Below are 72089 nucleotides of genomic sequence, written 5' to 3'. Positions count from 1 at the left end.
TACTGAGTTCGTTCCTAATAAAACAGATAACAGGTTTAAAAGATGGACGACTAAAGGCTTAACTGCCTATTGGACATTTATGAACAAGGGGAAACTCCAGAGCTTTCAAATGCTTAAAGGAAATCACGGGCTTGAGAACCAAGACTTTTATAGGTATCTACAACTGCGCCACTATTTAGAGCATGCTAAAGGAGATGTGTCAAGGAAAGGAGAAAATGGGTTATTAAAGTTTTTTTTTTTAGCCTATCAATCAGATGTCTGTAAAAACATAATCTCAAAGCTGTACAGTGGGCTACAACAAGCTAAGCAGGTAGACACATTATACATAAAGAAGAGATGGGAGCGAGAAGGTAATCTGAGTCTTTCGGTAGAGGAGTGGGAAAGCATATGCGAGTCACAATGGAAAACTACACATTCTTTGTTCTGGAGAGAGTTTGCGTGGAAGGGTGTTTCTAGATTTTTCTCCACACCTGCCCAGATCAAGCAACAGTCATATAGATCCAATTGTTGGAGAAGTTGTGGGGCCGACAAGGCAAATAATTTCCACATTTTCTGGAGCTGTCCTTCTATTAATCAATATTGGTATGAGATACATAATTGTTTGGAAACGATTCAAATTCCCTTCAGTTTTGAGGTGATGTATTTGGGTTTGATTACCAGAGATTTTCCAAACAAATATCTTTTTAGAATCCTAACAATAGCAAGTAAGAAAGCAATTACAAGAAAGTGGTTGCAACCAAATTTGCCCACTCTCGAAGACTGGAAGAACATAGTACATGATATTTTTACAATGGAGAAGCTAACCTATGCGCTAAGACTAAAGTCCCAGTTGTTTTCAGTACTATGGAGAGAGTGGATTGATTGTACATCCCCTATGATCAGATTTTGGTTAACTGAATAAAATAAAGACAGTTGCGATTTAGCGACTTAGGGCAGTCACTTCATAAGAATTGGGTCAATAAGGTGATGCAGTAGTGTTTTTTTTTTTTTTTTTTTTTTGTTTGTTTTTTTGTTTTTTTTGTTTTTTGGGGGGGGGGTTCTTTAATAATTCTTGGATGACTTTATTTTGTCTTATTGTTCTCATATAGGGATTGTATATGATCTATTCTTCAAATGTATAAGAATACATTCCTTGGTCTCAAGTGATTCAATACATTAATGTAACTAAGAATGTCCTTTTTGTGATTATCTTAGTATAATACACTGATAATGTCTGTATCTCTATACTGAATATTTGATTCAGTTCTGTTTTTTTTTCTCTTCTTTTTTGTTTTAAAAAAAATCTAATTTATCTTTAAAAAAAAAAAGATAAAAAAAAAAAGAAATGACTGATATTGGGCACCTTTACCTGTGTGCAAAATATGTCACATACGACACACATGCATTATACTGCATTGCATATACAGTAATGTGTGCCGGTCAACTTGTCTAAAATTAAGAAACCCTTAGAAAACAGTAAAAAAATAAAAAAATAAAAAAAAATAAAACAGGAACATTGTGTAAAATTAAGATGGGCTACTTTATTTATTATTCCAATATCCAAATATGATACTAAAAAATACCACAGGGAAAAGGGCTTCTATTTGTGACGTGCCGTCTTTGCGTTTGAACATTGCACATTTTAAACAGGACACTCATTAACTGAATAAATGTTAGCCAATACAAACATATTTATAGAAAACAGTTGACAATGAATAGACAGGAGTCCAATAATAGCATAACGAATCATTCTAAAAATAATAACAAGTAGCCTAGGCTATAAGACCAATCCGACATGGGCTGTGTTAACAGTAAAACGTCCGTCATTTAACGAATTTTAAAAACACGGATGGATAATACAAAATACTTTCTGATATTTTGACAGAAAAAAAACAAGCAAGAACAAAATTTAAACTTAGCCCGTCAATTTTTCATTTTACAATTATCTTCTCTCTCTGTGTGTGCGCGCGTCCGTGTTTGTGAGAGCGAGAGCTCGCGCAGCACTGATACAACGGTAGCCTACTTTTTAATCCATAAGTAACGAACGCGCTAGTTTTCATACAAAATAAATATGTAACATAATTAGGTAGGCTACTTTAGTTATTATTAATACAATAACGTAACACATGAAGGCTACGTTTCTCAACACTGAGAATGAATCAATAAACGCCTGTTTCTCCACGCGCTTATCAGTAATCCACAAATCACACGTGCTGTCACTTTTGAGAAAAATCTAATTCGAACGGGTATGAAATATCAAGCAATATATTCAAATATCTACGAGTCAAAAAACGATCAGTCAAAAATGTGTCATGAAGAGGAAAAAAACATAAGTCGCACTTTACGGACGGGACAGTTGACGTGAGCGCTCTGAAAGCGCCACTGCTTTAAAACTTTCACAGAGACCTCAAACAGAAAGCACAAAAAACCTGTCTTTAAATTTAATTTCGTTTTGTATTAATTGTATCTTAATTTTGATAAATGTTTCATCAACCAATTGCCTGGATTGAATTAAATAAGAAGTATAGTAGAAAATATTTAATCAGGGAGTGGAGCGCGTCTCATAAATGAACCGAAATCTACCTGCCTCACAGACCGGAGACATATATAGAAAGCTTGAAATGTCTATTTTTAAACAGAACAATTCAAAACGAAAGAAAACAGACTGTTCTCTGCTTATGTCATCTGTATGAAATGTGTATTTATCTCAGGCACATTCACTACTGCTAAGATTGAGTCAGCATGGTCAACTTCATCTTCAACTTCACACGTCAAATATCGGCCTGTTCACATCGGCCATATTTTGACATCGGAATGATACCGATGTGTAAAAAAATTACCATATCGGCCGATATTATATCGGCGGCCGATATATCGTGCACCACTAATAATAATAATAATCAAACAAGTTAAGATGACATGCAAAGCAAAAGACAGAATATCTTAGTTCTGTAAAACACAGCAAAACCAAAGTTACTCATGTATCGAGAAGAAATAAAGCAACCTCTGCATCCGTTTTCAGGCCTTCCTGCCTCTCCAGCGCTGGAAAGCCTCTCTTAATTGCCTCTAGCCTGATCGTAACCCTTCTTTTTAAAGTTATATTCCAATGGCATTTTCCTAATTTTCCTCTTTTATATTTTCTCTGCCATCTCTCTCTTTCTATAGTTGTTCTGCTAATGTCTGTCTTGTGCACTGAGCTCTCTCTCTCTCTCCTCCCCCATCATGAGTGTATACGCACCTTCATGCCGATTGGCTACAAGTGTGTTTTGGTGCTCGGTCCGAACCATTTTTCAACAGCGTTTTTCAAAAATCGCTTACTACTCCTTTAAGGATTACAGGCTCTCTGAAATATAACAATAAAGAGAAGGAAGTGATCGAGGGAAGACGAAGGGACGAGTGAAACTTGATAGAAAGCACTCAGATATCAAAGCTGACAGTCATTCTCTTTTTGCACTCCAGTAAATTCTTTAACAGTCACATCTATTGGTGATAAAAAATAAACTGCATTGGGCTCCATAGAAACTAGGTGGAACACCTGAATCTGAGTTCTCACGAGTCTAGGTCCACAAAAACCATCAAGAGTTCAAGACGTTGAACCATAAAGTGTTAAAGCTGATACTTCCATTCAAATCACATACAGCCTTCCAGGTTCAATGAAAGGTAGAATCATTAGAGAGGATTTGTGGTATAGCATTGATTACCAAAAAACTGTAATATTTGTTTGTAATATTATTAAAAGAAAATTGGGTATTATTTGAGCTTTAACGTTGTTCCCAACTTGTACAGTTGTTTTACGGTTTTAGGTTTTACAGGTGTTTCGCAACAACATTGTAAAATTAGATATAACTTAGGTTAGACTTTGGATATACCAAGATGATTCGCTCATTACTATGAATGGGAGAAAGTGCAACACGAAATATTGCGGAATAAGTCCCACCTTCAAAAAAAAAAAGAGCCAACCGCCAATTGGAAAAGTCATTAATAATCAATAATGGCAGCTGCCGTTAGAACAGGGATGTCCAATCCTGCTCCTGGAGGGTCACTGTTCAGAAGAGTTTAGCCAAAGCCACTAGGTGACAAGCCTGCAACCTTTAGTCACAAAGCGTAACGGCTAATGCTAACGGCGGTATGCAGGGAAAGGGGAGAAGAGGCCATTTTTTATGAATGGATGTCAATGGAGAGGAGGCTTCACTACACCGAATGAGGAAACACCTTATCATTTAAGTAATCGACAGCCTGTGTGCTAATCTTTAACATGTTTTACACTAAACTTTTTGTTGTGACTATACTATTGAAAACGACAGTATTTTCATGTATACGAATTGGACCAATCATTGTAAGTGCCTCAGTTTACCCTGATTTGTGTTGTTTTTAAAGAAAAGGAGGGAGAAGTGTACAGTAAGTACATTTTTGTGGCAACATTATTCTGCAGGTGTTGTTAATTGAGCCTAACTAAAAATTATAGCGGAATTGTGTGTTTACTGCTGGGAAGACTTTGGCCCCGTTTACACTAGTGCATTTTCATTTTAAAATGCCGTTTTAAAATGAAAACGATCCTCGTCTATACTGGCATTTCCACTGCGTTTCAGAAACGATCTCCGTCCACACTACACTACCGAAAACGCATGTCACATGACCGCTCATGCACGCATTGCACGTACAAGTGTAAACAGCTGCCTCTTGTGAATGTAGGCGGTTGCATTATTATAAAATGCAGAGTTTAACTGCACAATGGCTGCTTAAAAGGAACACAAAGTCAGCAAAGCTTGCCGTTCCGTCTCCATGTTATTGTTTACACGGTTGTCGAGGCTGGTATTTACAGAGCCGTTAAGAGAGACGGCTCTGATCTGTATTTCCCCAAATTAATGATTGCAGAACAATAGCCACCAACGGTCTCTACGATCAACTTATGCTTACGATGCTTTCTGGGAAACACACTCCTTGGTCTATTATTGTTGTGTTCCGGTAGCGTAATGTGGGAAGCCATGCCGTCGTTTTCAAAAGTCTCCGTTTGGTCTGAAACACAACCTCAGAGTTTTCTAACTAAAACGGGGTCTGAAGTGAGGTTCGAGGTTTGAACATGCCGGAGTGCAGGCGACAGGTATAACCGCAGCAAAAGTTATGCATTTTAAAACGAAAACGCCCTAGTGTAAACGGGGCCTTAGAGTTTGGAGAGCAGGTGTCTAAGAAGTACGTTTCACCATCATGTCACATCAGCATTTGCTCCTGACATGAGCTGGGTTGCAAGAAGTCTCAGGGAAACAGATTACCCAGTGTATTTATTTTTTTAGAAACGGAGCTGAGAAAGCTATGAGCAAACATTACTCTTTGACAGCTGTAATGAGGCAACAACCAAACTCATCAATGCTGGATGAATCCATGGGGCAGAAATCCATAACTCCCAGCTACTGTGAGTTATTTGAATCCCAAAGAGAAGATTGTGTAATATGAAGGAAATGACTATTGATTCGGCTCGGCTAGTGTGCATACCACTCCCTTCTGCAACACACACTTATTTATTGTGATGTTTTAGAAGTATAATAATACAGGACATTGCCCCCTCTTGTATTTTAGACTTTAACGGTATAGTGAGACCTCAGGCTATTCCATCAATGCCTGGCCCATTAAATTCTTCTTGAATTGATTGAAATAATAATAATAATAATAATAACTATATGATCCTAACACTTTGGAGTACTGTGAGTCCTTGGCCTATAATGGTTAGCAGGCAAGCAGAAAGTCGCCTACTTCAAATTACATTATTAACACTAGACTCAAGTACCTTGAAATGCGTGGACATGCAACATCAAACTTAGTCTTTAAATTTGATAAACTTCCAGAGGCCAGATGCATGAGGTAAAATAAAGAAATTAAAGAAGAGATTGTCAGTCTTATGTCAGCTCAGATCTGTTCTAAACAGCTTGCAAGCATTTTTTGCCCTTGTGTGTTATTGAGAGAAACCTTGATGATATCTTTTGAACTCAAACAGGTCTCCAATAAAATACCTCCTATCTTAAAACAACACAGACATCTTTACAGGAAAACCTACTCACATTTTGCTTTTAATCACAATAGATGTCACTTTTTCACATCGTGATATAACCACTCAAATGGAACTGTACCTCAAAAGTAATTTCAAAGTTCAAAGGGTCTAAAACAAGTACATAATCAAGCGATTCACTCAAGTGCAACTCAATAACTAGAATTTTTTGACATTTAATTTGACTTTGCTCAGGCAGAAATCTTAGTTTTTACACTAAGATACTACCAAGAAAGAACAAGAAATTAGGAACAAGAAAGATAATAATATACAGGCAATGATATACAGGTATTGCTATTGATCAACGTATAGGCTATAATCAAGCATTCAAGAGAGCTGTGTAATAAATACAGGGTCTACACATATATGTACAAAAATATATAAATGTATGATACCATGATTATTTAAAATATACTGTCTGAAATATAATAAAATATAAAATATACTGTGTACCTTACAACATTCACAAAACAACAATGCTCATAATGTAAAGCAAACCTGAAGTAATCTCCCTTTGTACGTCAGTGGAACATTGGATAAGTAAAGTCCTTTATTGTCTTGACAAAGACTTTGGCAGTAACCCAAACTCAATGTCCTGACAACCACCGTGAGTTTATGCACTCTCAGGTCATTGCTTCTGGCCTTGATTTCTTGTTTCTCTTTAAAAAAAAAAAAAAAATAAAAAAAACATACAGACAGATCCTTATTTAAAATTCAGCAGCATCAGAACATCAGAGTTCAACCTAACTTTAACTGTGAGAATATGATTAAGGTCAGTCCAATAACAATTGTTCAAAGAGATGGCACAGAAAAAAGAAGAGTTAAGGGGGTGCAGCCAACAAATATGCAACAACTGCATGTCAATATGGACCAAAATCTCTGAGGAATATTTCCAACACCTTGATGAATCTATGCCATGAAGAATTAAGGTAGCTCTGAAGGCAAAAGCAAGTCCAACCCAGTACTAGCAAGGTGAACCTAATAAAGTGGCCGTATACATAATCAATTGAATATTTAAAATAGTATTAATTGTAATAATAAGCCAATAACACACATTACAGATATGTGGTCTGCACAAACCATGCATATCTTCATTGCAAGTAAACAAGCATTTAAAGCAGTCTGGGTCTTAATCGTTTCATGGTTTTCAAGCTGAGTAAGGCTAGTTTGGATTATTGAACTTATTGATGGATTTACACTAAAATACAGAGTCTGATTGGATGCACTGCTTTTGATGTTAACAACAAAAGATGGGAATACTTTTCTGCTTCCTATTGATAAACTTGATTTACCAGACAGAAATAAATAAAGCTGAACAAGACAGCAGGTCTGAGCAGGTCAAACCACATAACACCACCAGAATGTCTAGTGCTGTCAAAGATAAAATATTGATTTAGACCTTCATGTGTGACACTGAACTTATCTCCATTCACAAGGTTTTTTTTTTTTCTCCATGCAATATTACAAGGCTGTAAGACATTACAAGATTACTTTATTAGTAATCTTACTGTGCTTCAGTGGCTTGAAGCTCTGATCATCACAAAACTAAGACTGACGACAGAGAGATGTTAATTGACTTCTGTAATTTCAATATCTTTGTAAAGTTCGCTTTTTAAAAGGTCGATAAAAACAAAGAGACTTCATTTGTGTTTTGGCTTTATAAAGCTCAGTGGGTGTGAATTGGCTTTCAAGTCTAATTCCTGCTTAGAGTTAATGCTGCAGTCAAAGCATTAACTTTGAAAAAGACAGGCATTTAAAAGGCCATTCATTATAATAAAACACTTTGTTCTACACATTTGCTCTCTGCATTCAACTTTTCTTTTTTTTTCTAATTAAAAAAACTTGGACTTTAAGTACACAGACATGTTAAGCTGGATGATTCCATTATGTCTAACTTCTTGTTTTGTAACTTGACAAATATGGTGGTCTTTGTTTCTCTTTTCCATTCTTTCCTTGTGCTTTTCTGGACATTTTTTGGCCAACCTCAAATCCAATTGTTCTATTGTCACTGTAGATATAGAAACAATTTAGGTATACTGATGACAATCCTCCCTATCGGCAATATGCACTTTGTAATAATCATGTTCCTTTCATTTTAGATTGAGTTTATGAATTATTAAAGCAACCATTTCTACAGCTTATAATTATTATTATTTGTTATCTAGTTTCCATGTCTGCTCAGATTTAAACTATTCTAATTCTAACTTCAATTTTATTTGACTGAAATGGAAAAGTCTTAACCACCCACCCACCCTTGTCAGAAAGATTGTCATTTCTGCAATTGGAAAATGTAATTGCTCACTGATTATCTTAACAGCTACTTTTTCATCAGGAGCTCTCTATTTCCTTTGGTAATTCACTGACAGGATAATTTACAACAAAAAAAACTATTTAATTATTAATTAAAGTGCCCCTATTTAGTTTTTTTGAATATTCCCTTTTATGCAGTGTGTAATATAGCTGTTTGTAAATGTAAACGTTCTGCAAAGTTGTAAAGTCTGTGCTGAATTACCTAATAAACTGTATCTGTATGCCTCACGGTGGGGAAGAGACTGATTATTCTTTTGTGAAAGGCATCAGGCTTGACTTAAACATTATTTTCCATTTTTTATTAAATAATTGTGCACCAGTGCAGCAACTGTAAATAAACCAATGGCTTCACAATAGGCTGACTCCAAGACAAAACCATAGAATTATCTACAGATCTACAGTATAATAATGGGAACATTGAATCATCTTAGAGAGAGTTTCATCATGTTGACTGTCGTAACCGAGCGCTGTTTGAATGCTGAATGACTGACAGCAGCAGCGGAGGGAAGCACTTACGTGAACTTGTGAACGACTTAATATTCATCTGTAGGCCTACCTCACATTAAGCTATGGAATGGCTTCAGAAAACTTGGAATATATAGTGCACAAAAACATTATGGTGCTTTATAATGTTTTTGTGCCTTTTGTGTGGTATAACAATAACATACATGTATGCACAATATCGGATTTGGATCGGTCTCTCTGGCCAATACCCGATCCGGCAAAAATTTGCAGTATAAAAGCAATACCAATACTGAGTATCAGATCGGCACACCCCTATAAACTATCTGTATTGTATAAAGCGTGACTAAATAAAAGTGACTTGACAATGCAGTATCATAGTTTCAAAGCCAGTATTTAAGTGCATTTGAGGTGCTTGCTTTGGACTCTTGTTAAAGCAGCAACACAATGGAAGCACAGGGCTCTCTTTCCCATGTGGCGCACTCAAATGCATCCAGCAGAAACTTGCCTTTGAGCCGGTACTGTCCATCACCTCATCCACAGAGAACAACCTCTAATCTGCCTCACCAACACATCTGTTTTGAAGAAAAGTTCCTACTATGCCTGAAAGCCCTCACCACTGTGGGTTCACCTGTAGGGTGACCCGTGTCAAATTCCACCTCATACCACCTCTTCTGCTGGGAGCCTCCATGGAGCAGGGGGCAGGGTGAGCGGCAGAGATGCTACATGTATTTTTAGCCACGCTATGAATATGAAAGATTTTAGGCAGCAAACGAGGAACAGGAGTTGGTGATAACACCTAGTAATCTGATGTGAACGGTCATATTTCACACAAGATCTCAGAGAGGCCTACTGTCTCTTCATTTTATACAAAATCAAAGTTGTAAAGCAATTCATTTAATCTGCTTATGTTGTATATAGAGCACATCCTCCCAAGTGCATGTGAATGGGAAGTGAATAATTGAATGTTTTTCCAAGACTTTTCATACAAATAGGTATCAGGATAAAAATCTAAACACAGCAATATGAGGGCAGACTAAGTTGCTGTTTATCAAAAGGGAAACAAATAATTGATTATCACAGATAAAAATTACTTTCTATTCTTTTAAATATCGGAATATTATATTATAGTATAGGGATATTATATTATAGGGATATTTCACCCCCAAAAAGAAAAAAAATGTCATAATTTATTGCCCCTACTGTTTTTCTAATGATTTTCTTTATTCTGTGGAACATGAAAGATTTTTTTTTATTTATTTTTTTTAAAGAAAAATGTTGTTCTGGACCCTATTGACTTTCACCGACAATTTTTTTTTCTTTCATGTTCCACAGAATAAAGAAAATCATACAGGTTTGTCATCAGCAAATGATGACATCATTTTCATTTTACCCTTTTAAATTTCATTTTAAACAACATGAAAATAATGAACATGTTATGGGCTTGTAAAATGGCAAAAGTGCCCGTTTTTCTGCACCACATGTCTACCAGTGAACCAGAAACAGTTTGGTCACAGCTGGGAATTGGAGATATGCAGGAAAACACTTTCTGGTGTGACAGCTTCAAACCACTCTTACTTAAACCATGAGGTCTTTTTATCCTTTAGCACATGCACATGTTTGCCACCTTCAAATAGGGATTCTAGGACAGAAGTCCAAGGTATTTGTTGACTTTCAGTTCCTTGGTATGTTTCTTTTGACAAAATTCTTTGAGGTTTATCTTTAGAATGTTTCATTTAGGGAGTAAAATAGAAGAAAAAAATTGTTTGAGGTAATTTAAAGGAACAGTTTCTACATATATAAGGAGCTAAAGTAAATCTCTCTACATGGATATATTAATACACTTTTTTATTTTAGAAGAAATTTTTCAGTTACAATATGCCTTGGAGATTTGTTTTCCCAGTTTAAACCCCCCAAAAATGATCTATTTTCTTTTCACACCTTAGAGGTACTGAGCTTATGAGGCACACAATTTATGGCCAGCTGACTAACACTGCCCTTCACATGTGCTTCAATTATTGTTCTTGTGGAATTTCTTGATGTTACGGCTGATTTTCTGTTGCCCAAAACCAATGCACAATGCACAACATTTTATGTTATGTGGAGGTCACTAGTACAAATGTTTCACTTTCTGCTATTCCATCTTGAGTTCTTCCAAGCCCAAGGCTAACCATTCTAACCATTATCCTGTTAATACAGTAGGTTATACAATGTGAATGTCAACAGCAGTCTTGTTCAGGACTCTTAAAGAGTTCGTCCAACTGTAATGGCCACTTCAATGCTGAATCTTTAGCTGTGTCCCAATTCAGAGCCTGCATCCTTCAAAGAACTCAGACTTCAGATGCTGCATCCTTCAAAGGCCACGAAGGTCGGACCGAACATTGATAAATGGGACGGTCTAGCCTACAGAGGATTGTTCTTGTCGCCTTGCAACTGTGACAGCTGCCGTAGATGAGTGGCCGTGACGTTTGTACTGGACTTTTTTTAAAGTTATATTAAACTGTCTGAAAACAAAACAGGGTTCACAAATTTCCCAAGTATGTTCACCACAGTCCATATCTGAATGTGAAGAGTATAAACTATATTTAATCGCATTTTGGTAGGATATAAGTCAACATTTGAACCACTTCAACTAAATGACATTTTAAGTCATTTAGATATTTGAGTAGCTGAAACCAAATACTTACATTAAAAAGTGTAATTATGCAATTTCTCTCCCAAAAAATCCTGTTGTCACTGGCGCGCAATGAATTCTGGGGTAGGCAAGGCTGCGAAGTATCCTGTTGTATCCTTAATTTCACAGGAAACGAAGGATGCATTTGAAGGAGCCTCAGAATCGGGACAGGCTTCGTTGTGCCGGGGTGAAGCAATCGGCCTTCACATGCGGCCTTCGAAGGATGCAGACTTTGAACTGGGACGCACCTGTGTCCACAAGTTCCTGTTGAGGCACAACTGACCATAGCTGTACATTCTTCTCAAAGATTCTCTATCTGCCTGATAGCCGTCTCCAGATGGACCCCGAAGAAGTGTACCCCAAGGATATTCATTTGCAGCTCTAATGTTCTGTGGCAAAAGACCTGAAATAATTTCATCTGAAATAAATTGAATCTCAAAGCTCATCGGATCCTTAAGTTAAGCCCGCAGGTACAACAGCCTTCCTCTTTACGAGCAAAATGGACAAAAAGAGAAGGTCTGAAATCACATATAAATGATAACGTAAACAGTGGCAGAAGGGAAAAGTGAAATGAGGCTTTGCCTCACTCTGTGCAAGTCGAATGTGCTGTGGGAGACGTTGTGATGGATTTCGGTTTAGAGCGTGTGGAGCAGCTGTTTGCTCTGAGCCTGTTTTTGAAGAGAAAAGCAAAGTGTGGACACATGCCACCACAAAAGGCAGCAGTCTATTAAATGGCATGCTTTCACCCAGGGCTTACTGCTTCTAACCACTGAATCAGAAAAGTCAGGTTTTATAATGCACATTGACATATTCTCCTTTGCACTTTTAATTACTGTCCTCTCTGCAATCTATTTTCCCCCATGTTCTTGTTTTCTACAGAAATGATTTACTGAGCTATGACATCAACTAGCTGTTCAGCCGGTATCTCCATGTCACCCCTTTTTTTGCCCTCCCCCTATTACAGATCCAACAGAGCACATGAAAGGGGATTTTGAGGCACATCAATTCTGCACTCAAGACACAGACACACCGGAGCATTTCCCTCCATGCTGTATCCCCATCTGACTCTTACTTTTTATAGAAACGCCACCTCCTCCTATTTTCTATTACATTATATACATTATATACCTTTTTAGTGAGATTACAAGAGCACTGATAGTCTTCAGCCTTATCTTACACAATGGGTCATTCCAAGAAATGGGTGCCGTATCCGTTTTTAAAAGGTGATTTTTAAAGCAAATTTATTTCATAATGATAAACATTCAATCAGATGAAGAATGTTAGTAAATTGCATTTTGCCATCTTAAGTGAAATTAAAAATAGTCCGAAATTTGCCAAACGCAATCATAGGTTAATCATTTAGGGTTGCAAACCTAACAAAATATAGGCTATGATGAAAAATATAATAAAGTAAAAAAAGAGATAACATCTTGAAAGAATGGTGTCATCATCATTAAAATGTGAAGTAAAACATGTTTATCTATGTATCTCTCTATAATATATACTTTTAAGTAGGCTTCTCATTGCTGAAGTCATTGTTTACACATGTTCATGAGGGACAGAAGGCTCCTTTTTCACAGAATGACCCAATCATGTCCCTTTTTGTTCCTCTACACTTATTTCCCATGCACACTCCAACTAGTGAAATAAATAGGCTACATAAATAGATAGATAAATACTTTGCTGTACATTTTATCGTCAATATCCCCAGCAGAGATTCCCTCACAAGATGTGAAATCAATACGCTTTACAGCTCTAAGATCCTCGTCCCACGCAAACCTGCCGTATTATGTTTTTATTTCGGCTAGAGGAGAGTCGACGGAAACGCGTCGACGCACACAAGACTAATGGTACATATTTCGTGTCCTTTTTGGAGAGACGCACAACGGAAAGTCCGTGCGCACTCTGTCACTGACAGCATTCAAACCTTGTTCTCTCAGAACGAAACATATTGTCTTCTATTGAACGGGAATTTACAGCTTCACACAGCAATAATCTAAGGTGACTTTATAAATGCATACAGTAAAATCAAAGGGACAGCGAAAGATTTTGTAGCAGATATTGTGTTTTAAAAGCTGCGCGCGGAGGTTCAGACAAGAAAGTTCGCGCGGTCCTGAACAGCTCATGATTTAACTGAAAGATGCGCGCGGACTCGTACTACTATGAGGTGCGGTGTACAGTAAGACTGTTTTAAAGCGGGACTGTGTTACTGTCAGTCATTTCACCGGCTTTTATCAGATATATTCTGCATTAGTCAAGTTGGATATCTGTTGCTCGAAAAATGACTCACGTTTAAGCAGGTTCATTGTTTCGTTGCTCGTGTGTTCATCCTTAGAAATCATAGGTATTGTTGTTCGCCGAGTTTACCGGCGCATCACGGGCTTCTGGAATGGAGACAAGGATTCAAACCGTTTGACATTTCTGTGGAAAACCAGTCGAATGCCAAATTGTCACTGAATCAAATCGAATGAGCCGGACACCTGGATAACTGAGTCGCAAGGTAAGACATGGTCATTTCCGAATATGAGGCTGAAATTTGTCATAAATATAGGTGCTTACATATAAACTGAATCCTGGTATAAACAGATATTCTGATTTGTAGGCTACACTAAATACCTAGATTAATTGCTACTATGAGTTATACTGTCTAAATTATAAGCCAGCATTTGGCCAGAGTGTATTACAGTTTGAAAACCTTTAAACACAAAAGTAAATTTTATGCTTTTGTCTGAGCCCTTATGTGAAAAGTACACTGTACTGATATGCCATACGCATTTACTTATTTAATGTTGCAATAATGGGGCTAATTATCGTTATTGACACATCATGGATATGACAAATTTGTTTTACGCACGTTACTTAGTGTATAGTACCTAATCTGTGCAGTATTCACTACACTGTCCAGTACAGTTTACAAGCATACAGATGTATTATGCAATCAAAGCAGTATGTATATATATATATATATATATATATATATATATATTATATATATATATATACATACACACACACACACATATACATATAGGCTATATATACTGCTCTGATTGCATAATACACATATGCTTGTAAACTACTGGACAGTGTAGTGAATAAAGAAAATGAGAGCTGCATATATATATATATATATATACATATATACAGTATATACAGTATATATATATATATATATATATATATATATATATATATATATATATATGTATTTTGTTGATCTGTAAATTTGCACCGATTTACCCTTCATCCACAAGGGTGCATGAGTCACAACCAGATTGACTATGAGTGAACAACATCAACAGATAATTAAATATGCAAATCAAATGAATACTAGAGTACAAATAGCCTCTTTGTATTACAAGTCCACATTACTTCGTTCTTCTGCCCCTCTCTTGTACCAGCATTGTGCACAGGGAGATTAAAGTGCATACATGAGTAGCAAAAGTTTCCATTATCCATTTTACCCAACACATTAACACTGCTAAAGTGTTTTCAGCCTCTATCCTATTAGAATTCAGAAGGGCCGAGACTCATAAGGCTTAATTGACTAAGACACCGGCAGGGGGATTTGATTGCACCTTAGCACAAGGAGAAAGGTGCTATAATCAATGAGGAATGGAAGCATGTTGCACCTCTCTCTGTTTTGGTTGCCTTGCTGTTATTGAAATGGAGGAAAACTGTTATTCACAAATTGTTAAGGACTGAAAATTTACTAATTTAAAGCTGCTTTGAAATAATTTTGCTGCAATGGACAGATCGATTCAAGTATAACACAAAAAGTCTTTGAAATGGTTCTTCATTTGTTCAAAAATCACTGTCAGTCTGAGTCACTGCACCCATATGCATTAGTTATATCTGTCTTGCATGAAAGATAATTATTTGCATATTCATACTAATAACTAAGGAAAATGGTGTTGTGACCCTCCTTATCAGCGACTTTTATAATCATGTTGAACCCTGTTAAATAAGGGAGACCTAAGAAATCTGCTTTATTGTGTATTTATTTACCAATTATATGCTTGCCTATGTGGATAAAAGGTCTGTGTTTCTGTATGTTGGTCTATATATATATATCATACAATTTATCTCTGCCTACAGTATACAGATGCTATTTAGACTTGACATTGACAAATGATATTTGAACACTTAACAGGTGTTTCTACAGATGTAAATGCACAACCGTACACACCATAGTCATAATGAATAGCTAAACAGTGTTTGCTGTGATCACCATTTTAAAACGATGTTTCCAGTTTGAATTTCTTCTGGAAGGGGCTTTAATATTAATATTTCCAACTTCTTGTGATAAGGTTCCACATAAAACACATTCAATGATCTAAAAAAGAAGAGAAGAGAAATGCACAGGTGTAAAAGCTTAAGTAGTTTATTGTGAATGTGTGATTTGATGGACTCTGACTCAGCAGACAGTTATTTGTCATTTAGAAGACACTTTTAATCCTAAGCTGAATTGCTTCCACCTAAATGATGAAATGAATCATGAGAAATTTTACTATTCAATTGTTTCAACATAGTAATTCTGACAAATTACATCTCTGATAGCTCTCTCAAATGAATAGACATTAACTATGACATCGTCTACAATAATATTGTCAAATTATGTAAAGATAAACTAAACTGAAATGCTAAATGTCATCTACAGTACCATTAAAAACAGAATCTGTTATTTTATTTAATCTTTGCTCTGCAAAATGTAATAGTTTATTGCTGTGTCAGTTACATTACAAGCAGTCCTTTCAATTCAATGTAAAATTCAGCAAAAAAACAAGTGAACACTCTTAACTAGGGATGTGCGTAACGACTAATTTCATAAATGTTTGAATGGAAATTTTGCAACCGACTAGTCTGCTTGCTTGCTTTGCATTATGATCATTGTATATTAAACTTAAGTGTTCACTTAAGCAACATTAGTTATTATAGATATATTTATTCAAATCAACTGAATCAAGACCAATAAGTTCAAACCTAATAGCCTATTATAAGGTAAGGTATTGTTGTTCGTTACCATGGCAACCACTTGCGTGTCCGTATATTCTCGTGTATGAAAAGTATCTGTACACATGACGGGTGGCAAAATCACAAGAAAAGCTTGAAGTGTATTGACAACTACATTATTTAAGCATATTCTCTTCGTTAGGATGTTGATATAGCAACTGTTCAAGTGTCAAGTAAGTTTCATTCATAAAGTTTCTCCTTTACTCCGATATAGAATTTCATATCATATTGCCCCTCCCAACCAGTAGTATAACAAGCCTATAAGCAAACTTTACTGTTAACCTATATACTAGTTGACTTGACAGGAGAAAATTAAGTTTTGTGTAGGCTTTCAAAATACTCCCTCACCTTACTCATCTTCCGAGTGGACGTTTCTCTGAACCCACCGGGAGTGACACGGAGAAAACCAACACATGCACAGGAATGGAATGAAAATTTTAATTCCACAATGATTTTCCACCAATGAAAGAGTCCTATAAAACCAATTCAAAAACCATATCTGTAAACACAGTTTCTGACCTCTCAGCTACAAACAACAGCATATGCTTGCATGTTTCACAGGCCAAGGCCTGTCTCTTTTTGACAAGAAAGGCTTTAAGGCCATGTGAAATTTCACATTTCCAAGATCCCAATGGCAGTTAGAACCTGGGGGATTTTTTCTTTTCTGTTTTCAATTGCCAGTGTGGTGCAGCCTACAAGAGTAGCAGAAATGGAAATTAGGTCTGCTGTGACATCCTACTGGCACTTGGAGTTTAGGCAATTTTAGCATGGCCTCATTTTAATTACGGAAAAACACACTAATTAATGCTTTCAGATGATTGATGACAAAAAACTAAACAAAAAAACAAACAAATTGTATTTTAATTAGAAAACAAAGACACCATAAATAATAAAAACAATTTAATTGATTTTTAAATACATTTTATTTAAAAATGATTTAATATATTTAAAAATGAAATAATATGAACATATACTGTATATACTTAAAAATAAATAAAAGCCGTAGCTGTTTTTTGTTGTTCTTTTTGACATTATACAACTTAATTGCTGTAGTTAGGACCAGCCTTACATAAGCCACTAATGCACACACTCATCATCCGCTACCACTAGTCTCTTTCATCACAAATAGACCCCTGTTTTAAATAGGCAGGTTGAGAAATGATGATAGGAGAGGAAGCTAATGTGAGGAATGGATCTGCAGCAAACACGTTGTTGAAGATGCAGGTCGAAACTGTCCAGGAATCAATGCAGCGAGAGAGAAAGAGAGAAGAGATTGACATTCAAACTGGGAAGGCTCCTAGAATAACTAATTATCAATCTATTCCCTAATTCATAATTTGATCTCGACAGCATCTTTTCATTAGTTAGCTCTGATAGTGTAGTATTATTGCACTGGGAGAATGTGCTCAGTAGATGCTGACTGTGTTGAAATGTGTATTGAGAATTGGGGGAGCTCAAACAATCTGTCAAGCATGAAGTCAGCATTCCTTGACGCATGATCCTGCATTTGACGATCCCCGGAGGCATCGGCACAACCAAATCAAAAGCTCTGAAATAATCTGCTTTCTGTCTGATTGTGTTGCTATTTTAAACACAGATTAATGAGGAGAAGGTAGGAGAGGGCACACCCACCACTGTGGCCACATGTCATTCTCTCCAATCAAAAGAGAGTTTTGACAGGATTTAGATCTGAGTACAATTGATGTGCTCAGTTAAAGAGCATCAATAACCTACTAGACTATTTAACTTCACATCAGTCGCACATTAAAGAAACTGATACATATTAGTCTCAGGCTCAGACAGCACACCCACAGACCACCCACTGATCGTCTGATGCACACTGCACACACAATTGGAAAGCAGTTGCTAGATCTGGCAAGGGCTAATGTGATTGGCTGACTTTACACAGCATACCGGAGTAAGGACACGCAAGTATGTTTTAATCAGTTCACTATTATTCCAAGTCATGATGCAATGAGCACTTTTGAGGAAAAACTAATCAATGATTAGTGACATCAAAACTTGAAAGATAGTTTAAACAAGATTTCGGTCAAACACTTGGGTTTGCAGTAAAGATATTTATGATTAATTGATGACTGATTAATTGTCACTAATAATTTATTGATTAAATCAATCTATTTAAGCACAAATGTGTTTAGTAATAAGGAACAGATGGTGAAAACACTGCCTTATCATAAATAAAGTCATCGGAAGCTAGAATCCAGCACAGCTTGCACGTTGCATGTCATGACAAAAACGTCCACTAAAGAAACTAATAATATATATATATATTTTAAATGTCTGTTTTGTGGTAATACTATTAACAACTGATTGATGGAGAATTGACTCTGTACACTGACTGCCTACATATTTCCACAAAAATAATGTTTTAGTAGTTTCAGAAACGTATTTTAGTGTGAAGGTACTGGTAGATTGTAATATTGCTTTGTCCTGTCATATAACAGGCTAAATGTGGAAGCAATCATGCATAATTCAAAGTCCATTTAATTGCAATCGAATATATAATATAATACAATTTGACAATGCTAGTTTTCTGAGATAAGTCTGTGAATTAATTTAGATTTATTAGTGTTTTCTGTACAACCACCGTCCCATTATTACTTTTTCATGCCAGTCTATTATTGTGAAAAAAATATTTTCAGACACAAAATGACATTAAAGAAAAGATAATGACAAAAGAAAAGAAAAACTACAGTGTGGTGGACCAGAATGGCATTTAGTCAAAGGTCTGCCTATGTAAGGCTAACTACATATTTCCCCTTCAATTCAATTCTGGATGGCCAGTTAGGCATTAAGGGTTTGGGTCATTGGGCATGTTTTGCCTTTGTAACAAAGATGTCTACTTTACCTTCATGGGCATATGAACTATCAGGCATGCCCATTTGGCAGGGTTATCAGTGAGTGTCATGGGGCAGCAGAATAAAGTTAATTAAAATCTGTCTGATAACCACATTTTATCAGTTAGTTGGAGAGGAATGGGACATGATGACTTTTTAGTAATCAGAGAGAAAAAAGTCACTCACTACAGTCACTCACTACTTAGTTGCAAAACTCTTCAATCTGTAATTTATAAGACATTGCCCCCAATAAGAGTCTTCACAGATCAACTGTAGCTTAAGCCACTCTTGGTGCCCCGGACATCATTGTGTTATCTGCATGGATGCCTTTCCATTGGCAAGCACCTGTCCATCATGGCAGTTCGGTCTTATTAAACTTTTCCTCTGCATGTGCTCAATAGTCCATGTCTTTTCCTCTTTCTCCCTCACTTCTCTCTCCTCTCACTCCTCCTACAGCTCACGGCCTATTGAACACATTAGCACCTGTCACATCAGTCCAGGCAAGGTCATCTCTCCTTCCCTTCATTCTCCATCCGGCTGTTAAACACAGAGTCCCGGCGCTCTGCTCTTCAACAATGGAGAGCCTAAGTGAGCTTCAGAACCCTCTTCTAGATAAAAACAGCAAGCATATGGTTATGGCCGACTATGGTTATGGTGGCGACTTCCACAGCAACCAGTATCAGGAGAACATTATAAACTACTTTGTGACTGGTGGAGGAGGTGGAGGAGGAGGTGGCGGCGGAGGTGGGGTTGCGGTCACAGGAGGAAACGGCAAGGCTAAAGCCCAGCTATTGGACGCCACCTCGCTTCACCTGGCGGTGGAGGCCTTTTACAAGCCTAACTTCATCCTTTACAAGGACGACGTAGGCAGCAAGGGCAAGGATTACAAAAACGAGTGCTGCGAGACCACCTTCATGGAGAAGAAAGACAAGGACGTAGCGGTGGAGACCCCCAGTACGGAGGACCCGCAGGCTAAACTGCTGGACGAAAACGAGGTGAAAATCCAGACTGTGTCTTATGAGGTGGAGGAAGAGGAATATGTTGAATATGAGGTAAGTTTGCATTTTAAAAGTTTCTTTGAAGACGCTGAGCCGAACTAATGTGTTTTTTTATGGCTGGATTAATTCATCAGGTCCATTGACAGGTTGCCTTAAAGCATCGCAGCTCAAGGGAACACCAGTTCCCTTCTCTCAGGGAACACCAGTTTCTAGTTATAGCCTACACTACAATATAAGACCCTTTTTGGAAAGGCTTCACATTTCAAAAAGCTGTCCTCCAAAGGTTTAATTTTCTATTTGGAGGTTGAAATTGCTGTAAAACATCACTTTATGCTCCAGCAATATCTGCTGGCTCTACTGGATCATGTGTGACAACTACCACTTCAATTTCTCAGCAGATAGGCAAGGGCTAATGAGAGGGGCTGGGCAATGATCAGTGCTGCTGATAGGATGTAATGGTGCTGGATGGGGGTCCGTCACCCTCGAAGCTCAGTGAGAGGAATACGTATTCTGGTCATGTCCAGGATTCTGAGCCTTTCAGCGTCTCACAATGGATGTAGCTCCATGCTGGGCAGCACCGGTACTCACTGCGGTTGTCTGATGATATTAAAGACATTCTCTGCGTGTGGGGCTCTGGACCTCTGCGGCCCATATGGTGTGATCTGTCTTCATTATATGTTCTGTGGCTTACAGCACATTAGAAAACCTACAAATTAATTAACTCCCAAAAATGTAAGCAACAGCCGCATATATGCATATAATGTGGACAGAACCAAACTGAATGACTAAATAAATTAAAAATACAATATTAAAAACAAAAATCCATTGTTTTTAAATGCTACAAGTATAGACATCGCAACAAAAATGGATATACAATAAATGAGCATGCACAGTTAAATATAAAGTAAAGTATCGACTGATGCCAGTAAATTCTCTGCAAAATTATACAGATTTTCCCTCAAAAAGCATAGACGTGAATGTAAATAAACAATCTGGGCCTGAGTTATGTAAAGTAAAAGTCATTACAGTGAGCATGTGTGAAATCAGAATGATTCCTGTGAATGGCTAATGATTCATTCGGTTCACACAGTCTTTATATCTGATAATAGGATATTCATGAGCATCCTTTGAGAGATATTTCTACAGTGCATTAGTAACATCCCTGTGACATTGAGGCTTGTGTTTCTCATTTGTATTCTATAGCTTTAAGATCCCTCTGTTCTTCCTCTGTGGCAATGATAAAGTGAACGCGGGAGCTTGCCTCTAGAGACACCCCTGTTGTTCCCATTCTTGTTCTTTATTCTGAGTGTTGTGAAATATATTTTGTGCGTAACAGAAAAGTGTGAACTGTGCCTTCCCACTCTTGGAGAGTGCACACATCTGTCAGAGCTTCTCGTTTGAAGGGGGATTGACGGCAGATCTTGGTTAGCCAACATCCTCTAGTAGAAAAGAGCCACTAATGGTCCTAGTGTTTTTGTTTGGAAGTCACAGGATATCATGAAAGCAGTATTTAATGGCTTTAAAGCCAATTTAGTTCCTTCTCAGATTGAATCGTCTGTTTGAAAGAATGCGCAAAGGATAAATTATCCAGAAAGAATTCAAAAAGAAATTGTTGGATCGCCTTTAATGGCAAAGTGCCTAAATGTCTTAATTGAGATTTTAAGAGATTCTCATCAGTGGATAATAACTTAAGAATCCTCAATGAGCCTCCTTTAAATGAAAAGATGATGACAATGATTATGTTGATGGAGATTGTCATGCTCATTATCCCTGTTGGTTTTTGATAAGCAGAACTTAAATGGTATAGGAATTTTTATCTAAATGTAATCTTTTAGAAATCTCAAAATGAATATCCATTTTTTAGATATTATACACATACATTTCATACATTTTCGCACAATGTGTTTTGAATATGTAATATTGGCCATAACATGAAAATAATTGTCAGCTTATCAGTGTTGGGCAGAATTTTAATATTGGTTTTTATATTGGCTTTAATTGCATACTAAGCCACATGCTGAGACCAATGGAATGCTGTGATGAAAAATGTCACTCACATATAATAGAAATACAGATACTCCATTATTAAGCTTCTGTCTGTCTGATACTGGCCAACATTTATTTAAATTTAAAGGATGAACTGATAAATGACACTAAAACTCAAATTAAACAAGTGAATTTAGGCATCACAACATTATAATGTACAGTATGAAAATAATAGTATGATAAATAATATTATAATAATGGATATTTATATTAGATATGCTAAAGAATACGTTTTTTTAACTTTAAGTGAGCATTAGGTGACAGCAATCTAAATATAAAAATAGGGAAAATGAGCATGAACAATGAAATTTCCAATAAAAACGGCCATACCAATAATTGGAAAAAAAACTCAATTTATTAAACCGATAACTAATATTACACCAATATATTGTGCATCCCTAGTGAGGAAATACTAATGATAACATCTGCCATCACACACCATCTGTGTTACTGTGCTGTCAAATAAATAAATTTCTTCCAGCTGTTAGTGCATTATATATGGGCAAAGTTTTCAGAGAATGTCCATATGTCCAATTGATCAAACTTATAAAACATCCAATAAATAGTTTCTCTCTCAAATTCGAGAACATTTAATTTCCGAGAGCTGTTTACCACCAAGTGCCACAAGGACAAATTTCTGTCAGTTGTGGAGATGTTTAAATTGAATTTACTAGGCATAGAAAACTTGTACTTGGATGATTGACTGCAAAAAAAAGAAAGAAAAAAAAAGCACTGGGTTTTTTCAGTGTACAGTTGTATACTGTCAAACTGTCTTAATTTCTCTCTTTCTCCCTTGCTTAACGAACTCTCACAGCTGAAATGTGGCTTCACAAATATGTCCTTTATGACAGAAAGAAAGACGAACAAGTTCTTCAACCACTAATCATATTCCGCTGAAGCTGTGATGCACCTGCACTTTCTTTCCAGCATGCCGGATGCCAGTCTTAAAGGAGAAGTTCACTTTTAAAAAAACTTTTGCTGATAATTTACTCACCCCCATGTCATCCAAGATGTCCATGTCTTTCTTTCTTCAGTCGAAAAGAAATTAAGGTTTTTGATGAAAACATTCCAGGATTTTTTCACATATTATGGATTCCATTGGGACCCAAACGGTTCAAGGTCCAAATGACAGTTTCATTGCCGCTTCAAAGGGCTTTAAACGATACCAGACGATGAATAAGGGTCTTATCTAGCGAAACGATCGGTCATTTCAAAAATAAAATAAAAAGTTGACGTTTTATAAGCACAAATGTTCGGCTTGCTCTGTTCTGTGATGCGCGTTCGTGACGTCACGTAATACGCAATTACGTTGAAAAGGTCACGCTTGAAAAATTGAAGAAAATGTTCTTTTTGGCTTTTTAATATTAAAACACTCAGGATGCGCACACGAAATGGGCATTTTAAACGATAAACTGACACAAATACATTTGAAAATGTTTATATGGTCCTCCTTCCGCACATTTGTAAACACATCAAACTTGACCTTTTCAACGTAATTGCGTATTACGTGACGTCACGAACGCGCATCACAGAACAGAGCAAGGCGAACATTTGTGCTTATAAAACGTCAACTTTTTATTTTATTTTTGAAATGACCGATCGTTTCGCTAGATAAGACCCTTATTCATCGTCTGGTATCGTTTAAAGCCCTTTGAAGCGGCAATGAAACTGTCATTTGGACCTTGAACCGTTTGGGTCCCAATGGAATCCATAATATGTGGAAAAATCCTGGAATGTTTTCATCAAAAACCTTAATTTCTTTTCGACTGAAGAAAGAAAGACATGGACATCTTGGATGACATGGGGGTGAGTAAATTATCAGCAAAAGTTTTTTCAAAAGTGAACTTCTCCTTTAAGATGAATTTCTCAGGGCCATGCCAAAACATCAGCCACCGTTTTATATAAAGCTCCTAAAAGACACACGATAAAGCACACTTCAGGGAGCAAACATTTCCATGCTAAATTCATTTCAAAAACATAATGCATCTCGAGAGGGATTTCGAGACTTAGCTGGGTATCAGCTAAAAAAAATCTAAAATACTGCTATCAGTTATTTTTATTCTACAAAAAAATTCAAACAATTTGATCATATATTAAATAATTTACCAAAAGCATACAAAATGTAAGATCACAGCTGGATTATAAAGGCTACATCTGACACAACATGTTTTTGATTTGCTGAAACCAACATGTTTCGCTATGTGAAAAAAAAAAAAAAATCTGATCATCATTAAAATCTGGTTGTACTGGTTCTACTCATGTTTTTCCTCGGAGCCAAGCGCAACCATTACATTGAATGTTGTTTCTCTTATGCTGCTCTTTAGCCTAAATAAAAAGCTCTGGCACCAGGCAATTAATTAGTCTTTAAATTATTAAGACCCACAGAACTCTGTCAACACTAACCCATTCTTAATCTCATTACTGCTACATTGTGGGCGAGAGGGTACGCCGAGTTCCCAGGTGATCAAAGGCTATTTACACAGATTGAAGATAAATGAGCTTGCTGTGTATTCCACAGAAAATCAATTTATCATAACTGCTGATGGATAGGTAAGCAAGAGTAAACATCGCTAAATGTATTACTGTACTAATGTATCTTTGTTAGGAGGTTGCAGATATCAATTACAAGAGTTTATCCCAAGCTTCAATATCAAATCGAGCCCAAGTACCCATAAATTACTAATACAGCCTTGAGCTTTTTAAAAAAATATTCTTTTAGCCTCTATCAACAAGCATTTGCCACCAAACAACAGGTAAAACAGCCGATTCTGGAAAGTAAAAAGTAATGCATTTGAAAATATAGTTTGGAAAAAAATATGGTACAGAATTATTATTCTTTTCACTAATATCATGCACACATGTCATCCTGATTATTTGCTCAGTGATTGAGAATCCCATTGTGATCCTTGAACACGGGTCATGCCATACGCAAGTGTGGTCCTGGGGTCTATAAATCAGCCGGGCTTATTAACAGCTCAGTAAGTCAGTGTTTTTTATTTGTCTGGCGTGCGCTAGATGTTAATCAAACCCCCTGATGAATTATATCCTCATGACCCATGCCTGAAATGCTGCCAGCACCTGGCAGGACACAACTTAACTACTCTCTGCCTTGAGACTACCGCTTATAATCTCTGAACAGTCCCATTAAAAACGTATGCGGCTGTTTTCAGCAACGCCATGACACCTGCCGGGACAATGACATCTCTGATGCAGTTACTTGCCCCTTTGTAGGAATATAATTGCCTTGGAGTGCTTTTCACCTGACAGCTCTTTTATTCCATGACCCCCACCACCACCCTCCATCAGGTTACTGGTTGCTGTTTAGATCGTCTCATTCGCTTTTCATCCTCAACATCAAATTCCATTACAGACTGCTCGAAGTCAGAACGATGTGGAGGGAGACTGCGGCAAAGGAAGAATTCATAAATCCTATGTTTGTCCAAGTTGAAAAGCATCTCGGAATAAAACCCCACAAGTTGCGTTTAGCTTCATGAAGGGACAAAAACAAAGCCTGCACTACTTTCAGTTTAGTCTTGCGGCGAAAAGTCTGGTCTTTTGTTGTACCTCATTCTGGGCGCTTTGAGGGAAAGACTGCCTGAACTCAGAAAACAAAACTGAATATATTGCTTTGTTCATGGTTATCTAGTTTATTTGAAATGAAATGCCTCAAACTAAATTATGATGCTACTAGTCTATACAACAAATACAACAGTTATTTATTCATCAAATGCACCCGTTATACAAACCCGCCACCTCCTTGTTTCCAAGCGGACTTGGAAACAGATAATTAGCCAGCGCATTAGCCACAAACAACAATTATCTAAATTCAAGGAGTTTAGAAAAATGGAGTTAAGTAATTAAATTGCCAAATTTGAAAGAATGTAATTTTATAAAAATACACTTTAAAAAAGAAGAAGAAGAAGAAATTATTACTTTTGAGCTAGGATCCACTAAATTGATAAAAATTGACTGTAAAGACATTTATAATGACATTACCACCCGCCAACCTGCCAAATGTGGGTGGATTTCAGCAGTGGCATGTAACGCAGTCCCTCCTACAAGCCACTTTGGCTGAATTTGGTTGAATTTTATATATAATAAAAATTATTTTCTAAATGTAGTCTTTTAAAAAGGCATCTTAAAAGTGCTATGTAGTGTGTCAAAAATATAGATTTTTCGATATATATCGTTTTCCGTTAAATAGATGCACGATATCATCTGCGTTTTTTTGCTCTCTTATCTCTCAAAAAGCGAGTTGACATACAAACCTGCCTCCCCTCACTCACTCATTTCATTTGCGCATAATTTTACTCATTCCCACAGATTGTGTGCGGACAAAGTGCGCACAAAGCGCACACATAAAGTACCGAATTGAGTTCTTTTTCACTGTTTATTGCTAGCCTGGCTAACGTCAGACCACATCTCATTGAGACGTGGTCTGGGAACCATATGTTCATTTTCTCGTATTTGAGGCGTGGTTTACGAATGCCCAGAGCCGTTTATTGGGTGCTACGAATGTCTATCAAATGCGCCTGTACGTAGCTCATAGCCAATCGTTTCAATTATACCAGATGACGTATGTAGAGTGGCAGAAATTCGACGAGGAAGAAGACGAAATAAACTTGCGTTCTAAACTACTTAGAACACTATCTAAGGCTGCATCGAAAGGTAACTTCGCGTCTGCTGCCATGTTGGATCCATAGATATAAACAAACTGCTTCGGTGTGTCGCATAGACGTCGTCATCGTCTTGCTGCTCCCTCCCCGTTCTGTGATTGGTTCCCTTTTTGAGGGGAAAATCTGGTCCATGGTGTCCAGACTGCCTAGCAGCGTGAATAAAATCGCGCTGCGCTCAAGGCAGCATGGGGAAACCCAGGCTAGTTTATTGCACTTAAACAGTCAAATACACACAACAATGTAAAAATGCAGGTCTTGGCACGTCAACAGTCAGTTATGTTATAAGTGAACGTAAACTTGAGACTAAAGTTGAGAAAGAATAGATATGTGCATCAGGTCTTAAAGTGACAGCAGCCTAATACACATGCTGCCAAATTCTGAGGTAATATTGAAAATATCTATGGTAGTTCCCCATGGTATCGATGTCAAAATTGTGGCCAGTAACTTTGGAAAACCACTTGCCACCGTGGCTGGTGAGCAAAAAAGTTCATGCCAAGCCCTGTTTATAATATTTCTAAAGATTTCTGTTTGGAATATATGGTGTTCTTTTGTATTTTCTATTAATCAAAGAATCCTAAAAAATATGTATCACAGTTTCCACAAAAATATTCTCTTCTTTTAACATTGATAATAATTACAAATGTTTCTTAAGCACTTAATCAGCATACTAGAATGATTTCTGAAGGATCATGTGAAACTTAAGACTTTTAACATTTTTACTTTTAACATTAACAACAACATATATTAAAATAGAAAAGTTATTATAATTGTTAATATATTTCTAAATATTTTTTATTGTATTTTTTAATCAAATAAATGCAGCCTTGGTGAACATAAGAGGCTTCTTTCAAAAACATTTGAACGATAGTGTATAATTATAAAATAATAGAAAAATCTGTCCAAATACAATAGGTTTCCTGCACCGTTCGGACCCGATTCAACAATCAGATTGAAATTGAGGACTTCAGTGCTTGAAAAACAGCGCTTGCCATTTTTATTTGCATCAGATGTTCAGCGAACAGACTTTGGGAGGTCTGTGGGCATTGCCATCCGAGGCTAATTTCAGTTTGACATGAAGCTATTTTACTCCTGTTGCATTGCGATGAAATCATGTCGGATAGAGTAACTGGAATTTTGATAAATTTGATTAAGCAGCTAATCACAAATGTATATGGATTCAATTTCCTCTCCGCCAAAGGAGGGCACTCATCCAGAGCCCTCACACATGACATACATAATAAGTTTGAAAGTGTTGACATCGATCACCTTGAAATCGAGATGAAGTTCTATTAGCCGAGCGATGGATCGAATAAGAACAGAAAAGACCGAAAGGGGAGAAGGAAGAAGGACAGGGCTCATCGTGCTCATGCTGGGGAGGCATTTTGGTAACATAAATTACACGTTTTCCTTCCTGTGCCTCCTGCCACCCTGAAAGGATAAAACCATCCATTAATCTGTCATTACCTGTCAGGAAGCTGGCAGGCAGGCAGTGACAGCATCTGCCGTCGCCCCCTCCGCACACCCTCTTTCAGGAGAGGCACCTGAGAAGCAGCAGCAGGGGTGGAGGTGGGCTTATCGGGGGCCAAGCTGTGGGTCTCTGGCTCTGGGGCTTAACTGTTTGACACTGCTGGCAGATTATTCACATACAGCTTAGATCAGTAATAACATAATGCAAAAATGTCATGCCTTTCAGCTAAATGTGGAGATGATGAGATTGTTTTTGGCTTATCTGTATTTATTCATTTTTTTGGACTTTTCAATGCATTAGGCATTTGAATTCATGCAGGATATTGGCGGAAAAATGTTTGTTTTTGGCTTATCTGTTTTTATTCCATTTTTTGGACAGTTCAATGCATTAGGCATTTGAATCCATGCAGGATATTGGCGGAAAGATGTTTGTACATGTTCTGTTGCTTTAAGACAAGTTTAAACAAGTTGGGGGGGGAAATCAGGTGCTGTCGTTTCAAATTTAAGCGTATGCAGATGCTTTACAAGCTTAAAAAGTATGAAAATTCATGCGATTGCCATTGGATTCGCCAGGTTGTACAGTCATGTACCACTACTTCTGTACAATATTCAGGAATACAGATTCATTCATCAGTCATCAGATCCATCTGCCCTAAATTAGTTTTAGCTATACAAACTTTTTTTATTGGTGACAAATTAGAAAGTCACTAAAACTATTCACTAACTACCCCAATTCAGTTTAATTCGCAAAAACACCTAAATCTGATAAAACAGTGCTGCAACTTATTCAAATTTAGTCACTATTAGGGATGCAAAGATCAACAATAATTATTTTTATTTATTATGACCGGTACTCTCAAATTGGACAATATCCAAATTCTTCAGTACTATTTTGTGTACAATTTTTTATAAAAAACACAATAATAAAATCAATAGTTTTAACTGCTATAAGTTCATTATGATGACAAAGGGGGCATGCACAATTAAATATTCAATATCATCTAAAATATTTTTATAAATTACTACTTTTTTGGTTACACTTTATTTCGATGGCCCACTTTAGACACTTTACTAAATACAAGTATCTTTGCAACTACATGTCAACTAACACTCAGAGACTGTTAGTTTAGGGTTCGGGTTAGTATAAATAAGTTTACGTAGTTGCAAAGTTACTTTAGTCAGTACTAGGGGTGGGAATCTCGACGTATCTCACGAGTTGAGTCGGGGCACATGCCCCCTCAAGTTTTTGAGCGAAATGGATTTTGATTACAGATTCCAAAAGATTACTATTAGAGATTACTATTTTTTATACTACAGGGCCGTTGAATGCTTGAATCTGATTGGTTGATGAACGTTCTAAGGTGTGCATTATTTTCAGGGAAACGCACGGCTAAAGTAGTTCCAGGCAGGTCTTGACCGCATTACAGTTCCATATCACTTCGCGTAGTCAACTGTAATAACGGAAAATAGGATACAATTCATAACAAGAAAAAGCATTTAGCCCCATGCGCTTGATCTGCAATTTTCAATGTCTAGCTTCACAATCAATAGAAACATGCAGTTTAATTTGAATAAATAAACTATAAAGTCCTATCTATAATCAATAGAAAATTAAACTGAATATAGGCTAAATAAATGGATAGTCCTGCAGCACGGATTTTTATTGCAGATAATTTAACAAATAAATAATTATTGATAGGCCTACTTGTTAAAATGGCTTTGGGTTTCATTTATTTGGCTAGTCTACTGTCATCTGTCAATAATAGAAGAAAAAAAAGAATTAACGAATTAATTAAAACGAATTGAATTAATAAATAAATAATAATATTGACGCACATATGCTTTTCTGTCTCATTATTGCAACATCTCTCTCTAATAACTGCATTAATAACTGCATAAAGCCGGGAACACACTTTAAGGCCGGTTATGAACGTAATTTGATACTTATGACTGATCATGCCCAAACCTGTTCAGCGCATTCAGTCTGTGTTCAAAGTCGGTGTTTAAAATCTGCTGCAGTCGATGAAAACAGTCAGAGAATGTGTCAGCTAGTCGTGTGTCCCCAGCATTAGTCTGCTATCAGCGGCTCAAACCTCCGTTACTAACTCTGAAATGACGTTTTGGAATTAGCAACGGAGGCATGGGATTAGATGCGTAAGAAATTAGTCCTACATACAAGAGCATTTTAATGACAAAAACTTTACAAACGTCTTGAAATACATAATCTGAACAATGTTTCGAGGTGTGGTAACTGTAGTATAAGCGGAATAATTGACTTCAGGCCGTTGAATTATTAGAAAAATAATGCACACCCGAGGTGTAACGGCCACTCCGCTTCGCGTCGTGACCGCATTACCACCTCGGGTGTGCATTATTTTTCTAATAATTCAACGGCCTGTCGTCAATTATTCCTTACTTACATTTGATAGGATCACACCGGTGATTAGATCATTAGTGTATCACATGATCAACTGCTAAATTCAAATATGTGTTGGCGCTGAGTAAGAGATGGAAGTGCTCACTTGTCATGTATCAGAACTAGGGCTGTGAAACGATTAATCGTGATTAATCGCATCCAAAATAAAAGTTTGTGTTAACATAACATGTGTGTGTGCTGTGTATAATTATTTTGTATGTATAAATACACATGCATATATATATATTTAAGAAATATTTGCATGTATATACTGTATAAATATTTATATATAATTAATGTTATATATAAATGTAAATATTTTATATAAAAAATAATAAATGTTTCTTAAATATATACTTGCATGTGTGTGTATTTATATATCCAAATAATTATACACAGTACACACACACACATATATTATGTAAACACAAACTTTTATTTTGTATGCGATTAATCGCGATCAATCATTTCACAGCCCTAAGTGTTTTCAACCATATAATGGTTTCAAATGATATATAGTTCAAGCGCTCAGCTTTCAAACGTCCCACGTATGTGGGGGAGGGGCCGTCTTAAAAATAGTCGTTATATTTTTTTTTATTAATCCTAAATTCAGATTTTTATTATTTGCAATGTGTGAAAAGTATTGATATTGAAAGCTGATTCTGATTCTGCACCTGATTCTTTTTTTTTTTTTTTTATAGTGTGATTTCTGGGAAATTGTACGGAATGGAATTCAAATGGGCTCCATTTGACCCACTCCAACAAGATTGTATTTAGAATTCGAACATAACATGAGGGTTAAATTTACATACCTAGTACAAAAAAAAAAAAAAAAATACACACTGATGTCTATGGAAGCAGTAATAATAATCCCTAAACTTGTTTTATATAATATCAGATACACATTGTGTAGTTAACTATACATTTTATTCTATTCTTTTCCAAGTTCACCGGCCATTTACTTTTTTGTCTTTCGGGAGAAATGGATGAATTTACATGTTATAAATCAGACAACTCTGATTCTCTGAATTGCAGCGGCACCCATCGCCTGTTAAAGATAAACATGATCATTATAAAGATATTTACAGACAAAATATATTTACTTGCACATATTTGTGAATCAGATTACCAGAAAAATTTGTATAAATCCAATACATCAGACATACAGCGTGGTTTGTCACGTGACAAGCATGACGCATTGTCATGGAAATAAAAATGTGCCCCCTGAAAAATAGTGCATGAACAATATAACCAATATAAACACAATATTAATTAATACAGATGAAAAACAACAAATAATAGTCTCCAAAAATCAACCGATATAGTCCGATATACATATATTGTGCATCGTCACTATCATTTATTTAATGCTGCAGAGAGCGTATCCTCCAAAAACTATAGCACTCATTTCTGTCATCACTGATTTTGTGTGCGCATTTGCACAGTTACGCAATAATGCCACTAGCCTTGCAAAGTGAATCGGGTGCGAAAACTATGCATACAAATTATGCCATCAACTGGCGCAGTTCATTTGTAAGTGTTTCAGTTTAAAGCACTAAACTGCTAGTCCACAGCACACAGCAGAATGGCTAACAAACACCCAATGAAATTATTTATATCCTCTTATGTAACGTCAAGGTGTTCAGATATAAGCAATGAGAAAGAGTGTAGGTGTGACGATTCGTTATATGGACTGAAATTTGCCAGGTTTCTTTAGCATTAACGACAAGGTAAACTGTATTTTGGTTTTTGCCGAGAGATGTACTTCACCATATAGCAGAAACATGACAATATCCATGTGCACAAGCCACTTCACCCCCCTCCTTACAGAGAAATCCAATCTAACATCTCATGTTATTTTATAGAGAGGTAGGCCTATTATTTGCACAGATAAAATCCCGGTGACAGAACTATCCTTCACCACTGATGATTGCAGCTTATTGCCGGGAATCAGTACAGAAATATTTTCCTAACAGCTTTCCTCTTGGCACACTCTACAGGCGAAGTTATTTTTAGTAACTCAAGTGAATCACTGGAATCAAAGGAGAGAACTGACAATGGAAAATTCACAAAATGCTGCACAGATTCAATAAAAGTTGTCATTATAAGCCCTATGAACAGTATGTGATGCTTAATGTTAATTATCACAGAAAATCATTTTGACTTGGCCATCCCAAAAAAAGAAAATGAAGTAAACTGGACCAGTGTACTATGTGGGGTTTCAGATGTGTTCATAATAGATAAGTATATATTATATATAATGGATTATTACTTATTATATATTTAGTTTTTCATATTTAAATTTTAACGTACACTACAATTCAAAGGTTTGGGGCCTGATTTTTTTTTTCTCCAGAAATTAATATTTTTACTCAGCAAAGACGCATTAAAGTGATTAAAATGGACAGTAAAGACTTTTACATTGTTACAAAAAAAAATATTTCAAATAAATGCTGTCGTTTGAACTTTCTTTTCATCAAAGAATCATGTGACATTGAAGACTGCAGTAATTTACATTTTAAAATATATTCAAATACTTATTTAAAATGATACTAATATTTCTCAATATTACTTAGTCTCTGTATTATAATGTACCTGAATTTATTTTTTCACCTGTTAACAAACTGCAGTGATTTTAATGAATCTTCTCTCTCCCTATAGACAGATTGCTCCAGTGACAGTGAGAGCGAGGACAACTTTATCGTCATCCCTCCTCGTGATCACCTAGGCCTCGCTATCTTCTCCATGCTCTGTTGCTTCTGGCCTCTGGGCATTGCTGCTTTCTACTTTTCTCAGGGGGTAAGTGCAAAGCCCACCAACCAAATCCAGAGGCTAACCATTAAGCCTGCTAAAAATCTGCTACGACATGAGAAAGAAGAGATGAATTCTTCAACACTTTTTCATCTGTGCCCTCCAAACAAGCCTGTAGTCTCCTGAGAGAAAAGTGTTTGCGATCTCTATCAGCTCCCTCTAATAATACAGAACAGCTTCATTATAAAACCCATCATACGCGCAAACAGCTCTGCTTGCGTGACTGCAAAAATGACCAGGCACTCCTCTAATATAAATGGTGTAAACATGAATGCACTGATCAGATGGGGTGTGACCATGATGATGTGCCATGATTTCAGCTCCAATTTCTCATCCAGCACAGAACACATCAATTTTTCTACCTCAGAATGAGGCTTTTTATTCTTATCTATAGTTTAGTTTGTGGCAGACACGGGCAGAGTGAATTATTTTGTCAGGAGCTAAGTGAATTCTCCCAGAGTAATTATGATGATGGTGGTGTTGTTCAGAAAAGGTTCTCCAGAATGCAACTTCATTTTGTGTGTGTGTGTGTGTGTGTGTGTGTGTGTGTGTGTGTGTGTGTGTGTGTGTGTGTGTGTGTGTGTGTGTGTGTGTGTGTGTGTGTGTGTGTGTGTGTGTGTGTGTGTGTGTGTGTGTGTGTGTGTGTGTGTGTGTGTGTGTGTGTGTGTGTGTGTGTGTGTGTGTGTGTGAGAGAGAGAATGGAAATGAGATCTAGTGAAAATGCGAATGTTTTTGCCCTGTCTCCTGGCTGGGAATATTCCTCGGAGAACATCCTGAATGGATTTTCTCACCTTACCCGCGGCATAGGGTTGAATGTTCATGAGAAGTGACGCCAACCATTTGCCTCAGACTCCTTCCTCTCAGCTTCCACCTCTGTCTTACTCTTACTTATAACTAATTAAGCACTTTGAATTGTATGTTAAAATCAATATCAATATTAGTTCTACACAAGCCATGACACATACAGAGCCCATGGATATAGAGCTGGGCGATATGACAATATTTTTCAGCGGTATTATTTTTTTCGCTCTAAAATGACTGAAAGGGGATCCATCATTTTGTAGGTACTACTTCACAATCAAAGTACTTCACAATCTAATTTACAATCATAGTTCAAATTAATCCGTTTTTCACATTTAATCGTTTTAATTTAAAATCATCAATATAACAATTACAGTAAATAGAAATAAAAGCAATATTTACATTCATACAGTATGTTGTCCAAGTGCATTTTTGAATGAGGAAACAAACATAACTGTATTAATCAATTAATTGAAACAGTTTGATTGCAACAAGTGAATTTAGGCATCACAACATTATAATTTACAGTATGAAAAACGGATATTCATTTTAGATGTGCTTTCATTTAAGTGTTATTAAATTATTAGTTTACGTAATTACATAAGAGGTGTAAAGTGTACCTGAAAATCATATTTAAGTACAGATACCTTACAGCGAAAATGACTAATAAGTAAATGTCTTATAGGATCTGATTTTAACAGTACTTAAGTATTTTACTCACACTAAATGTAGGCTCAAAGATGCACAAGTCCTCAACACCTAAGAGACATGCCAGTGAAAAACAAGAAACAGTTGATTTGTGCGATCACGTTTATTTTCTTAATAATTTTCTCAAGTCGAAATAAAACACCTCAATGCTGCAATCGACAGAACAACCTCTTTAACATCTACAGACACTCAAGTTTCAGTTAAGCTCAAGTTCTCAAAAAGGATACAAGTAAACGAATATCCTTCAAAAAGGTCTAATGTTAACTATAATTAAAGCCTAAAAATAAAATTTCACGTGTGTTTTCGGTAACTTACAGCGACGGAGATATGAGCGGTGTGTCATCTGAAGGTTTTAGATCAGTCACTGTTCTCCACAGGAGCTTCTCCCGTCAGTTTTGTGTTCTACGTGCAACTCAAATGCTCAACTCTACACCCAGATATAAAAGTTGCTGTCAATTTATAAAAATTTGACGAAGATTTTATGATTTTGAGTCCCGGCTCGATTGGATTATTGCCGTGTCAAAAGTGATAAGACTTCTCCGTTTTATGGACGTCTCCATCTTCGATATTACTTTGGTCACTGTCGCTTTGGTTACTGGTAACTTAAGAGAATATGATCATTTTAATATACTGGCTTGACTCCCGTTGCATGTTTATTCGAGACGCTGCTGTAAGTTGCTGTTTGAACGGGACATTTCAAGACTCACACCTGTAAGTAAATGCGGTTGTCAATCCCAAAAATCGACAGTATGAACGTAGCCTGTGTTTTCCAAAATGTCTTGAATCCTTAGAGGCATCTCTATCGTTTTGTTGCTGGAGTAATCCTGTGTTTGTGTCTGTCTCGTATTTACTTCTACATTACATGCGTAAATCGGTGGGCGGGCTAAAGAGGCAATGATGTAGAAGTAGGCGTTGATCTTCTTCTGCAGAGGCTGACTTTTATCACACTATTACGGAATAATGTGACACAATCCGAAACGAGTTGTTTTTTGAGCTTGGCTCCAATAAAAGGTGTTTTTGGACTAATGAAGATGTTTTGAGTTCTGAAACGTACAGGATATTTTTATACAATGACCTCTTAAATGTCAAAAGATCAAGGAAAATGTAATTTCTCAATTCATGACCCCTTTAATACATCTCCCAGCCTTACAGGAAATGTTTGTATAAGATGATGTCTTTAAATTTAAAGAAAGAAAAAAAACATGTTAACATGGCAACTCAGCTGGTGCACGAGCACTGGTGTGTCCAAGGAACACATTATTGACTGTCACAAAGCGTTGGAGTGAAAATCAATAGCGTTTTCCCTGGACAACCGGGTTGGATGCAGTGACAAAGAGAGCAAGACACCTCCCACAGTGACAGCCATGTGTGACTGGCAACTCTTTCCACTTTCTCATGAGGATACTAAAATAGACACCAGATTCTGAGGGGTCATGAGACAATCACAAAAAGCGATTGTTCAAAGTATGTTTGCTTGCTTACATAAAGCGGACACCACGCTGTGGGGAAATAGAATGTTGTGCATAATTGTGTCGGTTTAGTTATATGCACGTTCTACAAAAATTCCCCCCCCCCCCCCCCCCCCCCGTTAAATTCATCCAGCCCTTGAGCCATGTTCTTGGTAAATGAGCATCATAGTAGGACTTAATTATTCATTTGAACTAGGAAATGGATTGATTACACATGGGGCTCCATAGGGCTTGCTATTAAAGAAATTAAAGCAGTGTGATGTTCCCTTTTTCAGTCTAATAGCTCTCAGCACAGCGTACTTCCAGCATGGGGTTGTATGGAAAGTGAAACATTAGATAGGGCCATTCATTACCATTTCAAGTCACATGTCATTTCTTTAAACGCTCAGGGGGTAATAGTATAAGATTGGGAGTTTTACTCCATCAAGCAACCGTGTTATTATTTGTTTGAGAGAATGTCGAGAGAACAACAGCTGAAAATATATTTTCTTCTGATCTCTGCTTCACATTTGGCTCATCATCCCTCCTGACACTGGCCATTATAACAAAGTAACAATGCAAGAAGTGAGTTGCTGACAAACAGAACGCCTGTGCAATGCTTGCTTTCCCTCGTATCTCTGTTGCATCACTGATCGTGACTGAAACCTCAAATGTGTTTTTTAGGAAGGTTTACAAGGTAAAACCAATAGGGACAAAGCAAGTTACCATGATACACAGTATATAGATAACATTTTACAACTGACTGCTCAATTCATGCATAAAAAATTTGATTTTTTTTATAAATTAGTATTATTTAAATGCAAAATTTTAAAAGATTTGATACACGATTTTGCAACAAAACAAAAATTGAGAAAAATGTATGAATGGCGATTAAGGCTAAACTAATTTACTAAAAGGCTACTTAAAAGGTGATAATTCTTTCTTTCTTCAACAAAGACTAACCTAAAGACGGAACAACATAACCTTAAATGTCTTTGTTCGTCCTTTGTTTCCTTTCAGATAAACTTGACTTTTTATGTCCTTTGTTTTTTTATGTTAATTTTTTGATGTAAATGTCAATTGAAGACATTTAAATGATTTTTTAAGGATCTACGGACACCCTGCCTCCTGAATGTGTCCAGAATTTTATTTTCTGTTCTAGATGCATTCAGCACATCAAATGTGGCCTTCCACATTTCTACCTAAAAGGAATTTTTGAATTTTTTATACATTTAAAAAGGTACCATTCTTTGTGCCACTGCCCTGCAAAGTGGGTCGAATGGATTTTTAAAATGTCATGTGACTAAGCGTAAGATGTCTTGCCGATGTGCGTTAGAACACATCTAATATTCCATTGAGCCCTCAGCATCATCAAGGAAGCACTATATAGTTCAAAGTAATCTATCCTTGAATGGAAAACAGGTCAATGTGTCCTTTGATCTTGATCTTTCTCACCATTCCCTTTCTTTGTTCCAGACCAGCAAAGCTGTGACTAAGGGAGACTTCCCATTGGCAAGCATTGCATCTAGACGAGCCTTGTTCTTGGCCGCTCTCTCCATCACCATTGGGACGGGGGTCTACGTGGGCGTGGTGGTGGCCCTCATCGCGTATCTGTCCAAACCAGGCCACATTTAGCACGGTCAGGAGAGGACTACAGAACTCCACGATACTACACAGCCACCTCTGAACGTCTTTTTTCTAAATGTCTCATTCGCATCCCTCCCCGTGGAACGCCTGTCCGCCCAAATCGGAGAAAGGGATGAACCAGAAAAGGATGAACCAGAAGAACTGGGGACTTTCTCACCTCAGTCATAATATATAAATGTAAGTTTCACCTCGTGTCACACCACACTGGATAAAACTTAACTAAGTCTGAGAGCAGTTCAGGTGAAGAATATAAACTACAGACAAATACGCAATCCAATTAACCGAACCCAAAGGGAAGCTATTCCAAAGGACACACGTAAGGATCAAAAGGACCAAGAGCCCTTGGATTTGTTTTTCCCTTTATAACTGTGCTTCGTTCGGAACCTGAAAGAGAAGTCAAGCTGCTGTCCATTTCTCTCTCGTTACTTGCGTAGTCTGGTAAACCCTGTATGTGTGTGTGGCCCAATTAAACCAGCACTGCTGAATACACCAACTGCAGTCTGTGAGCTGTTAAAAAGGATAGAATGTTGTCCACCCTATTAAGGAAAAATAACACAGCTTTGTATGTTATAAGCAAATGTGGAGTTCATGAACCTAAATGCTTTTGATCACGATACAGAACTACAGGACAAGAAATAGCAAAAGACATTTCACCTCTAAGAATTGAAATTCATCTTTGAAATTCAGCTTATACACAACCTCTATGTAGTTCCCACTTCTTTAGGGCTCTATGCTTTGTGTTGTAAATTTTCTCTTTTGTTTTGTCCAAAGTCTAAATCTTCATTTTGACTCAACGAAGGCTGCAAGGTTTATGTGGACGCAGAAGATAGCAAGTAAACACGAATGGAAAACAAGCGTTCATTTTATATCGTTAATAATTTGCTTGACTTTAACAGATTGTCTTTAACACCAAGATGTCTGAACTGAATATAAATGAAACAACTGTACACGTGGATAATATGGTGGTCTGTCCTCGTATTCCCCAAATGCATCACTTAATGTCTCATATGATTGGAAAAATTCAGAGGTGACAAAACTCAAGGCAGATGGTAAAAAAATAAATTACAATATACTTTCCTCAAATCCTAAGATGGATGTTTGAACAAAAAGGCAGGCTTTGTTTTCAGGTGAAAGGGCCTCAGATTGAATCGATTAATAATGTATTGGATGTCTGTGTAAGCTCACAAGCATGAGAACGAACACAGGGGATGTTGAGTTAAAGGTCGACTGGTCCATTTCGACAACAATGGAGCCTGAATCTGCTGTAGGGATAAATCGGAGTCAGTATTTTAACATTTCTGTTCATGCGTACCTTCTGTAAAATTGCAGTTCCGAAAACAATAATACAACTATATACCAAATAGCTTTATACTAGAGTAACCTCGTAACTCCAGTGGATCCTCACTGTCGGCAAAACCTCATACAGTTTATATTATATATCTCCACCTGCCTCAATCGTGAATTAAGTGCTGCATACCTTTTGGAGACCGTCTCTGCTTGTTTCTGTTGAACACAAAAGAAAATATTTTGAAGAATGTTGGTAACCAAAGAGTTGAGGGACACTATTGACTTACGTTTTTTTTTTTTTTTTTTTACTATGGAAGTCAGTGGGGTCCATCAACTGTTTGGTTACTAACATTCTTCAAAATATCTTCTTTTGTGTTCAGCACAAGAAAGAACATCATACAGGTTTGGAACAACTTGAGGGTGAGTAAAAATGACAAGAATTTTCATTTTTGGGTGAGTTATCCCTTTAGGATTGTTCATAGGACAAAACTTCTTTCATCGTAAATCATCATACGCAACTTCAAGTTAGGATAACCTTCAACCTCCACTAGACAAGGCAACCTCATGAACATGATACAATCAGACAACATCAAGCGTCATTTTACTAATATGCTCTTGAGAAAATTCTTAAAGCACTTTCTAATAAACTTCTTAAGAACCTTCTTTTTTCTTAAGTAGATTTTCATGAGTCCTGTCCCAAAACATAATAGCTGACATGATGGTACCTACAGGTTGCAGATGCTTTTTGAATTCTGGAGAAACTAATTCACAGGGACTTAAAGGTGTGTGGAGAACTGTTCATTGTGAAAAAAGCACAATGGTAAAGGTCATGCTTTATGTATTTATGTTAAAGAGTGAGTACATATTGTGGAAGTACTGAGCTATATTAAGGAACAAGTTTGACTTGGAGTTCTGTTGTGAAGAAGCCTGGAGTTACCCATTATTGTTATTATACTGCTGAATTATATGAAAGTGTAAAAAGTGTTACCAGATACAAATAATTGAAAATACATGATATCAAATAAAAGTCAAGAGATTAGTTTTTTTTTTTTTTTTTCAGGAGGATAAGTTTCTATTGGTTTGGTGCTTTTGTCAAGGTTAGCAGATTTACTCATTGCCAGCACTGTAATTGGAAAGACAACGTTTGTGAGAATGAATTCACTGAATCACCAAGCTTTTATTAGACAAGAATGAGCTCAAATGAAAAACGAGGGTATGGATGAAGATTTTACAGTTAATTCACTGTTCATATCTGTGCCGTAAGAACTAATTACCCTTAATGTTTAGTATATGGCACCAAAATGAGATTTCACTCCGCAATTAAGCGCCTGCCTGATAATAAAAATGAATTCGCATACGAGTCATGCCAGAACATCCGAGGTTTTTTATGCAAACACACCAACCTACATTCACATACTTGAAGTAGTATGTAGCAGAATGCACAACAGGGAAGAATGATGCTTGGATGGCTAAAAACAAACGTCTGCTGCTTTCTCAGAGCCTATGATGCACAGCACACACTCAAGACCCTGCTGGTTTTGTTGCGGTCTTCGGCAAATGCATTTTCACTGCAACCCCCAGAGCGTTGAAAGCCAACATGGGACACTTGCAGTCTCTCAACGCAGGTCATGCATTAGTCATACCTGACATTTACGGTTCACAATTAGCTTCCCATAATGGCTTTTTCTGAGGAAGTGTCTAGTCTCCAGAGCATAGCTGGAAATAGCAAAACAGAATTGTTTTTACAAATAACACTCTATGCTACTTTGCAGCCACTGAAGCTTGACCATCAAACCTTTGCTATTTTGAAGTGGAAAAAAATAAATAGCAAAAACTAAAATTGGTTGTAATGCAAATGGATTTCACTTTCAGTCAAGGTCTCAAGCCGTTCACGTTTTTCCTCATGTGTTTGCGTCATTAATTTCTAAATGAACAGTGTCAGTGTCTGCCCTCCCTTGATTATGTATCACCACCACCACCACCATTTGCATTTCCATAGTGACTAGTCGTTTTCTGACATTCATTTTATGCCAGTGCTCGCAGTGTTTTGCTGTTAGTGTTTTGTTAATATTGTGATACTTGAGTTTTTCTCATTCATGATTAGAATGTGCTTGTAAGACAGTGACGATGTAAATACTGCAAATGAAAGACAAGAACAAGCGATATAAAATAAATAATTTGAGACAAAAATGATCTTGTATCTATCATTGCAAATGCTGGATGTGTTTTTGCCTCTTGTGAAATTTTGATACACTGTGGTCCTTATGTGTGAATCTTTCTTGTCAGGAACAAAACACTAGTCAGACTAAACAGATGGATGAGTCATATTTGAGCATAGCAGTGGAGGGTGTATGGAGGTGTAAGTATGGAGCTTCACCCCCCCACCACACCGCAATTTGGTTTGATATGCATTACTGTATTTGCTTAAATGCATTGGTAACGATTGTATAGAGACCTGGAAGCCAGTCTGACAAATACAAAAGGTTTGTTTTCTGAATCACTTGTGGTTTTGTAGGCAATACAGCACCATTCATTTACAAAGTTGAATGAATTGATTATTAAATGAATCGTCCGCCTCAAGAGCTGTATCGTCTACAGACTACACGCAGAGACGCATTTCATTGTTTGATTACAAATGCAATCAGCCAGACAGGAGCTGTTATGACAAGTGGGATTATTTTATAGCATTCATGATCAAATGTACTGGAGAAAAACATTTTTTGAAGAAAGTCTTTTTGACATTTTTAATGATGCAAGTGAAAGTGATGGTTCACCAAATCAGTGTCATTGATCTACATCATTAGTTCTCATACCTGGTACCGCAGCTCTCACAACACACCAGATGTCTTTCATATCCCATTTACACCTGATATTAATATCTATCTGCAATAGAGCCTGGCGCACAACTGAGCTCACATGCACTCTCTATCTGTGACATCAAATGCATCTTCTGAAGAGGAACCGGAAATGAATTGCATTATTCTTGTTGTAGAAGAGTTTTATCACTACTGCGCATCTGCCTAAGTATGGGCATGTGTAACCATTGCGGCAATAAATTATATATATATTTATTTATTTATTTATTTATAGATTTATAATACATTTTAGGTGGTAGGTGGGATAGCATACTCATAGCTTGAGGTGAAAGCAGCAGCAGGTACTGTATATAAGATGCAGTAGGGCAGTGTGATATGACGACGATATAAAAAGTCTATTGTTTCATATTATGCTCTATCGTTTATATCGTGGTGTCGCAAAAAACATTGTTTACGACAAAACTTTTTCATCATTTGGATGACTGCAATCTTACACGCAAACCATGGGGATGCAGGCAGAAACGTGAATAACATGGCGAGTGAAGGGGAGAAAGAACCGGGTGGCTCCGAGCAGGAGAACCAGCCAAGACAAACCGAGGAGCTCGTTCCTAAACAAGGGGCTACCTCTGTAGCATGGACATGGTTTGGTTAACTTTCTATATGTTTGGTTGACTATTTTATTTTGATAATGAACATGCTGCGATGTCAAGTTAGCAATGCTAGAACGCGTGCGCGTGTGAGGCATTGGCGCGATCACAGGAATTTTTGTCCTTCGGAGGAACCTGTTACTCCGTAATTTATGGTCATACGGATAGATGCAAAAAATTTATTCAAAACTGTACAGCTTATGTAAATTACAGAAAACAAGCACAATGCTGTTTTCTGCCGTCTCAGTTTCCTTTCCGTGAACTTTGGACCCCGTCGCATGAACCGAGGTCAGCAAAATATTTCCTTTCGTTTAGTTAATCTGTAATTATTGAAGTGAAACAGCCTATCTTTTGCGTATAGGCCTATATACTAGTTGTATCCACAACTTTCCTGCGAGTCTTATTGGGCGTCGCCATGACACTCGATACTTCCTGTTGACGGTATCTCAGTTCCGGTTTAGCCTAACGCTTAATGAAGCTAGCACACAAGGGATACTCGCGTCACGGTACAAACGTGCAATGGCTCCTTATGGCTCAACTTGTACCAGGGCTGTACGCTTAGCTTTTTCACTAGGAGCACAAGTGCTCCTAGTGAAAAAATTTAGGAGCACAGAAAAAAATTTAGGAGCACTACTAAATTTCATAAATAACACAATTTTATTATTTTACACTCAAATCACGTACACAGTAACACATGTGCACTAATACATATAAACACAGGGCCATCATAAGGCCTACTGTAACCCTCAATTAAACACAGAGAACACCCCTGTCCCACATCTTTTTGTAGTCAAGTCGCCTGGCACGCTTGGCTGAGTTCATCCAGCGGTCCACTGCAGGACTTGGATCATAGTCCTTTAAATTTGTAAACCTTGCTAGCACTACCGGTGCTAGCTAGGCTAACTGTTGGCATCTCCTCCGGCTCGACGGAGTCAACATCGTCAGTCCCAGATTCCACTTCTCCCACATTTCTCTCACCGATGTCCGCTCTGTCAGCGGTTTCGCTTTGCTTTTTTAGGAAATACGAGTCAATTCTCTTCATTGTACACGGTCAGTTAATTTTCCTTCAACGTTCGAGTTGAGCGGGCTACGACTGTCACACCGATATCGCTCCGCTCAACTCCACCGCATCGTCGGACTCCGCAGTGGCGTGGAGAAACTAGTCCTCCTCTCGTACACACACGTACACACACGTACACGTACACGTACACGTACACGTACACACACACACGTACACACACACACACACACACACACACACACACACACACACACGTACACACACACACACACACACACACACACACACACACACACACACACACACACACACACACACACACACACACACACACACACACACACACACACACACACACACACACACACACACACACACACACACACACACACACACACACACACACACACACACACACACACACAGAGAGAGATCAATCTGTCCTAATTTTAACTTCCGGGGGCGGTGAATCGCCCGTGCTGGCCGGGCGGCGCGGATGTTTTCATTCATAAACTCGCCGCAGGGCGACGTCACCGCATCTCATCACATGAGTTCTGTGTTTTGCAGGTGTGAAAAAGAAGTTGTAGGACAGTGCTTGTCCATTTTTTATACAGAGATGCGCGAGAATTGTGGGCTACTCTACTTTGATACACATAGTATGGATTTAGTTTAGGAGCAAAATGCGAATGAAAGGGTTGAAATCCGTAGTCGCACCGGTGCTCCCTTTTTATTTTTTCTACTCGCACAAACTATTTTTAGGCGCATATGCGAGTGAAATGCTCGCACTGTACAGCCCTGTGTACCGTTGTCGGGTGCACAAACAACACGCGAAAACTGAAGAATTTTACGAATGGGACCTGTTTCCAACATAAAACGGACCCTCTGCGCAGAAAGAGTTTTTCTTGTACTTAGAAAAAACTGCAGTACAACTGTATATATATTTTTTTTTAAGTGGTATGTTTATTGTTTTCAATAATTTGAAAATTAATTCGAGAATTAACTTGAATGTGACTTGAACTTGAACTTTAATCAGACATGATTAAACTTAATTTTCTTCATTAAGTTTTGTTTTCTAGAAAGCCTTTCTTTAAAGTGAATTTCGTTTTGTAGAAGCATATATAGCAGACAATATAATCATGACATGGAGGCGCCGGCGCGCCGCGGTCACTTGCATTGCACATGAACAGGAGCACATCTCATAAATTAACCGAAACTCAGACATGAGAAATATAGCCTATCTAAAGAAAGCTTTAAATGTCTTTAAACGAAACAATTCAAAATGAAAAAAAATAGGCTACTCTCTGATTATGTAATCCAAGATGTGCATTTCTCTCTAGGCAATAGGTGCGATCACTACGGAGATGGCGATCATCAACTTCATCATTGCAGCAGACACTGACAGAAAACACTAGTTTATTAATAAAAATCAATGCACGCGTGTCACCGGATTTACAAATGCACATTTTGCTTGTTGCACGCACACTCGGCACACATATTATGTAGAAATAACGAGATATTGTATTGAAATAACATTATTAATGATAATAAATCTTTAATAATATTTGATTGAATGCCGAATGTTGTGCTTGTTCAATTTAATAAAATTAATACTTTAATGTGATCATTAAAATAATTGAATATTAAATATTAAGTGGCCAATTTTTGCTCATTTATTAAAAGTATTTATATATAATATATCTAGCACCCCCTCAGCACATGTTAAAAAATTATCTGGCGCCGCCTCTGGTTATAACGGCCCACGTATTAAAAATGGTTGGGTGTAAATCGGGTGTAAAAAAAAAAAAACCTCGTCATTACCCAAGCAAGTTGTTTGGGCTTGTTGAGGCTCTCCGATAGCAGTATCTTCAGGCTAACGTAAACCGGAAGTTCGTTACCGGCTAGTTCTACGTTGCCATAGCGATCACGGGAAAGGTCAGAGTTCGGGAAAGTTGTGGATATATTTCGTTTTATTCTGTTTCCTCCGGTCACAGAAGCACTTTGCGCATGATGTGACGTTGTGTGAATCAATGTTCTACACTATCCTGCAATTTCCGCTGGTTTAAAAAAAAAAAAGTAGCATATTACCTGCTATTCATTTTCACTGAAATGTAGGCTTAATTGTTAAACATTTGGTGACATATAGGCCACTGTATATCCTCGGGAAAACTAATGCCAGCGCATTGCCATTGCGACTTATCTATGATGACTTGACAGCTAAGTGCGGGCATTTCACTCACGTTGATATTGGCTATGTGTCAATATCACATTTGCACAGTCTGTACTATTTGAATTCGTGATTGGTTGACTGCCAAATAAAAATATTTAACAGAACGATAAAATAACGTTAATAACCGGTTAATGGCCATTTCAAATAAGTGTGTCTGTACAGAAACGGTAGGCTACTCGTGATATATATCGTTATCGGGATATGAGATGACTTATATCGTGATAAGAGATTTTGGTCATATCGCCCTAAGATGCAGCTCCCTTTTTTTCTGCAGATGCCTGAGATGTAGTTTGAAGTTAGTGCTGCTGTTAGCAAGTTACACTTCTACAATCTCTGCAATACACGTTTATGTATGTTATATAAAAAAATACACCCACCATTGAAACACAATTATATCTTACGTCATTTATTTCCAAAAGTATAATGTACGAAATTAATTGGCTTAAAGGGATACTCCACTTTTAGGCTCATTTTACAACCCCCCCAGAGTTAAACAGTTGAGTTTTACCGTTTTCGAATCCATTCAGCTGAACTCCGGGTCTGGCGGTACCATTTTTAGCATAGCTTAGCATAGATCATTGAATCGGACAAGACCATTAGCATCTCTCTCAAAAAAAATGACCAAAGAGTCCCCAGCTCCTAGCCTATTTTCAGGCGCTGCAAGGCAAGGCAAGTTTATTTATATAGCACATTTCATACACAATGGCAATTCAAAGTGCTTTACATAGAAGAAATTGAAATAATAAAAAGAAATAAGAATAATTAAAACAGTTTAGAACAATTAAATAAAATACAGTACAGTACAAACAGTCGGACGAACAGTGGCACAGTGCTCATTCAGTAAATGCATAGCTAAACAGAAGTGTTTTGAGTCTGGATTTGAATGTGACCACTGTAGGAGCACATCTGATCTCTTCTGGGAGCTGGTTCCAGCTGCGGCTGGCATAATAGCTAAAAGCAGACTCGCCATGCTTAGAGTGAACCCTTGGTATTTCTAGCTGATATGATCATAATGATCTGAGTGATCTGTTGGGTTTATATTCAGTGAGCATATCTGCAATGTATTGAGGTCCTAGGCCATTGAATGATTTATATACCAGTAATAATACTTTAAAATCAATCCTAAATCTAACTGGGAGCCAGTATAAAGACCTGAGGACTGGTGTGATATGTTGATATTTTCTGGTTCTGCTCAGAATCCTAGCGGCAGCGTTCTGAATGAGCTGCAACTGTCTTATCGTCTTTTTGGGAAGGCCAGTCAGGGCCGGCCCGAGGCATAAGCGAATTAAGCGGCTGCTTGGGGCCCCCTCGCCACCAGGGGGCCCCCAATCGAGTTTTTTTTAATTCATTTTTGTTCATATTAATTAACTTAAACAAGTGACATAAATGAATGAAAGGATTAATAATTCAAGACAAGAAAATTCTGATTTCATGATCAATATACCTGCCTACAACTGCTGCTGTGTCTGCCAGTGTTTGAGTCATGCGCATAACCTCGCGTGCATAGACAATTTGTGCGCAAAGTCACGGTAATGTTAATCCATGTCACAAAAATTTGATTTGATCAATGATTTATCCTTTAAATGTAATGATATTCAGAACAGAACAAGAATAAAAAAATAACTATAAACAAGCCAAAACGAAATAATTTAAAGCGAAAGTGAAAGTAAGCGGCGTTGGGCTCACGTAGCCTCTCTCTCTCATTAGAATCAAAATGTTTCAACCTTCGCGATGGATTTGGATGGTAAACTATTCTTTATCATAGGCTTTGTACTTCACTCACGTTCCAATATCGACGGAAAAAATCATCCTCTTCACACGCGCAAAAATGTGCTTGGAAACATCACAGTGGAAGATTACAAAGCTGGAATATGTTGTGTGTGTGTGTGTGTTTGTGTGTGTGTGTGTGAGTCGCGGGCGCGATCGAACAGTGGAAACATAAAAACATACTCCGTTATGTTCATACAAGACATCATTCAAACTGCAAAGTGTTGCAAAACGTTGGAGGATATTTTGCAAATAATTTTTTTAATATGTTTTGTGACAGTTTGTTTTCAGAAGTTTCCAAGAGTTAGTAAAAGAGTAAAGAAAAAGTTAAAACTTTTTTAAGTATCTATTTTTTATTAAGTATTTATTTTGTATTAATACATAACCTCATTGTATTAATTTATAATGTAACATTATAGCGTGACATTGTGTCAATAATCGTCAAGCACAGGTGACTCTGCGTGGTGGGAGGAGGCCCCCAAATCAAATTCTGCTTAGGGCCCCCAAAAGGCTTGGGCCGGCACTGAGGCCAGTGAGAAGTCCATTACAATAATCCACCCAGCTGGTGATGAAAGCATGAACAAGTTTCTCTAAGTCTTGTCTGGAAACAAAGCATCTAATTCTTGCAATATTTTTTAGATGATAGTATGCTGATTTAGTTATTGCTTTGACATGACTACTGAGACTAAGGTCTGAGTCATATCATTACGCCTGCTTCACCCATGGTACGGCAGCAAAGTTTCTTGATTATTACGCAGGAATGAGAGTATTGTTCCTAGCCATATCAGCCTAGAAAATCGCAACTTTACATTTTCCGTCGGTCTTAGTACACGATGTAACCACAGAAGAGTCAAGTTTTAAATAGGAAAAATATCGAAACTCTTTGGTCATTTTTTTGAGAGAGATGCTAATGGTCCTGTCCGATTCAATGATCTATGCTAAGCTATGCTAAAAGTGGTACAGCCAGACCCGGAGATCGGCTGAATGGATTCGAAAACGGTAAAACTCAACTGTTTAACTCTGGGGGAGTTGTAAAATGAGCCTATTTCCAAAAAAAGTGGAGTATCCCTTTAAACTGATATAAATTGGTTCAAATGAAAATCCGTCCTGTCATTTCTGTAAAATTATTATAAAACAAACAAACAAACAAACAAACAAAACAAACATGTAACCTCTAACAAAAATGAGTGATTTTTCCTAAAATCTAAATTATTTTATATGCTGCTTCAGTAGAGCTACGGAAAAAAATACATATACTGCCGCATTAAAAAAAATAAACAGTTCAATGCTTTTAGTTTCACTAGCAAACATAAACTGCAACTTATTTCCGATTTCTCTAAAGAGAGTGCATGTGTTACGGTGAACGACGTGATTTCACCAAGTACAACGTTCCTAGATCAACATCTTTGTTGATCTTGGAACAACATTCTAATCAACCTATCAGATTTAAGGGACAAGTTTACAGTTTGTCAAGTTAAGGCTTAGAACCATGGTTAGGTGCTTCTACATCCGTGTTATTCACCTATCATTCTCCCTCTGATTTTAGAGATAACTTATGGGTAGGGTTTGGTTTAGATGTAGCCTAGGGATAGGGTTAGGACCACATTTTCAGAAAGGAGTGTTGTTCCAGGTTCAACAAAATATGTTAATCCAGGAACATGTCTTGCTTGGCAAAATCACGGCGACCCAATGACTCAGATCATGTAAAAGCACACACACCTGAAGTTCAGTTAATACAAGTACTTGACTAAAATATGCATCCTTCTAAAAGATGTTTGTGTTGACATTTAAATATAAGCAGCCACAAAAACCATTCACCACTGGTCACGGGAGATTGGCACTTGAGATGCATGTAAACACCAGGTGTAAATGGGTCCTAACACACTTTAATTTATACTTCAACAAAATAGTAGAATACATTTATGAACTGGGCGTGTTAAAGCTGAAGTGTGTCATTTCTAATGTCACCAAACAGAATTGCTAAAATAAAGATAGTTTTCAGGTTTCCCCAACAATTCCCCATCTGCCAATGGTCAGACAAACAGATATTCCAGGCCCAGTAGTTAAATTCACATTTTAACTTTAAATAAGAGAGACATTTATAATCCACAGTGTCATGAGGCATCCAGACTGAGGCACGGCGGTCTATGAATAATGAACGGTGCATTCCACGATGCCTTCGGATTTCAGGAAACTATTTAGTTTTCTGCCTTTGTACCGCCAGACTCGTACTTTTCTGCAGAGATTAGCATGCCGTCTAACATCTGTCTAATTATGTTCATATCTAAGTATCAATTTGCCTTTTCCCATTTCGCCAATTCGAGCTCGCTACAACAGGAGGCTGCATGACAGGAATAGCCAATTGTGCCAAGAGAATATTGGGCAGAGGTAAAAGGCAGATGGGTTTCAAAGCAGATCCGCCTCTCAACACGGCATTTTCAGAGACACCTTCAGGGCTCCTCCTAGCAATCTCAAAGAGCAGCTGAAGTTGATGAGAAAATCTGAAACATGAGGAGTGTGGGTGCAGAAGAGTGTCTCTTCCACTCCCACTCAGGTCAATATGCAACACTGTAGTTCATATCTGCTCAATATGAAACTATGCAAATTGTTGTGCATATTTCCCTAAAGCACCAGTTTCACTGATTATGTGCATATATTGGGATTGTTTCATTTCTTTGCACCAACATTTGTTTTTCAACTTCTATTGTGGGATAATAACTGCAAGTTTGGTTTTGCGCTTAAAGCGGGAAGTGTTTCTGTTATGAGGCGCTGTATACATGCTATTCAGTCCTCATGAAATTATAATCAGAGATGGAGTATGGAAATCGCAGAGTGCTATTTTCATGGATGAAGCATGAACTGGTCAGGTAAAACGATGACAAACCTAGGGGAATATGAAGAGACCCAGAGTCACATAGGTGAGTGAATCCTCAGGGAGTGAGATGCTTTCTGCTGACAGCTCTGCCTGGATAGCTGTACTTCCATAGATTGCCCCTGTAACCCTAATCCATTAGAGAGTTCCCATAGTGCTCTAATGATGAGAGTGGCCCCCCAGGCACTCGGCCTCTGGAGCAGCATGAACTCCCTTGAGGCGACAGATCCACTCAGTTGACATGCACTGCTCTTCAAAAGTCTGGAAACACCCCCTAGATTTCAGACAATCTCAAATGTATTTCCTGATAAATGCATTAAAATGACTAGCAATTATGATTGAAGAAGAGCAATAATGTTTTTTTCATTACATATATACAGTTTCTTTTTTGAAGATTACTGGGTCCACACACCTTAGATTATTACACAACAGAACATGACTATATACATAGTATACAGTTAGAGTCGGTTTATAATTACCTTTAGTACTTCCCAGCTGAAAAAATAATGCATAAACTAATCTAAGCTGGTTTGTTAGTTTTAGCTGGTTTAAGTTGATTGGAGATTGTCTTCCAGCCTGCCTAAAGATGTGCTGCGTCCCAATTCGCCTACTTATATACGCCCTAAAAGTATTTTTGTGAAGAAAAAGTACATACTTTTGAGTGTGTAGCAAAAGAGTAGGCAAGCTTTGGGACATAATACTTCGTCATCTTAAAAGGACAGATCTGTCGCGTGCATCCTGTCACCGTAAACTGCCCTGTCAATCATCTTGTCACACTTAAAATCCAATCCAATCACTTAAAATCTAATTTAATTTCCTACCATTTCGGAGAAAAATGTAGTTGCACGTTCATCTGTCAGTCGTGGGTCTTTCATGCGGAGACTCCTCGTGTGTTAGCAATTTGAATATAATGATGCATTTAAATGTTAATGGCTAAACGTATCTTTACAAAAGTTCACAATGCTGCTGCAGATGCAATATAATGTAGACAACATTGAATAAATAAATTATTAATCACTCAAACCCCTTTATCTAAACCTCTCTACATAACCGCCGGACTCGGGCGTCCTCCCTGTCTGTAGTTTTTTTTTTTTAAACACTTTTCACTCGTGTTTGTAGTTCTAACCGAATCCTCGTCCAACGCGCAATGGGTTGTGGGCAATATTAGCCGTTAGAATGCGCATCGATCTGCACTTCGGATTCTGACCGGAAATAGTAGACCATCCGGGTATCTTTGGAACACTAATTTCAACATACTACGTTTTGGGATGTACTAATTCTATTTTCGAATACTATTTAGGACGGATATATGCGAATTGGGATGCACCGATGGTCTCCCAGCCAGAAAACCAGCTTTATTTTCAGCAGGGTTTCCATGTTCTGAAATCAGTTTTATATTGTTTTATATTTGTTTTATTTGGGTTGCCACTCATCAATGTAAAAGCATTACAAAATGGTGAGAATTTATGCTGATATTATCCAAAACCAGACTTTGCTAACAGTGTTTCCAAACTTTCAGAGGCACTGTCTCATGAAAAAATGGTGAAAGCTGAAAAAATACTTCATTTACTGGTAGAACTACAAATTATCTTTTTGAAAAGATTGTAACATCCACAAAAATATGTTTAAGTTGCCCTTTACATTATATAGATTGTAACTGCAATGCACAGTAACAGCCATTTTGAACATGATTTCATAATTGCTTCTTGATTACATCATTTAATTAACGACAACCTTCATCGTAGTAAATTAAACCTCCTATGTTGCATTTCATTAAAAAGCAACATATTTTTTATCTCTTCCTGAGGTGAGTGGCTCTGAAAAGCCATCGTTGTCTCATTGTTTACACCGAAAGAGGCAAAAAAATAAAAAATAACAACGAAGGATCACTAGAAGCTTTTGTTCTCACACCTTTTTTTCCTTCAGCCTTTTCTTCACTCTGGTATGCACATTTCCTGAGAGAGGCAGCCATGAAAGAGTCAGATTTATATCTCCTAAAGCCTCTCATGTGGCCCTGCTATGTCTATGAGGATTTTGTATCGACTTTAAATCGTATGAAAAGGGAAGAGCAAAACTGGAAGAAAGAGAAAGTTACACCATGTACCCAAGAACATTTACAAGCTGACTGGAATGCAAAATGGCACCTTCTGGAAAAAGATACACTGCCTTTTTCAGCACATTCAGGTGACCAAATGGACCATCTTTCCATGTCAACAAAGCAGAAATCAGCTGAAACTAAATGCCTTAAACATCAATGATACCATTAGAATTATGTATTTTGAACAAAATGTAATAGCAACCAATCAATAAGTATCAACGTATGTACACCCTTCTTAACATATACCCTGAGTGCACAATCAAGACTTAAACACAATGAGTAGGGTTGGGTATCGTTTGAATTTGAACGATTCCGATTCCGATTCCTGGTTTCGATTCCGGTTCCTAACGATTCTCGATTCCGATTATTTTAAGAGGCAGGGTCAAAAAAGTTTAGATCAATTTTAATTCTATGAACTTTTTACTTTTTATGAACTTTACTATGAATTTCTCACAGGGCTGTTTTCAACTACAATATAAATATCAAATCTATTTTAAACAAAAAATTTCAGGATATTTTAAATGAGCTAGCTAACCAACGGTCTTTCTGAAGGAAATAGTCTGACCTTCTCCATCAATTGCTATTTTCACAGCTAAAATGGGCTATCAGGTAAAATAGGCTAAATAAGGTTGTTTACACTCATGTGTTTTCATGAATTTTTTTTTTTCGTTCGCCGGCATCGCGCGCAGTTTTCAAACGGACGAGCAGAGGACGAGAGAATATGGTTGCAACTTGCAAGAAAACATCATTTAAGTATGTTTTTAAGGTTTAACGTCAGGGTTGTTTGCTCTGAATAATTTTTATGAGACGCTGTGAGTTAATAAGGCAACTCACACAGCGTCTCATAAAATGTATCGGTTCGCACTGTTTAGCATAATCCATAGTAATACACGCATTTACCATGCCGTGTGTACGTTACAGTTTACAAATGTTTAACTAATCTGGGGAAGTAGGCTACAGCTGTCAGTGTTCAGCGAGTTAACATTTGGCAGTTTGAAATCGATTAAGTAGTTACTTCAGTTCAGAATAGGGCTAGAAATGACTTGCAATGACTGTGCGTTCACACCGGACAAATTCGCGCCTGCCGCGTCTAGTTATACGCTTGACCACTTTGTGTTAATTCGCGCGTCAAGAGCGAAATTGACGCGCGTAAAAACAAAAGTTTGAAGAGAAATTAACTTAACTAATAACTTAGACCGCGGATTCTTCTTCCGGTCGGCGGACTGTGAATCGAAAATTAGGAATCGAAATTAAAACTTTTGAACGATTCCGGGGAAATCGCAAAGCTAGTCCCGGTTCCAATCGATTCTCGATACTCGATACCCAAGCATGAGTCATCTGGCTCATATGGACCAGCAAAAGTTAAACAGACAGCCACTCAATCACAGATAGGGCCCTATGATTTCCGTGATGCGGAAAACGCGGACGGAATCACGGAATTTACACATGAAAACGGAATTCTCTTATACGCGCGGAATCGCACAGAATTTGCATATTTTGTTGACATATTAAATAAAAGTTTTTTTTAAAACTTCCTTCTCATTTTTTCAGTTTAAAACAACAAACGTAGAAAGGTCTCTACCTAAACTGTGGCCAAATGGCATTGTTAAACATGTTGCCTAGTAACTATACGTCCTTACGTTCCGCGTAAAGAAAAAAATGTCGAAGCGAGCTCGTCAAGGGGCCGTTCACATGTCGTGTCTTTTGCGCGCTCAAGTTCGTCATTTCAAATGTAGGCGCGCGGTTAGCGCGCTCATAATTGAAGCGACGCGCTCGTTTTTTCCAGGCGCAGCGAGATGAAAACACCTAAACTTTTCAGAATGCCGCAAGCGCACCGCAGTTCATGTGACGAGAACCAAAATATCAACTTCACCCTTTCCGTAACAACATTGAAAGCTCAGTCAACATAAAGGATGTGGGTGCACCACAAACACTACGGGTGTTTTTCTCTTCTCCGTAAATAAATCTTGTAGCAGAGCTACAGCAAGCGTTTCTCGGTGGTGGAAATCTATTAGCTACTAAAACTTCTTTGTTGTTGGAGAGCGCAGTGCATGGTTGCATAGCAACGACAGACACCACGGGAAAATCGGACCGAATTTTACTATAAATAATAAAAAATAAGCTAATGTGCATTGTATTTGTAAATGTCAGTAATTTATCTTTTTTTGCTTACATGGGTGGAGTCACTGATGATGATGGGTTAACACTGTACTTTTAGGCTGTAATATGTCATTGTGTTGGCTTTCTGTCAGGCACATATCATTGTTTCAATGTTTCTGTCTCCCTGCAGCATGGCTGCATTTAATCTATAATTTAATATTCATCAATCCTACCTTGTAACTGTTACCTTCATGTTACTGTTATTTTTGGCCAGAGATTTGTTGAAGGTTTGGCTGAATTTTTGAGAATTTTGAATGTGCTTTGCTGAATATATTAACAGTTTAAATAAAAAAGCTGAATTGTGAGTTTGTGTAACGGAATTTTTAAAGGTCAATACTGCTTAGAAGTGAAAAGAAAACAAGCAAATCCGAAAAATCCGAAAGGGCTGAAAATAAATCCAAAAAAACGGAATTTGAAAAAAAAATTAACGGAATTTGAGAAAAAATAAAACGGATTTCATAGGGCCCTACACAGATCACGAGTCTCAATAACAAAATCTTTCCTGTTTTTATGGTTGGATTTGTCTTTCAAATATGAATAACACTTCTGAAAATGAATAATCTGTCAAATCAACTAAATTCAACAGTATATGTATGTAGAAAAAATAAAAGATGAGTAAGATGAAATCTAAAGAGCACAGACAATATCTAAGAAATGTCAGGCCTCGCTTTGGAACGATATAAAAACTCTGCATTGGTGAAGCATCTGCCACACTCTGTCAATATCCATGTCTACTGACAGAAATCAAAGCAAATGTTTGAGTATTTCCACAAGCTTCGGCACAGTGTAAGCACCAAAGATAAATAAGATTTCTCATTCACAGGAGCTTAATTTGAATGCCGATTCTTGGGTAACTGCCTAAAACAGAGCTTATATGTAGTCATTTCAAAACATTTCTGGAACATACAACCCCTGTTGCCATGGTGCAAAATCAATTATAATAGTATAATTAAAATATATAAATTATATCATTTAGAGAGAAAGAGAGCGAGAGAACTGTGGTCTCCATTTCACCGTTTTCTTTTTCTTTTCATTTCTTTTTTCTTTTTTAGTTAAACAGCACAACTAGCTGGTTTGTGGGTTTTAATTTCATACTCTGGTTGTTGTTTCTATAAAGGCTGTTTTTGAAATAAAACAAAGCAAATACGTGTATTTGCCAGAACAAATCATTAATACTTCCATGATTTAAGTTTGCAAATGGCAAGAAAGCAAAAATCTGATTAAAATGAGCCCTGCACACAAATTCTTTCTGTTCTGATGAACATGAAATAAACACTAGTAGCTCACAAAGCTCGCTTTCCTCTCAGTCCTCAACCTAATAGCTTTCTCCAGGCCCAAAATATTGTCGACAGGTAACATCACAGACTCTGGTCATTAAAAGCAGCACTCTCACCTGCGTCCTTTTCAGGGTCACAATTGCGAGCCGGCTTCCCAGACAGTCTAATGAGGCTGTGCCTCTCTTCCTCCCTTTCTCATGTAATGACATATCTATCTTTGGCCCTTTCAATCCGTCCGTTTCATTATTTCTGTTATAACAACACCAATGTTCCCTCCAATTCCAACTGTGAGGACAATATCTTTTTGCCAAAAAAAAAAAAAAAAAAAAAACTGCTATCATTTACTCACATGCATGCCTTTTCCAAACCTGTGTGACTTCTGAAAAAAGAAAAAAAGTGTCCATACAATGAGTCAGTGGGGTCCAATGTTTGTTTTTTTTGGACCCCCTTGACTTTAACTGTATTGACAAGAACAGTTTAAACATCAAAATATCTTATTTTGTGTTCCACACAAGAAGTCATACAAGGTTAGAACAACATGATGTCAGAATTGTTATTTTTGGGTAAACTGGTATTCCTATTGGTATTTGACTTCGTAAAGCTTTACATAATGGGTTTGTTCATATTCTGTAAATCAATATAAATGTGACTCAGAGCATGAATGTAGGAGATGACTGGCACATGTAAGAAGTAATATGTTCTAACAGGATTAGCCATTAAATCTGGAACATTTCTTGATTAATGCAGGTGGCTAGAGCACCTCTCCATAATTCAGCAAGGTAATTAACTTTCGAGACATGTCTAAACCAAAGCAACGGTATTAATTCCAACTCAGAGAAAGAGATAGAGCAGTTGAGCTGTGACATTTTGCCACCAAAACCAACTGGAATAAAGTCTGAGAGGAACAGATCCTGGTTGACAATTGACAGTGAATTACCACCATGACAGCAAAGTCCAATGACGTGGTGAAGCTTTCCTGAAGCTTTCTTGACACCCCTGTAGAGGAGGTAGGTTTATGGCATGTCCACTAGCAGCAACACATTAATCTCACCTGTTACTTCTCTTTCAAAGAGCCCACTATAGAAAACTGGGAAAAAAATGATGAAAGAACAGAGACTGGAATCAAAGACAGACAATTTGGTGACAACAGATGGACAAGTCCATGATTGTGGAGTATTGATTCCACTCAAAGACTGAGGATAATCTAAAAGATAGAGGCTGTTTTTGATGTGATGAATGACGAATGAGGTCTTAACTCTGTATTTGTCACTATTTTTCTGATCTTTCTCAATCCTAGAAGCTCTGAATGTGACTATGCAGAGATGGCTCAGGTGGGGATTCAAAAAGGACCTGTGAGGTATTCACAGCCTGATCAATTCTTAATTAGACAGCACCAGCCAGCTGTCAGGGTATTTATAGAAAAACACTTTCCATCAGGTCAGAAGGTGGTGGTGAAAACAAGAGTTGCAGCAGAAGCAAAACCGAGTTATATGCAAGCTTGATAGTGAGAGGAGTATTGTGGAGGTTTATTGTGTATGAAGGCCAAAGAGGTCCGTCATACCTGGAGAAATCTATATGCTGGTATTCCCATTTTGTTAATGGTATGTGACTAAAGGTGCAGTCACATTAGCGAAATTTCATGGGCAAAGAAGTTCCAACGTCTATTGTCAGTAGTGTGTAGAGATGTGAATCACAGCTTAGAAGTTTAAGCAGAAAAATCCCCCATTTTTTAATGGGATGCAAAATTGTTCCTCTAGAGCCACAGGAAAAATAGCCTACATTATGGCAAAGGTGATTGGCTGATGGCACACATACAGAACAGTCCCAAACTAGCAACTATCCTGAGCCACATCCTGTTTTTGAATGAATTTTATGATAGCTGTGAGTGACCTTGGTTCTTTGAAGAGGAAGAAATCCAGTGAATAAAATAGTATGAGTGATTATCGTGCTGGTTTTGTTTTTGACCACTGCTGTATGACAAGGGTATGATGTAAAACAACTTTACAAAGTAACTAAATCAACCTTCTCAGGCAGAAAAATGCATTAAGCCTTCTTCAACTTTGAGTCTTTGTGCGATGAGGGAGAGAGCTGTAATTGACTTTTATTTGTTCCTTCTCTTATCATTGTCTTGCTTTCATGGATAACTTCAAACTAATTAATCAGGCCATGAGAAACGGTCATTGTACCCTCTTCCCTTGTCTTTTTCTCTGAACATCTCTTGCAGTGCTGACAAAGGCCTTTTGAAAGACAGTGTTATGAGAAGATAAACTGAAGGGGGGAAAATGTGAATATTCAATAAATATATCTTTAGTAAAGATATTTAGTGTGTTCATTTCCACAACCACAGTTACATTAATGTTGTCTTGCGCTGATTTTGTTTTTATATTATCTCATCCAGGCCTCAAGCTGTCTAATTTTAAAGCACATTTTCACATTGTTTGAATTCCTTATCACAAAATTAAAATAAATGATTAAATGTTTAATTCTGTGAATTTCATTTTCTCATATTGTGCAGTGCAAATGCAGGGAAACAAAACATTATGATTTGGCCTCTCTGACTCAAGAATACATTTTTAAAAAAAGCCTAGGCCTAATTTGATTGAAGAATATAAGAGTGATTAAAAACATGCAACCCAATTAAACCGCCTTAGAGATGAGATTTGCTCTCCTCAGTCAGCCACTCTCTTAAGAAAACATCAATGTAATATGCATGTTTGACACAAATGTAATGCCAAGGGATTCACGTTCAGATGTTAAGTACCCTAAATCATCGGTTCCCAACAGGGGGGTCGCGGCCCACAAGGGGGCCTCAGCGAGCTCTGTGGGGGGTCGCGTCTTATTTTGAAAAGTTTTGAGCAATTTGCATTAAATAAAAGTCCTTAACTTTTTTTCTGTTCAAAATTTATATAATGAGCGAGTTCATCATGAATCCATTTTCCAAACCGTGTTTTTGTCTTATCCTGAATCACTATGGTACACCTATAATAAGTGATTACATTGGGACTATTTTACCCTGGTTCGGATCGCTGCCGCTGCGGAGTAGCCCAGTACCTGCGTGACTCGTCATAGACGCACACAGAGAGAGAAGTAGTTCCGGCTACAATGTTCTTCCGAAAGACGCATTATTCTGTTAATAAACGCAAGTTTATTATCACTCGCTATAGCGCCAAAAGCCTCAAAAATAAAGCCTCACAAATAACATGCAAGTATTGAGGCCCCAGACAGAAGTCATTTAGTAATAGCCTATATTCATTCTTTTTTTACCTACACACAAGTGTGAATACTTATTTTTTATTTTTATTGCATTTAAAATAGGGCAAATTTATAGGCTACTCCTAGGCTTACATTTTTAAATTACAAAGGGCCTACTAATGTTTTTGTTATTGTATTTTCAATATTATAGGCTATTATTTGTGCATAAACATATCTGTTTATAGTAAACATACCGTTTGTTTGAAAACAACATATTTTGTCATCCTTGCTGCAAGCTTACAAGAGCGATAATATCATTAAATGTGAAGGGGGGCCCTAAAATATTTTCTTGGGAAAAAGGGGGTCTCAGACAAAAAAAGGTTGGGAACCCCTGCCCTAAATGACCAAAAGTAAGTGGACACCCTCTAATAAACAGATTTGGCTATGCCAGTAAGTCCAGTGTACTGTAGTGAGTAAAGAATTTCAATGGCAAGAAGTGTCTTTCTATTGAGTTGTCCTCACTCGCTGCACAAAAACAAACAAACAAAATGACCAATATAGTACGATTTACAAATGAATGACTCTTATAAACCAATTATATTTAAAAAATATAAAACACAGCAAAAACAGTATAGCTTGATTCCTGAAACAAATTACTCTTATGTGCTGATTCAGAGAGAGAATTTATTTTAAGTGTCCAAAATATACATTATGACTGAAATATACCAAACTGAATAAGGATATCTGTATCGATATTCAAAAGGCATCTTCAATGCTTTTGGCCATAGTAGTGCATGTCATATTGGCGTAATGTCCTAATGTGTGAAATTCATTACACAACTAGCATGACAAATTTAAATTTTCCAATTCTGTAGGATTTTATTTTGCATGATATGATACATTACAGATATCTCGGTATACTATAAATGGCTTGTGCTGTAACCAACATAACATATGAAATACACTTACGTCATTAACAATCGCACATTCAAAAATAAACAAATCACAGAAAATTTTTCAGACAAAGACGAATTTAAGGATGCTTTATACAAGCACTGTTGCTGCACCCAGGTTTGACTGACGTCAGAGTTCAGTTCATTTGGATGATGTGAACGCTGTTTACCGAACTCGCAAAGAGTGGTCTGGGGTACAGTTCATGTGAACTTCAGTATGCATCACTGCTGATATGAACACAATTGTTCTAATTCGCAGAAGTGAACCGTTATTGATGACGTATGATAAGATAAAACTGGGTGTTTCTTCACACTCCTGACAAGTGTGACTGATGCAATGCAAGCAGTGAGAATGCTCACCTTCAGCAGAAATGGACTCCCGTGTTCTTTAGAACATTTGCAGTACATTTGCGGCAGATATACACAAGTGCCATAATGTTCTGACGCTTTTAAAACGAAACCAAAAGTTAAAAAAACGTTAACGGGCAACAAGCTACTGCTTTGATGATGCAAACGTACCGCAGTTCGGACTCAAATAATAAAATGTGAACACCGTCCAGGGGGGGCAGGGGGGAGCACTCAAACTCGTGTTCGGACCAGGCAATGGAATGAAGTGTGAAAGAACCCTAAATGTCACCACAATTAAAAACTGTGAGGAACTAAAAGTATTTAGCCCTGAAAAATATTATAAAAGACATTTAGATTCCTCTGATCTGAGTGTGTGGTGGTCTCTTAAATGAGGTCTCTCTTGCTGTCAAACTCTTAAGTGGATCTACGTGGGCTAACTTCAATGATTTAAAAATCCCAGACAAAAGTTGTCATTATCACAGCATAAATCTCTCATTTGATGCAGTCGCAGTAGGCTTTGAGACATAATGACTGCTGCTGGATTTACAGGCACTGCATGCTGCCCCTGTAAAGTGGCTTAACTGCTGGCTGCCTTTATAGCCCCAGTGGTTTATTTTAGCAGGATATTAAGGTAGCAAGAAAGGCACACAGGTCTAAAGCAATAACTCTTAAGTTTATAGCAGTGGACCATGACCACATAACCTAACAAAAGCTAGGACAGGTCTTCCACAAATCCACTGAGGAAAGAAAAATCCATTTCATTGTGCCTTCTACAGTATGTTATTGAGTTCTCCTATTCATTTTACAAATCAGGGATACTGACTAAAATAGAATAGCAAATATTCAAATGAAACTTTGATTTGAATAAAAAAAACAAGGGCAAAAATCACAAGAATGGATGTAACAATCTCAGACAACTAAGGCAAGTCAGGTGTTCATCTGCAAAACAATCTCTACAAATTCTCTGAGAGAGCATGAGAGACCGAACCCATTTGTTATGCTGTCTGAAATAACCAGGAGGTAAGTGATAACCTGTAACAGACTGCATGTGAAAACAGCTTTCTCTGGTTTCCCCGAGCTAAAATTTAGGAAACATCAGAGTGACTAAACGAGCAGCTTTTTACAGAGCTTTGCTTTCTCAATGGAGCTAAGAGTAGAAATGCTTGCAAGACCTCAGCAAAATGTCTGGATTTCTTGCTAGAAATAGCAGTATTCGATTCCAGAGGGTATAGTGCAGCTCATGTGCCCACTGACAAATGGCAAAAAAACACATTACAGAAGAAAAGCGAATATGGAGGACTCCAAATATCATTTGCATGTTGTTTTTACATTAAATGAATATACTTAAAAATATGACATGAGGCAATAAGACTAACAGATGAAAAAATAGTCATGTACTTTAACACACTAATGCAGAGTTTGCAGTGAAAATCATTTTTGATTACGTTAAGCCAGCTTTATTTTTACAAGCACGGCATGGGTGCAAGTTTGTGTTAAGACATGACATGCACAATCTTGCTTCACATGACTGCGTAGTTTTCACCAACTGCATGCATGATAAATGAATGTTTTTTTCTGCTGAAGTTAATATTCAACAGTCAAATAGGCTTAATCAATTAGTATTTAGATCAGCATTTAGTATCAATCAGTATTTAGAGATGCACCAATATAAAATTTCTGGTCAACACCGATAAGCAAATTGTTATGGCTGAAATTAACATTTTATATTTTTTCTGTAAATGAAAAATAAAACACTTAAAACTAAAATTGCTAGAAGTGAATTCAGGCATCATCATTCTAATGTACGTTATGAAAAATGGTTATTCATTTTGTAATTTGCTAAAGATTAGAATTAACAGTGATATTGCATTTTTAAAAACTATAAACAGTTTAATTGATTAAGCATTGATTGTTAAATAATAGACTTTTTCAACACAAATGCATTCAATAATCATATATTTTAAAGGTTAATTTTGAGTGTGTTAGTTAGATAACCAAAACGGAATCTAAATGTAAAAATAAAGAAAATTACCGTGCACAATTAAATAAAAAAAAATAAAAAATTAATCAATCATTGATAAATAATACATTTCTGTAGTGCACAAATGGCTCCAAAAAATGTATTACAGAAGTTAATCATGAACGCTGCATATAAAACAGGGGCTTGTTCTGTGTAAATAAGCAATACAATTATTCTCTGTGTGATCAGACAGGAGAACTAATCAAGAAGGCCTGTCTTGTTTATTCTTTTAACTACATTTCAACTGCTTCAGTGGTCTATAAAGCCTGTGTTTCCCCAAATAATAAAGCAAAAAGGAATAAGGAACAACAAACATGAGAGTGATTTCACACTTCTTATCGATATGGGCCCATTGGCCCTCATACAATTGGTGATGTATCCTAAATTTTTACCTTTAGTTTACAGCAGGGATGGGGAACGTCAGTTCTGAAGGACCGCTGTCCTGCAGAGTATAGCTCCAACCCTGAAGAGAAAAAAAAAATTAATGATCCTGAAGACATTGATTAGCTTGTTCAGGTGTGTTTGAGTAGCGTTGGAACTAAACTCTGCAGGACAGTGGCCCTCCACGACTGACATTCCCCATCCCTGGTCTACAGGATACAGTATCTAGAGTTAAACCAGAAACATATAACAAAACTCCATTTAGAGCACAAGCTTCCACTATAAAATCTACAGGGAAATTATCCCAGGGGTCTCATTAGTTTGGGTTTTGTATCGAGAGCTGAATATATCTGGGAAGGTCTGTGCTTTAGCCCACTTATCACTGAGTCTCACAGAAATTGAGGTCAGAGCCTGTGAGATGCAAGAAAATGTGTTTTATTATAGTAAAAGTTGTAACCGTTTACAACAGCAAATCCACATATACTGAAATATGACTAAGCACGTGTGCATTTAAATGCTTTCAAAAAAAATATTTCCCTCTCAATTTACTCCCTTTTGTTCACCAGTGATTCCTGTGGCCAAACCTCAGGGGACAATTAGTGCTAGGCTAACATTAAAATGTAATTATCACGGCAATAAATTATGATTAACTGCAGGGCTGTCATATTCTCAATGGACCTGCTACCATCTCACAGTGGTGCTGGAGGTACACAGTCGTCCCTCAGAGGCTGCAGTCAGCAGTGCAGAGCTGAGGGCACAAAAGCTTTAAACAGCATTCATCCAACATCAGCCAAGCACTTCCTGTGTGAAAAGGACTGCAAAGTTTTTCAGTTTATTTTCAATCCAGCTATTGATTCATAAAATCACAGGATCTATGTGATCTATGTCACTTTTGATCAACTGAATGTCCTTGCGGAATTTAAATTCTCCACAAAAATAAAATCTTACTGACCCAAAACTTTTTTCTGAATTCAATACAATTTAAACTGGAATCGAATCAAATTGAGAGCTTGTGAATCAAATCAGGAAATCTGTAGCAATACCCAGTCCTACTTTTCTCGCATTCAAACAATCAAACACACAGTACACAGCTCTGGAACCATTCAGGAAATGGTGTCAATGTCAATGCAGCCTGTATCGTAATTACATACTGGATTGAATCCAATATAGTGGACGTGTGATTTCTTCCCAAACCAGTTAAGTTTAAGGGTTAGTATTTGTTGTAGCATTGTGTAGGCCATCAGCACTGTGATTGACATCAGTAATGAAATCTTTTCAAATCAGCTGCGGGGCAGAGATTGCACTGAACTGCTTTGGGGAAATAATTACACTATGTATTGGATTTAACCCACTACGTCATCACACTGCAGGCTGCAGCAACAACAGTCTCCTTTGCTCACGCAAATCAGCTTGTAATAAAAATAGTGTTTACAGTGGCTATTACAGTGAATACAGTGAATGCAGTGAACTCCATTTCTGCATGTGCTGTGAATTTAGCATGCATTTGGGAATGTAGAGGGCACCAGTTACATTTTTATGGGCAGATGCATTTGTAAAACTGTTTTCACAGAAACGGTAGTTTTCCAGCACAATAAAAGCTCAACTGCAGTTTCCGGCAAATAAAAGCTCAAGGGTTTATTTCTTGCAAGTAAAGTCAGGATAAAAGTAATGTAATTTCCCTACTGTACCGTAAAGTAAAATAATGTACTTATGAAATATTCATTTTCATTTATTTTACAGTGCATTTGTTTTACAATATATAGGCTAGTACTGTCATTGGAATAATAATAATAATATACAATTATTATTATTGTTATATTCTAATTGTTTGGCTTCCTAAAACTCCAGTGTGAATGTAATGTAGACTGATATCACTATCACAAAAAAAAAAAAAATGCATAGACTTTTTCCTTTGTTCAATTTGCACACTGAACATGGGTTGGAGCTAGGCTTGCTGTGGTAGTCGTTGTTACCGGTGTTACACGGTTTTCGGCCGTACACCGATTACATTACTTGCCCACCGTGGCATCACCCCCACTGTCAAAAAGCTTTTTTTAATAGAAATTAAAAACAATTTAGTTCAGACGCTACAAAAAGTGTCTGCTCTGCTAAAGCACGAGCTACACAACCCTGGCACTGACCCTATACTGGAGACCACTAGGGCTGAACGATATATCGTTATCGTATCTATATCTGGATATGAACTTTCAAGATATTACTATCGAAAAAAGCAACGATATAGACGATATAGATTTCCCCTCTCCGCGCTCGCCCTGCATACAACTCTGGCAGTCACAACAAACATCAGTTTTACGAGTGCCCTTGAATGCACCGCTAAAGCCAGCGCGCACACAAGAGAGAATTTTTAGTGCATCAGGCAACATTGTGAGTTGTCAGAGGTCCTGTCTGAAGCCAGACATGGTTAACAAGCTAGTGTTCCTGGCAAAGAATCTGTAGAAGTTGTGCTGCCTGTAACTACCTCTGTTCTGTTAGTAGCAAATGCATTTTCTGCATACAGTTATGTGATCTTTTGAAGAATATAAATGTTGTTGCACTTCAATGCACTTTCAATGTTCCACCAGCTGCTGCATTTGTTATTTATTGTTAAAGCTGAGCTGCAGTAAAAGGTTTGATTTGTAATTTATTTTTTTGGTAATTTATGTTAATGTTGATGACTTGTTCTTAAAAATAAAACTATACTTTCCACATTTTTTTGTATTATGATCTTTTTACTTTTCTGAGAAATGCTTGGTTTTCACCGAACCCGTAGTCATATCGTATTGTATCGATATCGAGATATCTGGCATGAAAATCGAGATATGAAATTTTGTCCATATCGTTCAGCCCTAGAGACCACCACCCACCCATAGTCTCACAAAATTCTATAGATACTCTCCCAGACTAGCAAGTCCGCCTGATAACTACCCATGTCCACAATGGCCTTTCCTCAGACATGCAGTCCACCCTGACTTACTCCCAAAATAAATTACTCTTGCTAAAATGTGCCATTCGTCCACAAGAATCAGATGCTGTATCGCCTGCCAGTTCTGCCAGCCATTGAAACCCAACTGCACAGCTCCAAATGAAGATGTGAAAAGCCAATCTATGTTCCAGCAGGAGAGGGAAGTAATTTTCTCTTCCCGCCTCTCTATTGATCTCAGCATGGCTGATTCAGAGCCCTGCTGCTTTCTGGGCACAGGAAGTAGAGAGGAAAGGCATCACTGGGAGGAGAGGGCAAACAATTGAAGAAAGACATTTTTGTCTTATCTTCAACGCACATTTAAAATCACATAAAGGCCAAACAAGCCACAATAGACACCAGATCATGAGGTATCCATTGTATTACATGCCTTCCCTCACTGAGAGACCACCTCAGTGGGCATCAGACTACAAGATGAATGGCTTAATGCCCTGATGTATAAACTTCAAGCGAAATCAAAGAACAAACTGATGTGAAGTAATTTCGTACAAAATCAGGCCAAAATGAACTTTGTTTGGAGTTTGAAACGGCTTGCAAAAGTTAACTTTCCAGAAAGGTTCGCTACGGCTGGTAAAGATCTTTGTACTACCATTGATCCGTGGCGATTATGTAATAGATGTGGAACATGATGCGTACATGTGGAAATCTTCACCCGTTCATTTCTCCTGTTCAGTCCGTCGAGGTCAGAAGTCCGCGAGTGAAAACATGAACACACCGGAGAGATGCTTTATAGTAGAAAATTAAGTTGTACGTCTGATAAAACAAGACACTGACACTGTTTTTTCATGTTTAATACAGTAAAGCTGCTTGATTTTAAGAAATGTAATGTATAAAATGCTATATAAAGTAATGTGACGTGACTTTACTAGAGTGCCGAATTGCAGAGATCAGATGCTTTTATGCTTTATTAAAAAATGCTTGCTGTTTTCTCATTTTTGTTGTGCGTTTATTTTGTTATTGAGAGGGAAGCGCGCAGCACATATTTACATATTCATCTAAACGGCAATCTCAGCAGTGTGGGCGGCATCGGATCTTCACTAACAGTATATCGCTGGTCACGTATTTCGAACTTTAACCCCTAAACAAAGAACGAAAAAGAACTTTGCCGCAAGTATATCAGGGCCTTTATTGTTTCAGAGAATATCCTTGGTTGCTTTCTTAGGCATGTACAAAAGCCTTTGCTGGTTCCACAAAGCATAATGCGTTTTTATACATACTTAAGGAAAGTCATTTCAACTGCTACAGTAATTTCTGACTTCTGTGCTGAACTCTTAATCACAATGCACACAATGCAAAAGAAAAAAACCCAAGGCTGGAGCAACAGGTATACAAATTAAGTAGTCACTTTTTTAAAGTTTCGAAAGTACTTACTAACTTTCCTCCCAGAGATGACTGGAAGCACACGAACAGTCTTCACGTATCAGTGTGTAGCAGTAAATCTTCAGCTCACTGCCTGGGGGAAACAGCACCTTACCTCAGTGACAGATGTGTTGAATAACTTTGGTAAAATGAAGCGTAAACAGCCAATGGGCTGGTGCCACATTAGAGACGAATTATCAAGGTGCCAAGCTGCAGGGAAGTTAGTCCCAGATGAGAAACTGTTGATCCAGTCATAAACGGTCAGTCTACATGCTTGAAAATAAAATCTAAAATCTTTAGTTATTGCCACACAACCAGGGCTATGCGAATTGGCTTCTGTTTATCACATGGACAGACACCCTGGAACAACAAAGGGTGAAGTGCTTTGCTCAAAGGCACATGGTTATTGACTCAGGGCATGATTCTATGGGGTTAGAATTGTTGCACTATTCCAAATAAATAGATTAAGATCCACAAATAAATGTAAAGAGTTTCACAAAAATGTATAAAATTCACGAATAAATAAAATGAGATTTGCAAAAAAATATATATATATATTATTTACAAATGTGTTTTATGTCACAAACACAACTCTGCCTGGCATTTATTTGTGAACCGCTTTCTGTGCATTTGTAAATCGCTGCACACATTTGTGAATCTCTTTTCTTGTGCATTTGTAAATCCCCTCACGCATCTGTGGATTTTGAAACACTTCTAGTGTCGACATACAGACAAATCCACAAATAAGTGGACTCCACCCACCGTTTACTCAAGCCAATCAGATAACGGCCACACTGTTCACCAATGGCCACCAATCGTAGCACATTCTCGCTACAACCAATCACAGTAAGGCTTTACACTTGGGGCGGGAACTGAATCTGATTCATTTTGCACCCTTGACAGGGGCTATAATCTATGGGAATTCATTCAAATTGATTTTCAAATCAAATTTGAAAATCAAATTCGATTTGATTGAGCTGTTCAAATAAAAAAAATTTGATGAGTGCCCGTTGGCCAAGAGTTGACGGAACTGCCACTGTCCCAATCAGGCCAGTGCTGCATCGTCATGAAAGTTTATTATTTGCATGTGTTTTTAAGCCTTGCCAACATTTAAAGCATGTACCCAAAAAATCAGCGAACAGCATGCAAATACTGAATTGAGTTCTTATCTCTTACGTCTTGTGCTTGAAAACTAACGATTTTAAATGTTACTGTTAAATGCAACCAAAGACCCCACAACCAGTTTTTTCGTGATGTACTGGATAAGGATTAAGGATAAGGATTATTACAACAACAACAAAATCTACATTTTCAACACAATAAAATATTTAGAGCTTGGCATTATAAGATTATATTTATGTACATTATTTAATTCAGGTATAGAAATCTTATTACAAAATTAGGCTACCTCATCTATTCTGGCTTTTCCGGAAAGTGGGAACCCTGGTGAATTAAAATAAGAAATATCTTGATTTTTCTTGATATTAGACTTATTTTAATGCTTGTTTTGTCTTATTTTAATAATTTTAAGTCATCCCTGGAAGTGTGCTGAACCCCCTAATGGGCCTTTAGCCCTCTGGTTGAAAACCACTGAAAAATGGTACTGATATTGTGCATACCTTTTTTTTTTTTACCATGGAATAACATGAGGACTAATTTTAGAAAAACATATTCTTAGCACAAGCAAACAGCTTCAATCAAGTACCAGATACTGAAGTACACATTTGACTCTGAGGTACTCTGCCATCCCACTCACTCTCTATAAGAATAAAAGTGTGTTGAAGAGGGCATTTGTATACATGATCCATTAAATTATACATGGTGCCCCCCATTACGCCAGGCAAAGTTAAGGTTTGTATATCACTGCCTGAGGGTCTCTAGGATACTCTGATGGAGGTGAGGAAAGGGGTTATTTTGGCGCCTGGGGAACTGTGAGATAGACTGGACTCATTTGCAGCTACCCTTCAACGAACACTGTCGACTGCATTCCAAGTGGAGCTGTGCATCGGATGTGTCAATGTGAGCTCCCATATGGCGACAGGCCTCTCCCTGTCCTGCCTCACACATTCAGAAACTCTCCCAATCCACGCTAAAGGAGCAAGTGTCAAACAGTGAAGCATGACCAACTGTGAAATTGTAACAGCTCATATTGATCTGAGAGTTGAGAGTGACCCAAAATTGTGCAGGGCTCAATGCTGACACCTAGTCTTTCATGATTCCGCTTTAATGGTGCCTTTTGGGTTTCTTGTTGAACCGGCATTTTTAAGTTAAAATGTTCAGTGCTAACAAATACACCTGTACTGTGCTTGTCAATATTTATTTAAACTTGAGTGTTCCCAAAGTGTAACCATCTCACTGTAAGAGGTTACCAACAAAAATATATATTTTTGTCTCCTCTCCGTATCTTCGGCAGCGATAACAGATAAGGACAAAAATATGCATCATTAAATTGATAATTTAATAGAAAACAAAATGAAGTAGAACAGTAAAACTAAACTTTTAGAAGTAGTAAAATGTAGTACATACAAATATATATATATATATATATATATATATATATATATATATATATATATATATATATATTCTATTTCAAATAAATTATGTTCTTTTAGACTTTCTATTCATCAAAGAAAACTAATAATATTTTATGATATTACAGTTTTTTTTACTGTATTGATCGAATAAATGCAGCCCTGGGAAGCATAAAATAGCCAAATAGCAATAATTGAATTTCATTCAAAAACATAAATGAAGTATGAAAATGTACCTTTGAACAATGTAAAATATAATATATTGCTGCATATAAAGAACATTTTCTTCAAAAGACAAAAATGATGACTAAACCAGAAAAACTGAAGATTGCATTTGTATTGTTACACAGATGGGGCTTGGCTTACAGCAACAATCTATCAGACTGCCCATAGTAATAATGTACCTTGTCATTAGCATAAACAAAACCACCTATAGGACACACTATAATGAAAATATTCCACAGTATAGGCATTACAGATTCAGCAAAAGGCTTTGATGCTTTAAGAAGCTAAAGGCTCATTTAGATATCGCCATGACCATTTTGCTGCACTCAGTATTTTTAAAGATACAGTTCTACATCCTCCCACATCCCCTGCTCCCTCAGGCTAGCAGCACACAGATAGAAGAGGTTGTAGAAGTTGATTAAAAAGGCATAACCCAGGGAGAGTAGTGTGACTGCACTGTGACCCCTAGAGCTCAAACATGGCAAATTGAAAGCTGATAAACTCTAGCAGAGCCCCTCCACAATAACCAGCAATGGAAAAAGAGGGTCAGCGGTTATGATGGTGCCTGAAGAGGAATTAACTCCAAGTCTGGGTGGGTGTGTATATCGAGGCATACGCATGAGATGCCACAGTTCACCTTACTCACCAATGAAAATGGATTCTGTTAAACCCAGATCCCAGTGGACCATTGACTGCCAGTATTACAATCAGAGGGATGAGAACTGAAATACGAAAAATGCCAAAATACTATTTCCTGAAATGACTTACTAAGATAATGGATGATAATTAACTTAAATTCAATTTAAATAGCCTCAGTTGAATCAGTCAGTACAAAAATGATGGATCTAAACAGTATAAAGCGAAGGAAATAAAAGCTTTAGAGAATTGCTTAGGTACTGTAAAGCAAAGTGAAAGTTCAAATAAAAAGTTACAAGATTTGAAGGAGACCATATGTAATTCCCTAGACAGAAAGTACAAGCTCGACGAGTGCCAACTAGTTTGGCAACAAACTGATTTAACATGCGGCTATACACTATGAAAGATGACAGGTGGAAAGGGAAGTGACAAGGAAATAATTCACCAAAGACATGGGGCAAATCTTGTATACCTTATGCACACGGCATAAACCGTCTGGTTCTGTCCTAGTTCACTACACTGCATACTACCCTGCATGCTAAAGGCACAATATGAGAGTATCAAATGCATAATGTGAGGCTAACAAACAACTGAGACTTAATTTACTCCTTCGATAACTGATATGCATATATAAAACAGTCTGGCGTTTGATCTTGATGGGTCACAATGTCCGTAAAGCTACTTTGAGATCATTAACGTTTGAACAGCTTAAGAAATAACTTAACGGATGTGAGTGAATAATAGAGGCGAAAGGTGACTAATGGACTTCAGTCACAGCTAACTCACCTGCTGTGGCCTTAATCATTATTACCATAGCTACCAGCTAAAAAATCTAATTTAACAGTCATTTGAAATCACCATTGGTTATTCCAAGTCATGTCTGGTGCAGAAATGCAGTAGCATGTCACACCTAAAGCCCAATTTATACTTCTGCG

At 37.3% G+C, this 72089-nt stretch overlaps 1 protein-coding gene and 1 long non-coding RNA gene across 2 annotated transcripts; both read left to right on the top strand.

Moving 5' to 3' along the window:
• Positions 1-13274: 13274 nt before the first annotated feature.
• On the top strand, positions 13275-41825 carry syndig1l (synapse differentiation inducing 1-like). The gene is made up of 4 exons (XM_082147606.1): positions 13275-13965; positions 19793-20388; positions 33601-33738; positions 38184-41825. The coding sequence occupies exons 2-4, from the start codon at positions 19912-19914 to the stop codon at positions 38340-38342; spliced, it is 774 nt and encodes a 257-aa protein (XP_082003732.1). The 5' UTR covers positions 13275-13965; positions 19793-19911; the 3' UTR covers positions 38343-41825.
• Positions 41826-54461: 12636 nt separating this feature from the next.
• Positions 54462-55673, top strand: LOC309482861. The gene is made up of 2 exons (XR_014200404.1): positions 54462-54969; positions 55068-55673. It is a non-coding gene; the product is annotated as an uncharacterized lncRNA (long non-coding RNA).
• Positions 55674-72089: the final 16416 nt, after the last annotated feature.

Source organism: Leuciscus leuciscus, assembly GCF_965113295.1.
Source record: "Leuciscus leuciscus genome assembly, chromosome: 19".
In the NCBI taxonomy this organism is placed as follows: domain Eukaryota; kingdom Metazoa; phylum Chordata; class Actinopteri; order Cypriniformes; family Leuciscidae; genus Leuciscus; species Leuciscus leuciscus.
This window is presented reverse-complemented; position numbering and strand designations above follow the sequence as displayed.

Bases quoted from the DNA above. Each gene is read 5' to 3' on its own strand.
- syndig1l (XM_082147606.1), top strand. From the start codon at position 19,912: ATGGAGAGCCTAAGTGAGCTTCAGAACCCTCTTCTAGATAAAAACAGC. The intron at 20,389-33,600 runs GTAAGTTTGCAT...CTCTCCCTATAG, and splicing joins AGGAATATGTTGAATATGAG to ACAGATTGCTCCAGTGACAG. The intron at 33,739-38,183 runs GTAAGTGCAAAG...TCTTTGTTCCAG, and splicing joins CTTTCTACTTTTCTCAGGGG to ACCAGCAAAGCTGTGACTAA.